Source organism: Acipenser ruthenus, chromosome 6 (genome assembly GCF_902713425.1).
Source record: "Acipenser ruthenus chromosome 6, fAciRut3.2 maternal haplotype, whole genome shotgun sequence".
In the NCBI taxonomy this organism is placed as follows: Eukaryota; Metazoa; Chordata; class Actinopteri; order Acipenseriformes; family Acipenseridae; genus Acipenser; species Acipenser ruthenus.
Genome location: NC_081194.1, coordinates 62,142,451 through 62,214,539, shown reverse-complemented (window position 1 = coordinate 62,214,539; position 72,089 = coordinate 62,142,451). Strand labels below are relative to the sequence as shown.

At 37.9% G+C, this 72,089-nt stretch overlaps 3 protein-coding genes across 9 annotated transcripts in view; 2 read left to right on the top strand and 1 right to left on the bottom strand.

The window, feature by feature from the left end:
* The window catches only part of LOC117410496 (R-spondin-3-like), a 17,033-nt gene extending 9,345 nt beyond the window's left edge, over positions 1-7,688 (top strand). The window contains exons 4-5 of the mRNA XM_034017085.3: positions 258-449; positions 6,761-7,688. Coding sequence (XP_033872976.3) covers positions 258-449; positions 6,761-6,948 — 380 coding nt within the window. The 3' untranslated portion in view covers positions 6,949-7,688. The remainder of the gene's footprint in view (positions 1-257; positions 450-6,760) is intronic.
* A 2,777-nt stretch (positions 7,689-10,465) lies between these two features.
* Positions 10,466-15,787, top strand: LOC117410495 (E3 ubiquitin-protein ligase RNF146-B-like). Of its 2 annotated transcripts, none has more exons than XM_034017083.3 (2): positions 10,466-10,564; positions 13,939-15,787. In XM_034017083.3, exons 1-2 carry the CDS (start codon positions 10,515-10,517, stop codon positions 14,987-14,989), a joined length of 1,101 nt encoding a protein of 366 aa, XP_033872974.1. In that variant the 5' UTR covers positions 10,466-10,514; the 3' UTR covers positions 14,990-15,787. The 2 variants fall into 2 exon arrangements, with proteins under 2 accessions (XP_033872974.1, XP_033872975.1); XM_034017084.3 differs by having other exon boundaries at positions 10,466-10,569.
* A 27,258-nt stretch (positions 15,788-43,045) lies between these two features.
* LOC117411333 (protein SOGA3-like) lies at positions 43,046-70,979 on the bottom strand. Of its 6 annotated transcripts, XM_034018685.3 has the most exons (10): positions 70,901-70,979; positions 68,605-69,390; positions 67,992-68,216; positions 65,842-66,000; positions 60,787-60,858; positions 58,394-59,566; positions 55,815-56,110; positions 55,145-55,245; positions 54,433-54,483; positions 51,815-51,952 (listed from the first exon to the last, which is right to left on the bottom strand). In XM_034018685.3, the coding sequence occupies exons 2-7, from the start codon at positions 69,331-69,333 to the stop codon at positions 56,000-56,002; spliced, it is 2,469 nt and encodes an 822-aa protein (XP_033874576.3). In that variant the 5' UTR covers positions 69,334-69,390; positions 70,901-70,979; the 3' UTR covers positions 51,815-51,952; positions 54,433-54,483; positions 55,145-55,245; positions 55,815-55,999. The 6 variants fall into 6 exon arrangements, with proteins under 6 accessions (XP_034777700.2, XP_033874574.3, XP_033874573.3 ...); XM_034018684.3 differs by lacking the exon at positions 55,145-55,245; XM_034018686.3 differs by lacking the exon at positions 55,145-55,245 and having other exon boundaries at positions 58,403-59,566.
* Positions 70,980-72,089: the final 1,110 nt, after the last annotated feature.

The window sequence follows — 72,089 nt, the reverse complement described above, 5'->3', positions numbered from 1 at the left end:
CTTTTTTACAAAGAGAATTGTGAGGGTCTGGAACCAACTCCCCAGTAATGTTGTTGAAGCTGACACCCTGGGATCCTTCAAGAAGCTGCTTGATGAGATTCTGGGATCAATAAGCTACTAACAACCAAACGAGCAAGATAGGCTGAATGGCCTCCTCTCGTTTGTAAACTTTCTTATGTTCTTATGTTCTTCTTATGATTATGAGGCCCCTCTGTATGTGGATACATCTTTTAATTTCTGCTTCTTCTCTTTCTCAGTGCACTGCGAGGTGGGTGAGTGGAGTCAATGGAGTCCCTGCTCAAAGAGAGGGAAAACCTGTGGCTTCAAAAGAGGCGAGGAGTCGAGGACTCGAGAGACACTGCGCATCCCCTCTGCAAGCGGAGACACTTGTCCAGCCACAAAAGAGAAGAGGAAATGTGTTGTGCAGAGGAGACAATGTCGCAAAGGAGGTAAGAGCTGTTACAGTTTTTTTTTTTGTCATTAATGCCAAAATAATTACAACTGGATGTAAAATTTATCAAACTGCAGGAATATTTGTATGTAGAAGAAGTAGTAAACCCCACTCCCCCAGAAAAACACATTCCATATATTGATTGACATACATTCCCTCATCGAGTTTGTCATAATACTGTACCAACCCTGCTGTAATCCCTGGTAATTCCCTCTGTGGCAGGTCTTTGCTCAACTACATACAGTTCAGTCTCTAGCTGTCTGCAAATTGTATTTCACCAAGTGAACCCATGTATGAACGCTTTGAACAAACCACAAGTGAATTATATCACCCAGGGAACCTCACTTACATCACAAATATTAACAGTAGCACAAGACAAAGTAGTATTCCAATCATTCCAACTACCGTTAACAGCCACATACACAGCTAGGTTTCAGATGGCACAATAACAATGTGTTTAAGGCCTCAGGCTAATGTACAACCTAATGCCATCAGTTAATCCTTTTAATTTGAGGAAGCCCTGGAGACACTGAAGTTAGACCTACAGCAGGAACCTTTATATTATTCTGACAGGTTGATCTCAGTAATAATTATAACATGTTAAAAGAAGCACAAAATACGGATAATGGAGAGCTTTGTTGCTCAGACGTCTGAAATTAAAAAAGGTTTACCAACTGGTGCACTCTCCTACCAGACAGAAACTGCCGTTAGGACATGACGTTTGTGGAACAATGTAAAAGTGTGTGCTGCTAATCCAACCCAATTGGCATGGGGTTTGCTTTTTTTATATTCATGAAAAAGGATAATTTATGTTTTTACAATTTATAGCAGTTTTTGACAATTTATAACATAAAAAGCTTTGCATTATTGTTACCTCAATTACAAGTAAATGTAAGAGGCATACATCCCCCGCTATGGAATTAAATACAACATAAGAGCGATCATAATCATGAAAAAGTAGATCATTATGACCTAAAATAAAATAAGTGTGACATACAGACTTACAGTCAGAAAAGCGCCTACATATTTTCTATGTACTTAAATGGCTAACTGGTTTTAGAGTAATGTTTCACCACAATTGCAGTTATCTATAGCACAACAACAATCAAATGCATTTATACACCCGATCTAAACAGGACATTAAACTATTCTCATTTAATTACATTGCAAGTGCTATATCTTATGGAATTTCTATCTGTGATTAAGTTAATAGTGTAAAACTCTACAATTCATTTTTTGATAAACAAGCTTTTGGTTTTTATTTTTTGGTGATTTATCAACTGCTAATAGAAGGTTCTTGAAAAAAGGCAGCCAAAACACCAAACGCCAAACATCACTGATAAAATGCATGATATTCAGTCAGAGACAATGTAACTCGATCCCATGGCCCCACGATCACAAATGTATAATTATTTCTTTAAGCAGCTCTGGAAAACAGCAGATGAAGTAAAAACAGCTACCAGCACAATTCTGCCAACTTATTTCCCAAAGGTGTAAAGGAAAAGTCAATCAATTGTGTAGCTGTGCACCCTGTTTAACTCTGTGTTATGTAGTAATAGGCAATGATTTGTAAAGAACTACCACAGGGTGTTTTATGTCTGCAATTTCGACCCTCTTGCCTTACACTTTCTCTCATGTATGCAAAAGAAAAACATTGTGAAGAGGAACGGTTCAAATGACTTGAAGGCTTAAGCTGGAGCCATTCTGATGGTGGTGTGTGCTGCTGCAGCTGCAAATGCGTGTTAAAGACACCAGTCTTGGTTAATGACCTTCCCTGTGTGATTATCCAACAGGCTGCTGTGCTTTAAAAATGAACTGTAAACTAATTACTATGTCCTCTGGCCTCGGGTGTTTATATTCAGCATACGCTATAGGGTCAAATGACTGACCCCAAGAAACATGCCTTGCAATAATTTGAAACAAGTTTCTGCTACAGATCCCTGTGTTTATTTGTTGTTTCTTTTGCCAAAGGGTTATTTTTTCCTCTCTCTTGTTGTTATTAGGGGGAAGTTTATATACTGAAATGTTTAATACCATCAGTGGTTTCCAAGTGCTGCATTGTAATCACAATCAGCAGCCACAAGAAGGCCTTTACAAATGTTCTCAGACTGTCTGTGCCCAAAAGGGTTTCAAACTTCTTGCTGTACCTACTGTGGTGAACTTCATTGAACCACACACAGCAGTAAATGAATAGATAACTAAGGTGAGGGGGTACCTCACATCCTGTACTAAAGGGCTGAAACCCGAAGAGCAAGGAAGCGATAAATATTTACCCTTGTGTTCCTTCCAGCTGCTTTACTCGCATGTTTATACAAAATTTCCTAATTTGTTCTCCAAAGTGTCATTTTTCTATCTGCCCTATCTCCAAGGCTTTAGTTGAAAAGAAAGCAGGCTTTAAATGGCTTCAAAATGTTACAGCATTCCTCAGACATGACAGGCTAAAGCCTTTAATCTTTGTATGGCTCCTGAAGAACACAGAGATGACACTACGTCTGCTCCCAGGATGTTGCCCCTTGTCATTAGCCTAATTGTGCTCCTCCGCATGTGAGATACAGAAAGCAAGGCAAATTGCCTGTGTTTGGAGCCTTGTGCAGTTTTTGTGCTTTTCCGTTCTTGTTTCGGCACGTTATTCCTATTTCTGCAAATATCTTTTTGTTGTTGACTATCAAGAGTAGCCCATAACTCTTTTTTTTTATACAGACTATAAACAGGTCAGAACTGGAAAGGTCACAGCTGCTTTCCCTTGGATCACCCATGCCAACCTATCTTTATAATTAATATTAATTAATGCCAGTTGACAGCTGTTTATTTCCCGGAGAAACACAACTATTTTAAAATCAGGAGTTGATTTACTTTTTAGCCAAGGAACTTGTACAAATGTTTTCTTCTATGCTAACTTTTCCTGTAAAGCTAACACAACACATTTACAGTAGTAGGTTATTACTGCACTACAAAAGCAGTACTGATAGTGTGTGTTGTAGAAAATGTTTACTGTTGCATTACAAAATAGGGTAAAACTATAGGAAACTAGGTCAAGCTGGCAAATGTTTCAGCTAGCCCCTTCTTCAGAGTAATGAGGACACAGTGGAAGGTGCTTGTCGAAATCTTTGTCTACTTGAATTAGTCTCTTATAGTTTTACCTTAGAATTCTGACACGTTTTGAAGTAATGGATGAGCATGGTAGAAGATATACTATACCCTTCAAAAAAAGAAACGCATAGCAGATATTTTTTCTTCAATCTCTTAAAAATTGCAACAAAACTTGATCAAAAGAATTATATTTTATTTAAACACATTTTGCTGACATTGTCTCAAAAACGCATGACATACGCCAAAACACGTGACTATTAAAACCATTTGTTTAAGACTTGCAATATTCACGTGCATTCACTGCATGTGCAACATGCCTAGATGTGGCTATAAAAGTGGAGGGTTCTCAGCTTGCATGTCTTATGGGTGTTCGCTGTAGACACATTTGAAGTTATGCCTAGACTTACCGAGTCTCAACGGAATAATGCTATTGGACACTTGCCTTCTGAATGTTTCCCAGAGCACTATAGGACGACTTTGGCACCGATACCAGCAATGTGGAACAACACTTGACCGCCCAAGATCCAGTAGACCATGTGTGACGACAGCAGCCCAGGACAGATTTATAAGCCTACATCATTTACGTGACAGGTTCACCACTGCAACCTCTACAACATCTGCAGTACCAGGAATGCGTTGAATTTCCGACCAGACTGTCAGAAACCACCTACGGGAGCCAGGTATCCGAGCAAGAAGCACAGTTAGAGGCATGATTCTTACGTTGCAACATCGTCGACTACGACTTCAGCGGTGTCAATCACAGAGTATGGCCCATACAAAGATGGAGAAACGTGCTGTTCAGTGATGAATCCAGATTTCTGCTTCGACATGCACATGGAAGAACCTGGGTATACAGGCGGCGTCATGAACATTTTGCAGACAACTGTGTGCGACAGGTTGACAGATTTAGTGGTGGGAGTGTCATGGTGTGGGCGGCAATCTCAGACAGTGGCAGAACCAACCTTGTTCATGTTCAAGGCAACCTGACAGCTCAGCGCTATTGTCATGAGATCATACGGCCTCATGTGATCCCATTTATCAACCATCGTAACATCATTTTCCAGCATGACAATGCACGACCGCACACAGCCCGGGCCACCACAGATTTCCTCATTCAGAACAATGTTCAAGTGCTTCCTTGGCCGTCTTGATCACCAGATCTGAACCCCATTTGTGGGACGAGCTTGATCGACGTGTGCGACGATGTCACCCCGAGCCACAGACGTTACAATGACTTTTCAAGGTACTTGAGCAAGAGTGGGTTGCCATTCCCCGGTAGGCTCTGATTCGATCCATGGGCAGGAGATGTCAGGCCATCATCGATGCCAATGGTGGGCATACCCATTACTGATTTCTGTTGACCTTGAACTTTGTTTGAAAGTGACTTTATTGAATGTCTTAATGATTTCTGTAAAGGTTAAGGTTCTTTGGAACTGTCTATTTTTACTATGCAAACTGCCATACTAATGCTATAATGATTTATTCGAAGAGTATATATTAGAATGTTTTCAGATAGAAAATAACTTTTAAGTGGTGTAAATACTGTATATCTAATACTGTAATGTACTACTGGTACACTTTATATATGAATTTATGCAGACAGCCTCTGTGGCTTAAATAGTAGACAAATAACTAAAGTTCCATGTATATCCACTCAGAACAAGAACCAGTCATTGCAATCATAGCTCTTCCTCGGAAACTTCTCAATTTCAACACAGTGGGACCTATGATGATGGCTTTGATTACTAACTTTTCCTGCCCTAACGAACTTAAGGAATCTGAGGAGAGCTTCGTGTGTATCTGTGTAGGCTGATATTTACCCTATGAGAAGCCTTCTTTTCAACGGATCGTGTGCGCTTGTGCTGTAGATTGCCTTGGAAAACGTCTCCTAGCCTTGTTAAAAGCCTATTACCCTATTCTGTCCCCAGGTCACAGAGCTCATACTGCTCTCAATTGATGCTTCTTCGTGCTGCATTAAACCTGTTAGTGTAACTGGCCTCAGCTTTCGTTTTTACAGTTCTGTGGGTAGGGAGTTTTAAATAAACAAAAAAAGTTACTTTATGAGTATACTCAAGCAGTTACCAGGGTAGTTCCAGTTGTATCTTTTCACCAGTAACCCCCCCCCCTCCCCCCCCCTTGTTATTTCTAGAGTGCAGACTAAACATACAGCTGTGATACACCACAGCATCACATCATTTGGATTTCTGGAATGTTTTAATCCGTGTAAGATGATGGAAGTGTTCCTGGTCAGAATTCTTAGCCTATTGAGGTTTATGTGGCAGACTGACTGACTCAGCTAATACAGCAATGCAGAGTAAATTAGGCAGTGAGACTCGGTGACAGCAGCCTGGTGAAGGGAAAATGGGGCACTATTACAAACAACAACATTTTTAAAGTGCACAGTACTGAGGGGTGTATAACTGAACGCTATCTATGTTAAATTAAAAAAAATAAAAACGGTTTTGTTTAGTCTCCTCCCATGTTAGATAAGAATACCACATTATTATTATTATTATTATTATTATTATTATTATTATTATTATTATTATTATTATTATTATTACTACTATTAGTAGTAGCAGTAGTAGTAGTCGTAGTAGTGGTAGTAGTAGTAGTGGTAGTAGTAGTATTTTTTACTATTGTTTTTACTATTATTATTATTATTATTATTATACAGGTACAATGTCAAGGCAGCATTTTATAATAATGTACTGTACTGTATATCACCAGTATTGTGGCATATATAACTGAGGAGCACCACTTAGTGGTTACAGGCAGTTAATGCATTTAGTGAACAAATCAGATGCATTATTTATTCCCAACTCCAAATCTGATAAATTATTTCTGTCCAACTGCAAATCAGGTTTAAAGTTAGAGGATGTTCAAAGGGTTAAGCCTCCCATTGTACAAAGCTTACTTTAGAGTTAACATCGTACAACTACACTGCAAGCAATTAATTTTCTTGTACCATCTTACCTCAAGGAATCACCTGAAGGAAGCACCAGTCATGCCATAATGTTAGGCTTCTGTCATTGCGACCTATTTTGTGCAAATGCAAAAAGGCAGATTTTCAGAGAACAAAAAAGTAATTTTAAAAGCATAAAACTAGGAAGACACTACAATTACTTTGTGAATCATTTACACATTTGCAAAGGTTTTGAAAAAAGAATGATGTCAATGATCAAGTTAATAACTTTTAATCTCTGCTTTTCTGTCCAGAAAGGAAAGGGGGAGGTGAGAGAAAGAGAAGGCCGAATAAAGAGAACAAAGAGGAGAACCGAGAGAGCAGGCAAGAAGAAAGGGACACTGACAACAGAGAGGAATCAGAGAACAAAAACAAGACTGAACACAGGCGACGAAAAGCACAGAACAAACAACGCATCTCTACAGCTGGGAGCACAGTATAATAACAGCCTCAATGGATTGTTAAGGGTCAAGATGCTGCTACCTGTACATATAAATATATACTGTATATGCACATGGAAAAGACATTATGGAATTGGTGGCAATGTGGAGGGCATCAACAAGAATTGTCTTGATTCTTTGCCCAGTACAGACCCTATTAAAAGACTTAGAATGCTACAACTAATAAGACTTTAAGAATGTTGAGTTCATTCCATAAAGAACCTTTCTTTCAAATTGGTATTATAATTGTCAAATTGCTTTTTAAGGGCCAGGTCCTACAGCACATGAAAGGTTTGGATGTAGCTGTTGTGACAGTATTTAGATTTGCTGTAGATGTCTAATTATAACTTGAGTAAATTAAAACTGTGCTTTTGAGACTTTATTTACACACAAACATTAAAAAAAAAAATTAAAAAAATTCTGTGACTGCATGCTGATCGGTAAATCTGTGGATGACGGTATAAATAAATATATCCAACACAGGTCTAATGATCATTCATTTTTATGGCATTTCTCAAGATAATGTATTAAGCATATGCTTTTCCGTCTAAACGATATGTCCATATCATATATGCTCGTTTCCTGCTAGTATATCTAGGTCCTGTGGCTTTGAGCTAAATCGTGTGACATGAAAAGCCACTAAACAGATCAAAGCACCTGTATGTCAAATAAAATTATATTGGATTTATAGGTTTCCTATATGTGTGCCTTTTTCTGTCTTCTGTTTGTATTTAAGGAGGTTTTCTACAGTACTCATAAAGTGGACTCTGTATAGCCAGGATTGGCTCATATTTGTTTCATGGCATAACTAGAGGTTCTGGGCTAAGTGCAAAGTGAGTGTTTTAAAGTGTTTATTCAGAATTTTCTTCTGCTTTGCAAGACATGTTAGTGCAATCGACAGCAGAGTAACTCATGGGAGCCACCCAGCCTTGCCACAAACCTCCCTCAGTTTCCTAGTCAAAATGGGTAATACTGCGACTATTTTTAATTATAAACGGGTTTATAGACATACAGTACTTTATTTTCCCCCAAAGAGAACCCAAATGACTAATTTATTTTGCCCACCATTTCCTTTTAAACAAATGTAAAACATATTTTAAATCCTTGTGTTTTTCACATTTAAGATGCAGTGCCCCCATATGATTTAAAAATATATATGTTTTCAGATATTTCAGACTTTAGTTTGTTGATATAAACCCCAGGTGAACATATCAGATTTGTAGGTACTGTAATATCTCCTTTAAGATTATCTTTAAAACAGAATCACCACGTACAGCAGGGTTTAGTTTACAGTGTAGAAATGCTTCAAGAAAAATAAAAGAAAATACCTTTAAAATGTAAAACAAAATGGGGAAGCCACCAAGGTCACCATTATAGAAATTTAATGTACTATACTATGGTAATTGCATGGTAAAGTATAAAAGAAAAATCAAAATAATATAACCTTATTGCATTGGATGCCTGTGCTTGTCAAGTGTTCGCTTTTCGCTACTCTTTTATAATCTCTGATTTATGGTGTTCAGGATGGAAGAAAATCTGTTTCTCCTCCCTATTTGCTCTGGGGCATGCACTAAGCTTCACAGGCTTTATTCAGAGAATTGAAATGGATTACAATGTGCGGTCAAAGTTTGAACAGGTGGTACTGTTATGCCTATCATTAGCATGATTGCACCATTTTCTTTGAATAAGACAATTACAGTATCTTCCAGCTGTGTCTGCGCTGAAAGAATACGAAGAACAACAGATAGTATCAGAAGATACAAGTGTCTGTCATTCCCCTTTCAAAGTACTCTTTGGGCTAAAGTCTCAAAGCTTTACTCCAAATCATCATTAGTACAATTTTTTCAGAAAGGAAAAAATGCACCGAATAAAGTTATCAAACCAGAAATATACAACACAGACATTAACTTGTTTTGTTTTTGAGATTGTAAGAAAAAATAAATTGATTCATAATTATTTGGAGCAAATAGCTTTGAGAATGTAGCTTTTGTGTGTTTACAATTTTTAAACTTTTGACATTTATAACAAGTAACATTTTAATGTTTCAAAATTAGAAGTAAATTCTAGAGGACTGTGACTTTTTCTTTCTTTTTTTTAACAATGCATTACTTTCCCTAGCTTTTTGCTTTGTTGTGTGTATTCCTGCTATATCTTTTTCAACATAATGGTGATTTTTTAAAAATGTTTATTAACATATCCTTGTTTACAAATCAGTTTTGACCAGTTGTTTTCGTTTCACATCGGTTATGGGTCTTATCAACAGAATGGCTTCTGAATTCACAGCATCAGCGGCTGCAATCCAGCCTGTTCAATCACAAACATTTAATTGGTTCCCGGTTCCTCTCCCACAGTTCAGCATTTTGATTGGTTCCTCTATCCTACATGCTCACTACGGCACAGGTTCAGAGGGATCAGAACAGGTTATGAATATGCATAGTCTAGACTAGGTGGTGCAGTCTGGCTATTACACTTGCTTAAATACAGCTAGCTGTACAATATACTGTAGGTACCACATGTGGGCAAAAGAAGGCTCCATATACCCATATACTGTACATGTACAGGACAGTTCAAGAACACTCCAGGGAAGGAGTAGCATATGTTCCTAACAATAGGCTGTAGGGATGAGAACATTTTACACATTATTGTCATACAGGGCAAATGTTTCAGCATAATTTGATGCTCGATGCTATAAAATATACCAATTCACCATGAAGTGCTTGCAATTCCTCTGGATTTACAATGCTCCACTGTGGCTAAAGTAATCAGAATATGTCAGTGAAAAGACAGAATAACATTTTTTTCCTAACAGTTTTTGATATACTAATAAGATTTAACAGGATCGTACATGGTTGATTCAATATGCCCATATACAGCACACAGCTCCAGAACATTCTTCTAAAACAGCATCTGACAGAGGTCCTGAACTTATGTGAAATTGTCATAATTCTTTTAGTTATTACTTTACTTGTGTTTACAATAACTCCACTGAATATCAGCTAATGAAATATACAGTACTAATGTGAGACTGACACATGGGACCACATTTTTGTGCTTTTATATATATATATATATATATATATATATATATATATATATATATATATATATATATATATATATATAAAATTATTTATGTGTAGAATGTAATAAAAGAGAAAGTATACCATGTTATTCAAATTTAAATCCAGCTAAATGGATTAAGAAAATAAAATGGTTTTGGAAAGTCAACGAGACGGCTTATATATATATATATATATATATATATATATATATATATATATATATATATATATATATATATATATATATATATATATATATATATATATATATATATATATAAACTTGCACTTTGGTGTCACCATTTAAAAAGGCTGTTTTAGGACTATCACAAATCGCCCAGGCATTTCTCCCTTTGATTCAGACCTTGGCATGTAACTGTTTAGCAACTCTCGATTCCCAAACATCAGCATGATACCGTATTGGCATTTTTCCACAGAAACAGGCTGACATTTCAGAACGCCCTGACGTATATGAACACGCAGTTAGCGTCACGACGCTGCGGTCGATGCGTAAAGTTCCCGTCGTTGCTGTTTTTGTGAAGGAGCAGAAAAAGAGGTCTGGTGAGTGATTTAATAAATCCATTTAGCTTGGTAATTACATTCAGTTTATTACAGACTTTATGTGCGATGCAGAAAGTCTTATTAAAAAAGCAGGCCAGTTTCAGAGAAGTAAAAATGTCTGTGCGGGGAGTGATGCAGTCGAGGAAGGCAAGCACTTTGGAATAGGATCCGTTTTAGACAACAGGTTTATTGTTATTGTTTTGCGAAGGGCAGTTGCAACCATTTAATCAACGACAGCAACGAGAGTGTTTTTTTTCTTTCTTTTTTTTTTTTTTTTCAATACAGTAACCTCTTAATAACCTCGTACCTCGTAACCCAGGACAAAGTTACCCGTTTGTTGATTGAATTTCTCAAATATATTTGGCCTCCATCATTTTAGTTATTACTGGGCAGCAGTATAATCATTGTCGCCTGGATGTAACAAACTGTCCGATGCTAAGTAGCCCGTGAAACTAAAGCCACTGTAGTTTCACAGGTAATGTAATATGTTGTGTTCTATTTTTAGCTTTCGTTGGTTACTGAGGAAAGATGCATTTTGAACATGTTTTCGACGGGATAGCGCATTTGTTGTTAAGAACATGGTGACAATGACATCCATTTTCGGTTTTTTTTTTTTACTGTATTATTTTACATGTAACACAAAATTGGCACCAGGCAAGGTTATTTTTGCGTTAATTAGAATACAGTAAGGCGATTGATGTAGGTGTCTGATCAGTGCATTGTGATATCATTATTGACACCAGAAAGTGAACGCAATAATCAGTTTCACTAGATGGACAGATAGAGATATAATCAGTAAGTATATATACTATTGTCATTAACCTGCAGATGTGTTACGTTCTGCAGTGAGTAACACAGGGCATGACGTTAAGGTCCTGAAGAGCAAGGCAATGTTGCCTTCGTTGGGCGTGAAAATTCAGGGGCAGTTCTAGGGGGCAAAACATAAATCCAACCCAAGGGCACCAAGGCGATTTTATACTCATTCATATAACAAAAAAGAATTACAGAGAACCTATTATGTTTGTGATGACAGTTTTATTTAAACAAACACAGATCAATGTTTTATGAGTGATTCACACACTAATTGTTACAAAAATAAAATATAGGTCACTTTTCCATCAATCATCAATTTCTTAGAACAATTTAATTGACTAGTTAAGCAGTCATTTTTTTTCAATTTAAGTAGTAATGTGTTCAATTAAGTAATGTAGAGGTAATTTGGAACAAAAACCTGAACACCCTGCAGCTCTCATGGACCAGAGCCGACCACTCCTGATTTAATTGAACAGATTAACTTGCTAAATTGATCAACAACTTGCATTCTTCAGAAGCTGATGATTAAGTGTTACCAGTGAAACCTGCTGGATTGTGGCTCTCCAGGACCAGGGTTGGCCACCCCTGGACTAGACGCTTAGATATAAGCCTTAGCGATACAACTACACAAATAAGCGATGCAGTGAAGGGAAAGTTAAGAAATAGAATTTGAAACGTATAAACTCTAAAGAAGTGGTTAAACGTCGTATAACCGGTCACGTGACATTTCACCAAACGCATATTTTTGTATGTATTCATTTTAGTAATTTATCATCACATACAGCAGTCCGTCACGTATTCTGACTGCTGTGGTGCCACAGTAAGGGCAGATATTATAAAAAGAAAGCGGTTTGACAATTGCCTCCAAGTAGCTTTTCTAATTTATTCAACAGAAAGATTGACACAGGGGCGGGTTTTGTTCGATCTAGCACTTCATTGGTGCACTCTGTCTTCATCCTGTAGTAGGCGTTGTATGGTATCAAGTCCATGGGGTAAGAAAGTTAATAAGCGATTTTTTTGATGTTTGTTATATATTTTTAATAAAATGGCATTTCTAAACAAAGGAACGAGGCAAAGCCACGTTTGGAAGTATTTTGAGGATACCGGACAAGAAAGCCGCGGTACCTAAATAATTATGCCAAACAAAATTACCGTACCACAAAAGTACATTAAATGCTTCACCATTTGAAATGGAAATATTCAGAAATTACTGTGGATGGAGTTACTGATTGCAGTAAAAAGCAAACATCCATAATAAACAGAACACTCCAGATGGCCACTGACATTTATTTAGCCCTTGCATCCCTGTGACTTTTTTTCAATATTATTTCAGAGAGCACATAAGTGTAAATAAATTATAGACTTTAATTTACCAGTACACTTTTATGCAAATCGTTTGTTTAAAAAAAAAAAGAAAAAAGAAAAAAAAGAATCCTTTATCTATGTAATTTGTCAACAGAAGGATATTTAAAAATAAAAAAATAGATTTCCTGTTTGTGGCACCGATCCCTGAACATTAGGTAAATCCTAGAACACTTCACTGCTGCTTTAGACAGCTCTTCTTTCTCCTTAAACATTTTTGAGTTACCATAGTATGTAGCTCACAGACGGAAAAATCAGTGACACTGCCAGTGAACACGTGTGATTGAAAATTCCTGGACGCGCAGTCATATTGAGCTCAGTCTAACAGCGTCCCTCCATCTGTTTGCCCGTTATTAACCAATGATACAGTACATCTTTCTCGTGGCTTAGTGCTGGGAGGTGCACATTAAAAAGAATGGCAACAATAATACATTATGATAATGAGTCATTTTCTCACAGGATGAGATTAGACAGAATTAAATTGAATTGTGACAGAACGGGCCAGCTGATGCTGAGCAAGTTTGTGAATGGGTTGTAGATCAGATGTGCTGGTGCTGAGGGACACAGACAGCATTGATGGACGGGCTTACAGGCAACTTTTGCCATACAGTTTTTTTTATTTGAGAGGCATTGCGGCAAGCAGCTTGGACACTCGGCAATTGCCGTCAGTTATTTCGCACCCTGGTAATGTCTTACCGAAGATGTAAGCCATTGTGGGAACAAAGGATGATCACATAGTTGACACACCCAGATGTGTGAGGTGACAATTTTATGGTCCTCTGTCACATAGTCTACTGTTGCTACCTGCTAGGAATTATTTGCTTGGAGTGCATACTTTTCCTCAACATATTTTTGAATTGGTAAAGTGGCTTTCAAGCCCACATGTATGTTTGAAATTGCAGAATTATTTGATGAAGAGTGTCAAATGTCATGTTACTTACAGATTATTATTATTTTTTTTATGTATGCTGACATTTAACACAATTTAATAATCAGGAGAGGGTTTTTAATAACAAACTCTCTTCATTTCACATTATTGCCTGTTGCAAGCTATTCAACATTGTCAGCTTTTTCATATTATATATTGTGAGCGAGAAGATATACTGTTACTACTATGGCTGTTTATAGCTAGTATTTTATCTGTTTTTGGAGTTTAAGTATTTTTTTTGTCTCTCTCTTATTCTGCAACTGTAGGATGGCTGGCTGTGGTGAAGTCGACCATACAGTAAACATGCTTCCTGCTAATCGGAAGGTAAATGAGGCCTGTTCAAACTCAACGCCTTCTCTGACAGTCCCAGAATGTGCCATATGCTTACAAACATGTGTTCACCCCGTCAGACTGCCTTGTAGACACATCTTCTGCTATCTTTGTGTGAAAGGAGCTTCGTGGCAAAGCAAACGGTGTGCCCTGTGTCGACAAGAAATCCCAGAAGACTTTCTTGACAAGCCCACGCTGCTGTCCCCTGAGGAACTGAAAGCAGCAGGCAGAGGCAATGGAGAGAACGCATGGTACTACGAAGGCAGGAATGGCTGGTGGCAGTATGATGAGCGCACTAGTAGAGAGCTGGAAGATGCTTTTTCAAAGGGTAAAAAGACTACAGAAATGCTCATTGCAGGATTTCTGTATGTGGCAGACCTGGAGAACATGGTTCAGTACAGAAGAAACGAGCATGGTCGGCGGAGGAAAATTAAACGAGACATTGTAGATATTCCCAAGAAAGGTGTAGCCGGACTTCGGTTGGACACGGACTCCAACCCTGTAACAGTGGCTCGTGAAAATTCAGCAGATGGGGCAGATACTACAGCAGTACAGGGGGCTACAGCTACATCGACTCTGGTTGCCACTTCTGCAAGACCACCAACCTCTCTAGGTGGCCAGCTGACGAGTCCTTCACCTTCCCCTGATGCCAGTAGCAGCTTGGAAAACTCTTTTGTCCAATTACAGATCGGTAATCAAAGTGTGACCGACAGAGGAGAGGGAGAGGAGGTAGATGATGATGTAGCTCTGTCTCATGGATCTTCTGCTCCAAACACATCTGTTGATGAGTCAGAGTCTGAAACTAGCAGTGAGGTAGAAGAGGAAGAGGAGGAGGTAGATGAAGTGACTGGTGATCAGGCTCAATATGCTTTGCATACTAGACAAAGACTGCTCCATCATGATAGACCATCTCCTAGGGGTGAGCCTGGTAGCAGCAGTGTAAGATCTAGGAGGCCTGATGGACAGTGCACTGTAACTGAAGTTTAACTGTAAATGTTTCAAAAAAACTTACTGGAATAGTTGATGAGATTCTCGGCCAATATTGCACTCGGGAACGAGAACGTTTCTATAACCTTTTTATTTTGTTTTTGAAATCTGATGGGCACTCCCTTAATTAAAAAAAAAAAAAAAATGAATATAAAGCTAACTTTTGGAGGCCTCTTACAGAAGACCATACATTTAATGAATGACCTAGCTTGTAGCCAGTCAAAGTACGAAGTTATGTGGAGAATTTGTTTCTTTCAGCCATCGGGCTAAGTGTTTCTTTCTAAAACAAATCTTTAATTCCCCCACCCAGCCCAGATTAATATTCTGAAGTCTAATTGGTGTATTTCATTAAAAAAGCATAGTCTTTAGATGTTAAATTCATGTGTAATTGTATTGTGCTTGTCTGTTTCATTACTTGTGCATGTGTCATTGTAAGAGAATACTAAACACTTTTGTCAAAAAGGAGAAATGTTTAAGAGCAAGTTTGAAGAACTGTCATTGATGGCGTCTATGATCTAATCAGCAAAGCGATGTGTGCTAAGTGATAACATTAGTGGTAGTCTGTACAGCCTGCATACCAGAAACATAAGGGGATGTCTTTTTTGCATTTTGAAATTTGTGTAACAATTTTTCACATTTCTTACAAAAAGTATTGTTACATGTCCCTTCCATTCAAGTGTCTGTTTCTATTCTAAAAAAATGCTTTTTTTGGTTTGTTCTGTTTTTTGGTTGTATTTGCTTTAATGTAATATTTTGTTACAAAATTTGTAAGTTAAAAATAAAGTATTTGTCAGCTTATCAACGCAAATGAAACACTTTCTAGCATCTTTAAGCTGTAATACCCACAAAGATTTATTTTCAAATTATTTTCTAACTCATACAATATGCTGTGTGTAAATGCCAAGGCTTTTAGATTCACATGAAAGAGGCACACAACACACACACACTATTTAAATCCTATGAAATTACGCTGATAGTAGGACATAATGTAGCACGATGGTTATCTGAAAATTGTGTTTTGACTGCTCTCCAAGTTGGCAATACACTAAGTGTGTATGCAAGGCTTGAGCCAAGATTGAGTGTCGATTTTTTTACCTGCTTGCTCTTCAGGCCCAGTCATTTTTAAATGTTTTGTCACATTTCCTTTATAGCGGATTACCCTATAAACTAGAGTAATTAGACAATCCTACATTAACTTTAAAAACAAAATGTATATTATGGATGTGCTTTTTACAACTTGATGTACATACATGTTACCTTCATTTTAAAATGCTCCTTAGATACTTATTTTAAAAACATTATATAAAAAAACATAAACCTGAATATATACAAATACAAATAAGTAGCTTTTTTTTTTTTTGGCAACATTCAAATTCAATATAAAAGATTACAAAAAATAAGAAATATGGCACTGCCATTATAGACAATACATACAGTATTTACTGGTATTACACTGTATTCAGTGGCATTTATAATTGAAGAACAAAAAAACTTGAATGGATTTGTAGACTGGCAAACACTAGCCGTTGAAATAGAAATGTTTTCCAGTATATGTTTAGTGTAAATTCCAGGCATGCCCTACACCAGAGAAGCTGCGTTCATTGCCATTTTAGTTTGTTCCAGAACTAATGCCTGATACACTGCCAAGGAATGAATGACCTTTACTGCCCGAATGGCAGATAAAGAGCAGACGCTCTTCAATAGCAGTTTTAAAACTGCAACAGTAATAAACTTGATAAACTTAATTTAAGATTTTGTTCTTTAATAACATGATTTGTTTTGCATTAAAAAAACAAATCTGCAAGACTATTATCCATGGTATCTTTAAGCACATTTTGTTAACCTAATTCTAATTCAATTTAGGCTATACTGTTCACAATATTGTAGGTGATGCAACATGATTAACTCTTCTACAGTACAGGCTCAACAGTATTAGCTTTTAGTTTTGTGTTGATTCGGCCAGTTTGAGGTGCATCTAAAAATATACGTGTATATATTTTGTAAAGCCAAGCCCAATCTGGTGAATTCATATCAGATTTGGTTAAACCTCTGACTACCTTGTGCTCGCCAGAAACTGTGTAGTATCATAACAAATCATTATTACCTAATCAGACAGGACCCAGAGCTTAACTCTTTCAATACAGCAGAAATATTAAGGGACATCCCCCCCGTATCATTTTTGTAAGACCTTTTTTTCATATAAGACACTGAAACTATTTAAATGGTTATAGTAGAGTTGTCTGTTTGCAAAGTTAATACCAATACTGTAAAGGAGGCTGTGTGGTTCAGTGGTTAAAGAAAAGCGCTTGTAACCAGGAGGTCCCCGGTTCAAATCCCACCTCAGCCACTGACTCATTGTGTGACCCTTAGCAAGTCACTTAATCTCCTTGTGCTCCGTCTTTCGGGTGATACGTATTTGTAAGTGACTCTGCAGCTGATGCATAGTTCACACACCCTAGTCTCTGTAAGTCGTCTTGGATAAAGGCGTCTGCTAAATAAACAAATAATAATCTTAAGACAACATCATGATCGCAGTGTCAAGAAGCAAATTGTACTAACGTTCAAATTTACTTCTAAACGTGGGCAGGTGCTGAGATCATTGTACTCTTCTGTAACCAAGGATTTATTTTTCTAGTAAACACAATATATATTATCACTGGTCCCCCTTTTTCTTCTTTTGAAGATATTTTGATTATTTTACTTGTATTTTATACTTGAATTTGGAACTTGCAAGTCGATCAAGGACCACACAACAGATGAAAAGTATCTAATGACTTCATGTGCTGCAGTTCCAACCTCACTCCAATGGTCAGGCTGCAGTCAGACAATGTGACCTACAGCAAAGATACCAGTATGCAGCAGTTTATTTAAAACGTTTGCATATTTTTAAAGACAAAGTAAAGAACCATTCTGAGTGGCTCTGGGTTCTGTTTTGCTCCTTTGAGCTTGTCTGCCAGCTCCACCTACTCTATGTAAATGCAGAGTAGATGGGGCTCACAGTTGAAAGATCACATTGTCATATGATGTGAATGCAATGAAGAATGCAGCTTAGTCCCACCACTAAGGATTCCCCAGACAACAAAGGCAGATTTAGTGAAAAATGATAAAGTATTTGAGCAATAGAATGCAGAAGCACTCAAAAGGATTACAAACATCATGCAAAAGTAAGAATGGGAATGTAACAAATAAATTCAGTTGACATTGTAAGCTACTTACTCTTTGATCAAGCTAATAATAGGTAAGACAACTGATTCACAAAAATGGGTTAGCTTTCCTTTAAGAGTCTGACCTGGGAAGTAATTCTACTGAAACAGATACTGATCATATATGTGATGAGCCTCAAGGGGTACATTACAGTAAATAGTCCCAAGTGTAGATTTCATCTCTGGTTATTTCATTATAGATTGCTGCAATTGTCTTTAGGCCTGCACACTGTTCGCAGCCGCTTTTGACAGTTAGGGACGGGCAGTTATCATCCGCAATAGAGGGAATTTACTAACCTTCGCCCACAACAGCAAGCTCATTCTTTTTATGTCAGTCCAGTTCCTACAGGGGTGGCTAATTCATTGCTCATGCGTCTCTAACTAAATGATTTGTTCCAGGTTAATATAATTCAGAAATGAATACCTTTTTAATATATATACAGACGTGCTCAAATTTGTTGGTACCCTTTCAGTTCATTGAAATAATGCTTCATTCCTCCTGAAAAGTGATGAAATTAAAAGCTATTTTATCATGTATACTTGCATGCCTTTGGTATGTCATAGAATAAAGCAAAGAAGCTGTGAAAAGAGATGAATTATTGCTTATTCTACAAAGATATTCTAAAATGGCCTGGACACATTTGTTGGTACCCCTTAGAAAAGATAATAAATAATTGGATTATAGTGATATTTCAAACTAATTAGTTTCTTTAATTAGTATCACACATGTCTCCAATCTTGTAATCAGTCATTCAGCCTATTTAAATGGAGAAAAGTAGTCACTGTGCTGTTTGGTATCATTGTGTGCACCACACTGAACATGGCCCAGAGAAAGCAAAGGAGAGAGTTGTCTGAGGAGATCAGAAAGAAAACAATTGACAAGCATGATAAAGGTAAAGGCTACAAGACCATCTCCAAGCAGCTTGATGTTCCTGTGACAACAGTTGCAAATATTATTAAGAAGTTTAAGGTCCGTGGAACTGTAGCCAACCTCCCTGGGCGTGGCCGCAAGAGGAAAATCGACCCCAGAGTGAACAGAAGGATAGTGCGAATGGTAGAAAAAGAACCAAGGATAACTGCCAAAGAGATACAAGCTGAACTCCAAGGTGAAGGAAAGTCAGTTTCTGATCGCACCATCCGTCGCTGTTTGAGCGAAAGTGGGCTCCATGGAAGAAGACCCAGGAGGACTCCACTTTTGAAAGAACAACATAAAACAGCCAGACTGGAATATGCTAAAATGCATATTGACAAGCCACAATCCTTCTGGGAGAATGTCCTTTGGACAGATGAGTCAAAACTGGAGCTTTTTGGCAAGTCACATCAGCTCTATGTTCACAGACGAAAAAATGAAGCTTTCAAAGAAAAGAACACCATACCTACAGTGAAACATGGAGGAGGCTCGGTTATGTTTTGGGGCTGCTTTGCTGCGCCTGGCACAGAGTGCCTTTAATCTGTGCAGGGAACAATGAAATCTCAAGACTATCAAGGCATTCTGGAGCGAAACATACTGCCCAGTGTCAGAAAGCTCTGTCTCAGTCGCAGGTCATGGGTCCTCCAACAGGATAATGACCCAAAACACACAGCTAAAAGCACACAAGAATGGATAAGAACAAAACATTGGACTATTCTGAAGTGGCCTTCTATGAGTCCTGATCTGAATCCTATCGAACATCTATGGAAAGAGCTGAAACTTGCAGTCTGGAGAAGGCACCCATCAAACCTGAGACAGCTGGAGCAGTTTGCGCAGGAAGAGTGGGCCAAACTACCTGTTAACAGGTGCAGAAGTCTCATTGAGAGCTACAGAAAACGTTTGATTGCAGTGATTGCCTCTAAAGGTTGTGCAACAAAATATTAGGTTAGCGGTCCCATCATTTTTGTCCATGCCATTTTCATTTGTTTTATTATTTACAATATTATGTTGAATAAAAAATCAAAAACAAAGTCTGATTTCTATTAAATATGGAATAAACAATGGTGGATGCCAATTACTTTTGTCAGTTTCAAGTTATTTCAGAGAAAATTGTGCATTCTTCGTTTTTTGTGGAGGGGTACCAACAAATTTGAGCACGTCTGTATATATATATATATATATATATATATATATATATATATATATATATATATATATACAGTACTATGCAAAAGTTTTAGGCAGGTGTGAAAAAATGCTGTAACGTAAGAATGCTTTCAAAAATAGACATGTTAATAGATTATATTTATCAATTAACTAAATGCAAAGTGAGTGAACAGAAGAGAAATCTAAATCAAATCCATATTTGGTGTGACCACCCTTTGCCTTCAAAACAGCATCAATTCTTCTAGTCACACTTGCACACAGTTTTTGAAGGAACTCGGCAGGTAGGTTGGCCCAAACATCTTGGAGAACTAACCACAGTTCTTCTGTGGATTTAGGCAGCCTCAGTTGCTTCTCTCTCTTCATGTAATCCCAGACAGACTCGATGATGTTGAGATCAGGGCTCTGTGGGGGCCATACCATCACTTCCAGGACTCCTTGTTCTTCTTTACGCTGAAGATAGTTCTTAATGACTTTCGCTGTATGTTTGGGGTCGTTGTCATGCTGCAGAATAAATTTGGGGCCAATCAGATGCCTCCCTGATGGTGTTGCATGATGGATAAGTATCTGCCTGTACTTCTCAGCATTGAGGAGACCATTAATTCTGACCAAATCCCCAACTCCATTTGCAGAAATGCAGCCCCAAACTTGCAAGGAACCTCCACCATGCTTCACTGTTGCATGCAGACACTCATTCGTGTACCGCTCTCCAGCCCTTTGGCGAACAAACTGCCTTCTGCTACAGCCAAATATTTCAAATTTTGACTCATCAGTCCAGAGCACCTGCTGCCATTTTTCTGCACCCCAGTTCCTGTGTTTTCGTGCATAGTTGAGTCGCTTGGCCTTGTTTCCACGTCGGAGGTATGGCTTTTTGGCCGCAAGTCTTCCATGAAGACCACTTCTGACCAGACTTCTCCGGACAGTAGATGGGTGTACCAGGGTCCCACTGTTTTCTGCCACTTCTGAGCTGATGGCACTGCTGGACATCTTCCGATTGCGAAGGGTAGTAAGCATGATGTGTCTTTCATCTGCTGCAGTAAGTTTCCTTGGCTGACCACTGCGTCTACGGTCCTCAACGTTGCCCGTTTCTTTGTGCTTCTTCAAAAGAGCTTGGACAGCACATCTGGAAACCCCTGTCTGCCTTGAAATTAACTACCTTGTGTCTTGTTGCTGTGCTCAGTCTTGCCATGGTGTATGACTTTTGATAGTAAACTGTCTTCAGCAACCTCACCTTGTTAGCTGAGTTTGGCTGTTCCTCACCCAGTTTTATTCCTCCTACACAGCTGTTTCCGTTTCAGTTAATGATTGTGTTTCAACCTACATATTGAATTGACGATCATTAGCACCTGTTTGGTATAATTGTTTAATCATACACCTGACTATATGCCTACAAAATCCCTGAGTTTGTGCAAGTGTACCTAAAAGAATTGATGCTGTTTTGAAGGCAAAGGGTGGTCACACCAAATATGGATTTGATTTAGATTTTTCTTCTGTTCACTCACTTTGCATTTAGTTAATTGATAAATATAATCTATTAACATTTTTGAAAGCATTCTTACTTTACAGCATTTTTTCACACCTGCCTAAAACTTTTGCACAATACTGTATATATATATATATATATATATATATATATATATATATATATATATATATATATATATATTAAAAACAAATAATAATTCACCTAATACAAAAATTGCAACACAAATACATTTATAAAAAGATTTAGTAAAATGTTTAGACTGACAGTATTATATATCATACACATTTCATTCAACATTGACTGCCTTAGAGTCTTATTATATGTGACTTGTCTACATTCTGTGTCTTTTGTGTAGTTTATTGCACACTGGTCTGTGACATGATTAGTTTCTTGAGTAAGCGCTTTCTTGTCAACTCATTTGCCTTGAGTCTCCAGTTGAGCATCCTTGCTCTGTCAATAGGGATAAAATATTCTTAAATCAGTGACATAGCTAGTCATTTGTGAGCTTTCCCTTATCTATTCATTTCCCAGCTGTTGGCTTCTTATGATACTGACTTTTTGCATCGACAGGATACTTCAAGTTATATAATACCAGATTTTCTCTAAGCCAACATAACATGGGTCTTTAACACTGATTGCAAAGCTCATCCTACGTAGCTTTTTCACACATTCATTTCATGGAAATTACTGCATCAAAAGCTTCCCTACATAGCACTATGAATCTTTCAATGATGTTTAATAACATTTTTCATGTTGAATACATACTTTCAGACCTCTATCTGACTTCTGAACAAGTCATGCCTAAAATTCCCGCTTTTGTCAATCTTAAATGCTACCAGGGACAGCGTGAAGCAACAGTTCCATTCAGGTACAAATATATCTTTTTTCTTATTTGGTGGACTGGGGGTGGTTCTTTGGGAGCTCAGGAACATTGATTTGTCTCCAGAAACACCTCCCTTACTAAAGTTAAAAAAAACCAAAAAAAAAACGAGCAGGCCATTTAATCAACTGATTCCAGTTTCCAGCAGCTGATTGATCCCAGATTGCTTAGTCAGTTCTTAAAGAACCCAGTGATTCAGAAACATCAACTGCTTTGAATTCAAAAAGAAAGCAATTATTCAATCAAAACGTATTTTTTTTAAGAATGATTTTTTTTGCAGGGCATGTCATACAGTACCTCTGGCTTGGAACACAATAGCTTTGAAATCACAGGGTTTCACAATAAACAGTTGTACTATTCACTCGCCATCAGGCTTCTCAAGAGCAGTATTCAAACATGCAAGCAACTTCCAATTAACAATAACAGCATTCACTCTTTCGCTCTACACTTACAACCCAGCTTCATTTTAAAGGCAATAGACAAGTTTAGTTCTGCAAATCTAACTGATGGTAGTTATTTTTTTTATTTGTTTATTTAGCAGACACCTTTATCCAAGGCGACTTACAGAGACTAGGGTGTGTGAACTATGCATCAGCTGCAGAATCACTTACAAATACGTCTCACCCGAAAGATGGAGCACAAGGAGGTTAAGTGACTTGCTCAAAGTCACACAATGAGTCAGTGCCTAAGGTGGGATTTGAACCGGGGACCTCCCTTTTCTTTAACCACTGGACCACACAGCCTTCTATAAACAAAGGTGTCATACAAATGCTGCCCCTACAGTCTCAAGCAAAGTTTGTCTTGATTTATAGGGCCCAGAGCATTGCTTTTTTATTTTATTTCTTAGCAGATGCCCTTATCCAGGGTGACTTACAATTGTTACAAGATATCATTATTTTTTACATACAATTACATTATTTTTTTTACACATTATTTTTACATACAATTACCCATTTATACAGTTGGGTTTTTACTGGAGCAATCTAGGTAAAGTACCTTGCTCAAGGGTACAGCAGCAGTGTCCCCCACCTGGGACTGAACCCACGACCCTCCAGTCAAGAGTCCAGAGCTTTAACCACTACTCCACACTGCTGCCCATTGTTACTGTATAGGGTAGTACTGCAGCTAATAAAAATACATCTATGTGCTATCTATATTAAGTCCAAAGTGGGTTGAAGGAATTTCAATTGAACAGACTGTTGAGGAATATAACATTACATTTGTCATGTTTCTCAAAAGGAGAGCAGAATTAGGCATTAGGTCTGTGTGGCGCCTGTTATACAGAATACTGCCCTTTTGTTAGAACTATTAGAAAGTAGCTGGCACATCATGAGACAATGTTATATAAAGAAACTGAACCTTGGGATGTCTCACATGATGTGCTGTGCAGTATAATGGAAAAGCCTAGAACAATTTAGATAACTGGCCTGAAAATGGGTTGAAAAGATTTAATTTGGAAAGGGGCATGACAGTGGGTTTACAAATATCATCAGTAACAGGGAAATCAAAGACCAGTGTGTCACGTGTTTTAATGATCAACTTGGTATGGGTAGGACATATCAAAGTTATCTAAACTAATGTATTCTTCTGGTTGTTTAGAACCACTTTGCATATGCTTTTTTGTTTCAATCATCACATCCTGATGACATCCTTTATCCTCAATAGAGGTAGTATTTCATATTGATGCTTTTCTTATACCCACAAGAGGCAGAGTGTTGCAGGGGGACAAGTTAATGGCTACACTCTGGTGTCCTAGATTTACTTGCAGTTTTGATGATGACTGAAACATAAAGAGTCACAAACTGAATCTTAACGACCATTAAGACTATATTAGTTAACTATTTTCTACCCACACCACACTGCTCTTTATGGAATACACAATGTCTCACGAAACTGATCAGTCTGTATGCTGCAATGGCCCCAGAGGAATGAAACATCTTACCCTGTACACATTTCAAGGTCATCATGCAGTAAATGACAACAGGGGATATACTGTTGAGAATCAAGATCACAGTGGCCTACAGTGTGGCAGATTTCTACCCCCAGCGTTGCTGAAGGAATCAGAGGTGATAATTATTGAGCAAATTGTTTGGTCTTGCACACACATGCCTCAGGATGCCAAGGTCATGGATTTGATCTATACCCTGCTCGTGCCCATCTGTTGCTAGAACTCCAGGCCAGCTCTCTCACAGTATCTGCTAAAGAGGGGATGAGTGCTGCCAGTAGAGCTGGAAGGAACTCAGAATCTCATGCATGGACAGCTGTTTATTAATTCTACTGCCCCTGATTAAAATAGTCCTATTTAGTGAACAAGGGAAATCAAATTGGCACTGGTTAGTATTGAATTATTAGTTTAAGCAAGTTTATTGTGAATCTTTTTTGTATTTGTTTCTAGTAATGTATTCAGGATATGTACATTTTAAAGCCTTGGTTATCTCCCCTATACAGTAGCTGCATTCATGTACATAGCTTATTCTCCCTTAACACCAGTGTGCTACACACTGCATCATGTGAACCATGCTCAAGCCACTACTTCCAGCAGAAGGTTAGAGGCGATAGCTTCAAGCTCAGTTGTAGCTCAGGAAGCAAAACAGTTTTTAGTATGGGTTTGTTATACTGATAACATTTAATAGAAAAAAACCTTGGGACAGTATATCTTAAAGCCACCCCACTTATTTACTTACGATAAGTCTCTGTGCATTATGAAGTTAAATGGATTCCTTATACCATCTAGATTTTTTTCTAATCATTCATATGGTTTGTGTTATGTATATTTCACTTTTGTTGTATTTGCTTAGATCCTTATTTGCCGTGCTCATTAAATATTACATTTTCAGCCGCAGGGGCTGTTTCTGATAGGCTCCTCAATGCACAGTGCTTCACTTGTGGGATTCAGTGCTCAGCGCAAAACTAATATGCTTTCTCACCTTCTTTTCAGGAGCAGCCCTAGTGGGAATAGTTAGTCAGAAGCACGATAGTTGAGCCCACAATTAAAAGTAGTTGTTTTTTTTTCCACCTATAGACACCCTGCAAAAGGAAGAGATTGCTGCAGTGTTCTATCCTAAATGCCAAACTGCAACACTAAGCTTTTACCACAAGAGGGAGACCGTTGTTCACACCTAAAGTACTTACTGCAAAAACATTAAACTTGATTGTGAAATTCGAAAATCTAGTATATTTGAGACAGTGACAAAGTTCCATTTCCTGACAGAAAATAAATAAATAAATAAATAAATAAATAAATAAATAAATAAAGGTGAGTCTTGAGGAGGCGCAGGGAAGGTGGTCAGGGACTGTGCAGTCCTGACATCTGTAGGGAGGTCATTCCACCACTGCGGGGCGAGGGTGGAGAAGGAGCGGGCTCTGGAGGCAGGGGAGCGTAAAGGAGGTAGAGCCAGTCTTCTAGTGCAGGAAGAGCGGAGAGGTCAAGTGGGGGTGTAGGGAGAGATAAAGGTCTGGAGGTAGCTGGGTGCACTGGTCAAGGCATCTGTAGGCTAGTACAAGAGTCTTGAACTGGATGCGAGCGGTGATCAGGAGCCAGTGGAGTGAGCAGAGTAGTGGAGTTGCGTGGGAGAAGCGAGGCAGAGAGAACACCAGGCGAGCAGCGGAGTTCTGGATGAGCTGGAGCGGACGGGTGGCGGATGCAGGGAGGCCAGCCAGGAGGGAGTTGCAGTAGTCTAGGCAGGAGAGTACCAGGGCCTGGACCAGGAGCTGGGTGGCGTAGTTGGTGATAATAATAATAATAATGCTATAGACAGCAAGTTCAGTATTAATGCGCTTTCTTTTTTAAAGTGTTTATTTAATGTTCAACAGAAACTTAAGATCTTCAAAGCAAACTTGTCTTCCAGCCCTGGACACAACACTAACACCATGGGAAATGATGGGGGTTGTGCGCTCGTGTGTGTGTGTGGGTGTGTGACTGTCATCCGTTTTGTCAAAAAAGAGCAGTAGCCTTTTAAATCTCAGTGAATCTGTAAAATCTGTGTTCATCTTGACTGATGCCTGGCAGTTCACCAAATACAAATAGCTTACCAACTACTTTAAACGTACTGCAGCATTTAGTGATGATTTACCAGCAACTTGAAGCCGAGTAGGTTCATATCTGTAGCTGTCTTTTGCGTTGATTATTGTGTCAGTTCCACTTTGTAATAAACAAAAGTATTTAACCACCTCACACATAGTAATTGAATTGTTTAATACAAAATAAATGTGTGTATATGCACTTGTTTCCCAATATTGACACCCTGCAATGCAAAATGCGCTAATCTACGTTACAATATTACATCTGAATTTGAATTTGTGAAGTGAAATTTACATGTTTAATATAGAGAACATGTTTTATTATAAAAACAAATTGTTATAAACCATTCTTTAATTTCGTGATTACTTTTATATATTGTATATATATATATATATATATATATATATATATATATATATATATATATATATATATATATATATATATAACACTGAAAGTAATGAGTCATTTTATTTTATTTTTGTTTCACCATCATATTTTGCTTCACAATTAAAATTCAGATGGCGCTTGCTGTTACAATGCAAACTACATTAAAGATGTCTGTGACAGTCAACTGGAATTGAAGTGCTGCTCCTGAACTCACAGTCAAATCACCTTAATATAAACCAAAACATGCATTATTTGCAGAATGATTGCAAATAGCAAACTCTTTAAATATACTCGATTGCTGTTCCTGTAAATAAGTCGTGAATAAGACGCTGGTTCTTGACATTTGGAGCAGAACTCTTTGAGTACAGTCCTCTTGTGCTGTCAACACTGCTTCAGTGTTCTTTATGCATTACCTTATTAAGTAAAGGCAGGGGAAACATCAGTTCACCACACTGTAAGATGAAGCACACTGTAAGATGAAGCGAATCCAAATGTCACTGAATGTTTACAGTGCAAAATCATAACACAGAATTCATAAAATACTTCACCTTTATTAATTAACCCACCAATAGATTTACTTGGCACAGGGTGATTATTATACAGTATATTGTGTGGAAGGCTGACGCTTTGGGAATACTTTTGTTTAGAAATACTTAAAGAAACAATGTCTCAATGACTTATAGTCAAAGCATTTGTCATTTAATTTAGTATTTCAGTGTTTTCTAGTTCTGGGTGGAATGTATCATTTGGTATATATATAACATTTGGTATTTGTAAATAGTGTTGGATGACAGAACTGTGTGTTTGTTGGGGGACGAGGTAGTATAGGAGAGTGTCCCCAGTCGGGTAGCAAGTAGCCATGCCACTCCAAGCTGCATCTGAGGCCACTCTAGGGTAGTGGGCTTGCACATTGTATAGGCACGCTACAGAGGCATGGTGGTCCCCAGGGGGAGATACAGAGGTTTATTTCGCAGATAGAGTTTGGCTACATTCAATGGCATAGAGTGTTAAGAATTAGGAGTAGAGTTAATCAGACATCTTCTGCCTGGGACACAGTGTCTGGGTAACCAATAGGGTGTAATGACACAACGAAAACTGTTTGGAATTTAGGGATGGGGTTCTAGCCTTTCTGGATAAACCTTTTTCTTCAATATGAAGTCAGGAACATATCATGAACTGGTGGTTACTTAACTGGAATTTACATTAAATAATATTTGGTGTCAATAATACAGTACATTCTGAGAAGAAGAGTTTCCTTCCCACACTTTCTAGTGCCAGCATGATTCTTGAAATTGTTATGTAATTTGTAATTTTTATGAAAACATTACTTGCAAATGTGAATAATTATTTTTTTAATGGTTTCTGAATGCATCATCATTTATAGAAAAGGGCTTGTAACCAGAACGTCCCCGGTTCAAATCCCGGCTCAGCCACTGACTCATTGTGTGACCCTGAGCAAGTCACTTTACCTCCTTGTGCTCCGTCTTCCGGGTGAGACGTAATTGTAAGTGACTCTGCAGCTGATGCATAGTTCACACACCCGAGTCTCTGTAAGTCGCCTTGGATAAAGGCGTCTGCTAAATAAAAAAATAATAATAATAATAATAATATGAGGCACATGATTATGATTCATCTATAGTTTGAATAGAGTGGGTGTCATGATTTTTTTTTTCATGACTTATTTTGGTTGCACGCATTCACAAAACTAACAGCTGAAGGACAGTAATTTGACATGACATGTAAAGATGCAAAATGTGACATGGTCAGGAGCATTTACTGTACATAGATTTCAAATTTAGAATCTAAATATATAAAAATATATATTGTGGCAAGATCATTTTTTAACTTAACAAGATATCATACTCTCAAATGAAGGGACAATTCGAAGCATATATTGGGCAGCTATAACGGCACTGGATTTCATCACACATATTGAAGATGTTTAACTTGTTCTGGACAAATGCATGACCATTCCTCAATGATTATGTCCTCTTATTAGACTTATCCTCTTGCAACATCAGTACGTTTTGCAGGGATCGATATGGAAGAACGTGCCAACCAAACTCCTACTATTCACACACAGATATACATATAAATGTGCCTGTGTAGTCCTAGCAGTGTTATATATTTCTTTAGTATACATTTTTATATTACCCATCATTATATGAGTAGTGGACTATCTCTACCATTAACCTTCACTGGGATTCCAAATCTTGTCTTTAAAAATATGCAATAGTTTGGATAAACATGAGTCATAAATAGTTAATTGAGACAGAATGAATGATTTGGTTAAAGTCAGGCTCAGAAGGCGAAACTATAAGAAACCCAAACAGTCTTCAAAACAGACTTTTAATAATGTTATAATTTTATAATTTAAAAAACAGGTCACAAAATAAATAACTAGCAAAATGCAGGATTTGACACAAGCACAGTGCAGGTGGATCCAATGCCTTTGAGTTAGTCAGTCTTTGCTGCTAGCACTCATGTGAGTGGAAGGAAAGACTATTAATGCATGTGACATGTGACAGAGCCATATGAGCGCACATAAATCTTCCTTACTGTGTATGTGTAGCAATCCTAGTGACCGATAAAGCTCTTTTACTTCAAAGCAGGTGTGAAAACTAATAACACAGGCCAGGAATAGCAGGGTTACACAGTGCTCTAAATATTCACATGTCAGTTTGATAAAAAAAAAAAACTAAAGGATGATAACATTTAGAAATAGCCAGAGCAATGTGGTTTAAATAAAGTGAAGCACACTTAAAATCTTGTTAAAGGAATGCTTTATACCTTATGAATTTGCATAACATTTAATTTTTTCTCGTTTGTAATCATAATTTTTTACTGTTTCTTTGCTTATGAATATTTGGCCTGCTTAATAAAGTTACCAGAATATTTTACATAAGGGACTGTTTTTGTGCAAGTCTGATCAAGGTGGAACACCCCTAGAGATGCACAATCATTTTCTAATGTTTACCAAAATATGATTCCTTCACTACATCCTTCCATAGTTTGCAATTCTGTGCACATTACTAAATCAGAAACCAGTCTTTCTCGCCACTCTGACTATACAGACATTACAGGCAACTGCAGGAGGTTATGAATGTCATCTGCGAGATCCTCTGTAGCTCAGGGAGGCAAAACAAAATGTAAAGAGCTGAAAAAGGGGCTGATTTTTTTAACCTGCTGTGTTTTTTTTATAAGGAATAACCACAAAACTTAAACTTTATCCCATGAGGTACCAAATTGATGAAATGTGTAAATAAAAATGGTGGAGTGGTGGTTCTCTCTCTTCCTCTCTTACTCGTCAGTTCGCTTGTCGTCTCCCTCTCCCCCTCCTCGTGTCATTCCTGCCGCTCTTATATGCTGGCCCGCCCCCTCTCACTTCTCAGATCCGGTTGGAGGAGACCTCTAGGCAGACTTGTCCTCCACCCAATCAGCTGCTGGAAGTACTCCGGCCCTGCTGGTGAGCACAGTTCCTCTCCTGGGGGTCGTCCAAATACGAGGTCCACCGGGGTCTGCAGCTCCCTTCCCAGCATGACCTGCACTCCTGTACTGTCGACCGGTAGGCCAGGAGGGCCAAGGGTAGGTATCCGGCTGCTCAGTTTGGGAGGACAACCTGCTCTAAGCAGATTCTGGGTGGTGCCGTATACCTTCCACTTCTTAATAATCGACTTGACTGGGCTCCATGTCGGGTGAATACTTATCTAATGAAGACTTTTCAGGTTTTTATTTTTAATTGATTTGTTTATCCCCCCACCCCTCATTTTTTCACACATTGAAAGTGTTGAGTAGGTTGTGTAATCAAAGGAAAAAAAAATCACATTTAAATGCATCAAGATTTCACTGGGAAAATGTCCAAGGGGGGTGAATACTTACTATAGGCATTGTATATATATATATAGACGATCTTTGCAACTTGTACAATAGGAGCGCTCAAAATGTAACGTGATATCAGCTGGATGTAACCTGTCTTCATATATAATTCCCCACAAGCACTTCATTCACTTGTGGGATAAACCAGACTGATTTGTCTCAGGAGGCTCTGGTCAGTTGACTGGAGCAACTGTTCAGTTCACTCACTCTCTGTATTATAAAATCAATTCTTTGACCCAGAGTTATTACTGTTGGCACCACTCATACCACTGTCTATGTTTGTGTAAACATTGTGAAGGTTTTATTACAAAGAAGAAAGCAGTTTCTTTTTTTTATTAACATTTAACAGCGAGATACAAAAAGAAAAGATAGCATATTGTAAAACTAGATATGTTTTGAAAACAAATCTACTGTATTGCCCAAAGCCAGTTTATATTCTGAACTGTTTTGATGGAGTTACATAGGCATGCAAAAATTACAAATCCCTTTAAAAGAAGCATTGAAATTCTCTTAAAAATATTATAAAAATGTCACGCAAGTGATTTTTGCTACAATATGTATTTATTTTGGCACAAATTAGTGATTTTGTTTTTATTGTAAACAGAAATGAACTTCTACGTTGCTGTAAATGCTCCAGAAAGTTTTTTGTTCTCTTTTTTCATGTTTAAATTTGACACTTCATGAATTCTTACCTAAACTTTCAAATGTTCACGCATCCTTAATTTTTTTTTTTTTTTTTAGATTCTCTTTACACCACAGAGAATGGGGTTTATATTGTCAACTCCCCAAGGCTGCTTTCTGAGTTTGTGTCAACTAAATTCACTGTTTTCAAACCACTCAATGTCATTTGCAGACATTAACCCTGGGAGTTCAGGATCATTGGTGGGGACTCACTGTCACTAGGCAGAGAATCAGTTCTGCATGGAGAATTCATCCGCTTACCACCATCTGTGTTTGGAATTAGATGGTGTAAGAACCTTGTTCATATTTAGCTACATGTAATGGCTAGGATTCAGTGTTGTGCTGCATACTTCTGTGCATACTTCTGAAAGCCTCCTGCAGTTGAAGTTATTGTAGAAAACTAAATAATTCCCCAAATTCACGATATAGGTATCAAATGTGCAGTTATGACACATGTTTCAGCAAATATGTATTTTAATTTTGAAAACATGATATCTGGTTACATTAGGTTAAGCAATCCCTGTTTGCAAGCTTGTACATGTAATTTGTAAACATTGTATGCTTTTGTACCAATAAAGTTATATGTAATTTGAATTAATGTTTTGATGGGATGGGGTTTAAAGTGAAGAGATAGGTCAAGATGTGTGCTGGTTGGAGAAAGGGTTGAAATCCGCTGGTTGTGAGATGATTAATTTGCAGATGTTTATAACAAACATGATTTTAAGAACTTATATTGTTACTAATCATTTTAGATAAAAGGTAACCTGAGTGTCATGCTCCTCCTCCTCCACTGATTTATTTCCAATGTGGTGAGCAGAGAAATCTTGATTCCTGAAGTCTTTTGAAAGCAAATCAGTGTTATTTCAAGTAGCACTTTGGTGGCTGGAATTTTATTTCCGGATGCAAATTGAAAATGCGCGAAGGATTAGCTCAGGTAGCCCATCAAGGAAGCTGGTTTCTCCAAAGTGGGAAAATGGGAGAACAACAGCAGGGACAAATATGTATTAATCGAAATCAAAATTGCCTGTCAAATAACATGTGAAACATATAAAGAACAACAAAACAGGCACAAAAGTAGCATATGGCTGTTCCTTGCATGATAAACTTTTTACTTTTTCAAATCCCTGACGTGTTGACAGTGTTATGGCAGGTGTTTCCTATTGGTGCATTGCTTATACTCTAAATGTAGTGTATGCAAAAGGGTTTGTATTGACAGGGTCATCATCTTTCCACTCAGCTGTGGAAAATCTGAGGGAGGTCACTGAAAAAGATATTTTTATATCTGTCACCAGCAACTCAGTTTTCATCATCAAAGCTTTTTGAAATAGTGAGGTGCTAGTAGCTGCCTTTGCACATTTTTTGTCTGACAGCTACAGTTTCAGTGATGCATTGCAAGTGTTCCAGTTGCAATCAAAAACCAATCAAATATGGATAGGTCTTGGGCATTGTTCCCAGCAACTTTCTTACATGCACATGAGACAATATCTAAGTATTATAAAACATGCATGAATAACACACACACATAACAAACATTAAATAAATGTGTAGCCATGTTGTCATATTGTCAGGAAGTTAAATAATGTGACGAGTATAGTACATGCCTTTTAATTAAAAAAAAAAAGAAAGAGGATGCAAAATAAACATTTAATATGAATATTTGTTTTTCTTTAATGCGTGTCTAGCCGTAAGTGAATGCATTTATAGCACATTTAGTGTCAGTCCCTTTCTGACGGGCCTAAGTTGCATCCTCTAATGAAAATAGATGAGATGGGTCTTATATCCCATGATAATTAGAACTTCATCAGCTGGTCCCTCACCCTGCATTTATGTAGTGTCTTTTTTGTATGATGAATACAGTGCAAGGTGAAAGGTGACAGACTTTTGCTCTTCCTGGTAACTTAAGCCTGAGATGCACAGCTTCCGTACAGTGTAAAGTTGCTTCACTGACATGTTCAAAATGATCTTGACAGTATTCAGAACTGGCAGATACATGGCAAATGACATTTAATATAGAAAAGTATAAGGTACTGCATGCAGCCAGTAAAAATGTCCATTATAAATACCATATGGGAGATATTGAAATTGAAGAAGGAACCTATGAAAAAGATCTAGGAGTTTATATTGACTCAGAAATGTCTTCATCTAGACAATGTGGGGGAACCTATAAAAAAAGCTAACAAAATGCTTGGCTATATACTGAAAAGTGTTGAATTTAAATCAAGGGAAATAATGTTAAAACTGTACAATACATTAGTAAGACCTCATCTAGAATATTGTGTTCAGTTCTGGTCACCTCGTTACAAAAAGATATTGCTGCTCTAGAAAGAGTGCAAAGAAGAGCAACCAGAATGATCCCGGGTTTAAAAGGCATGTCGTATGCAGACAGGTTAAAAAAATGTAATGTTTTCAGTCTTGAGCAAAAAAGACTACACAGCGATCTGATTCAAGCATTCAAAATTCTGAAAGGTATTGACAATGTCAACCCAGGGGACTTTTTCGACCTGAAAAAAGAAACAAGGACCAGGTGTCACAAATGGAGATTAGATAAATGGGCATTCAGAACAGAAACTAGGGGGCACTTTTTTACACAGAGAATTGTGGGAGTCTGGAACCAATTCCCCAGTAATGTTGTTGAAGCTGACATCCTGGGATCCTTCAAGAAGCTGCTTGTTGAGATTCTGGGATCAATAAGCTACTCATGACCAAACAAGCAAGATGGACCAAATGCCCTCTTCTTATTTGTAAACTTTCTTATGTTTTTATGTTCTTAAAGATCCAAGTTGATTCTGCCTCAACAACAAGACTAGGTAACCCATTCCATACCCTCACCACTCTCTGTGTGAGGAAGTGTCTCCTTCCCTCTGTTCTACGTCTATCACCACTTAATTTCTAGCTGTGTCTGCTGGTTCTACTTCTTCTTCTTCTTCTACTGGTTTCACAGTTCCCGATTAGCACTAATCTTGGACTACCCAATGCAACCTTAATTATCCCAGATTAGTGCTAATCAGGGTATGTGAAACCACCCTGAAATGTTATATTTGTACTTATGGTTGCTGCAAACATGTTATACATTATATACATAGAGTAATATAAGACAGAACTGCACATAATGTATATAACTACAGAAACCACCTGCATAAAGTTGTTATTGATATAAACAGTTCCCCCTTTAGAATTGAACTCTGCAATGTCATTAGCTGTATGCCTGTGATCTGGATCCAGTGTCTGCACTATGTATTTGGTTTTTTTTTTAACAATAATACAACTGGTGAATTAAATCCTGTCTAATGGATACTATGTGATGACAGCTGTCTGAAGCAGATGAATCAATGAAATGCATTTCCTTCCTTTTGTGCAATCAATAGCCAGAGGCTAGGGACTCCATAGGAAGCATTAGATGAGCTGCTGCCAGCATGGTGATATAATAAAAGCCAAGATAAATAATAGGGCTTCTTGCTAAAAGGCTACACACTGTATAAAAACGACAATATACTATAGTACCTGTATCATATCTTGATTTCCTGAAACCAGAGATCATATGGAAAAAATGTATTGAAAAATCCATGTACATTTTATATGAGATTTTTTAATGCACGTCTACCCAGTACTTTTAGACATTTCAAATCGATATACAATGCATATAAAGTGTAATAGATGAACCATGTTATTTGTGACTGTGACATCAGGATTTATCTAATTACAGAGCAGCACTCATGTGTTTCATGTCTGTTTTTTACATAGAAGGATCCAAACCCAGAAAAAGCTATCCATTCTAAAAGATCAGCCAGTCTGTTTCTCTCCATCTCAATAATAACCTTGAACATATTCCCTCATCTTAGAACACGCTGTACTGAGTTCCACTCAGACCTTCAAAACTGCATTTAGCAAAACTCTCCTCTTTACCTCACATAGTGGTAGCATTTTTTAAATCTAACATGGCCATGTCATTGAGACAGAAAATACTGAATTTATTCTGAGATCAGAAATGTGGAATTTAATAAAAGTCTTAAGTAGACTTTCACAACAATGTTTACAATGTTCAGGAATTCAGCTGTTCATTTCCTGTAATGTGAAATACCTGAGCAGTAATAATGTCATGGCAGCTGTGTGTTTGCAAAAGATCTGGAACTCATTGGCACGCTATCATTGCTTTAGCTTAGTTACTTTTTACTTTTGGGCAAGGTTTTAAAAGAACATGGATTTTGTGGGCAGTTGAAGTGACAGTGTCTCTAAGACTAATACACATGCTTCAGTCAATACTGGAAGCAGTTTCTTCTATTGCTGGTAAAATGCTTGTGGTTTTACCAACTAGGTGCCGAACGAAAGTGCTTACAAAAGTGCTTACTTTCAGATTATGTTTAGAGCACAACAATGCCATAGGCTAACAATATAACATTAGTGTTGGTTTATAAATTATTAGAAAGCACATCCCATAGCCGATGCCTACTGTTATTTATTTTCATCGTGTTCGAACAGAAACCTTGATTTAAGGCGCAGATAAAAGTGCCACGTATTTGTTATTGTTTTTATATTTTTAAAATCTCGTGAGGATGCGTGACTGATCAGCTCCTGATTTATTTAACTAGCTGTCAGTCACGCGTCCTTACTAAACTCGTGCAGACTGTGGCCAAGGGGTAATAAGATAATTAACAGCTAGTTAACCCCTCGGCCAGAGTATAAGAACCTGCAGCTACCCGTGCTGCGAGGAGAGTGTACAGAGGAGAGTACGGGGAGCGGAGAGAGAAAACCCATTTAAAAACAACTGCTCAGTATCGTGCTGGTGCTAAAACGAGCACGCTTATTTGTTTGATTGTTTGTTTGGCCAACGTGCCCTTTGGTTTTGTCGTTTGTTTAAATCTTTTGTTTTGTTTTATTATTTAATAAATACGCTGAGCGCAGTAGCGTTCAGCTTCACCCGCCCATCCATTGTTTTGTTTCTGGTACTTCCTGGTCCGTGACGTCACCACACACACCACTCAACAGCTGCTCGACCACAGTGATGCAGATTCGGACCGATGCTGTTGAGATGCTTGTGAAAAAAAACACTTTTCTTTGTAGTGGTTACCGGTAAATAACTCTTCCATAAGTGGCTTTCCACCACATCATTATGCTGTAGTGTGAAAATTAGGATTTATTTCCACTAAGTTGTGATATGCTGTGTAAAAAGGCCTGTGTAAAGTGTTGTGTGTATATATGTATTAGCTGGTCTATATTTAGATTCAAAGTTTAGGGCAGAATAATCTGATAAATGTATCTGTGAAAGCTGTTTCCTGCAGTACAAACCTGCTTGAGTGATAATTAAAGACTAACAACATCACGAGAAAAGAGACCATGTTTTTTCCAAGTAAAATTTAATAGAAATATAAGTAATAAAACATGTGGAAACTACAGAATTATTTTGTGTGTGATGACGAGTTCAACAAACTTTGCAGGGGCCCCTCGTAGTGTCAAAGTATCTGGAATGAAGTGCATAGCATCACTACCTTGAGATACATGGCTGCTCTACAGTGTTTAATTACCTGCACTTCTTTTTGTATCGGAAGACCCTCTCAGGTTTCCCTCTAAGCTAGTTTGTTCAGACAGGATAGTCTGGATAGCATTGTGCAACAATGTGCTATTTATTGTTTAGAGTCCCACTTATTTACAGCAAATAAACTGGTTCTGGGTTAAATATTCAAACAAACATTGCTTGCAATGTATTCTAGAGCGGTTAACTAAAAGGCAGGGAAGAAACAAATGCAGAGCCTTTCTGCTGTCTAGACTAGATTCACATATACAGTAGCTTATTGTAAGTCTGTTCAGAAATGTTATATTCGTTTTTACTGTAAAAGTATTTTAGGATTTTGTATATTAAAAGCTGGGAAAAAGGAAGATAATGTTTCTTTAATTTAAAAAGCAAGCAGTTGAATATGCATGACTGAAACAAAGGGGTTCCTCACTGAATATTAATGGAATGCTTCTGCACCCACCTAGTTCATCATTCTGAATGTACAGTAGGAGGAGACTGTGTGGTCCAGTGGTTAAAGAAAAGGGCTTGTAACCAGGAGGTCCCCAGTTCAAATCCCACCTAAGCCACTGACTCATTGTGTGACCCTGAGCAACCTCCTTGTGCTCCGTCTTTCGGGTGAGACGTAGTTGTAAGTGACTCTGCAGCTGATGCATAGTTCACACACCCTAGTCTCTGTAAGTCGCCTTGGATAAAGGCGTCTGCTAAAATAAACAAATAATACAGTAAAACACATGATGAGCAGGGAAACAAGTAGAGGTGCAATCAGCAACCAATCTAATCGAATATCGGACAGGTAATCATCAGTAATCGATGTATTGGAAATTGTGATGTACCTGTGCTACTGTAACCCAAGGGTCTTTAGGACCATGGTGAGTGGTGTCTGGCAGCCATTTTGTATTATTTAAAGATATATGTTTTGGTTTTACAGGGTAAAAGGAGTTAGCCTTCCTGCCTTTAGAGCTCCTCAGGCTCCCAATGCGGCTGAACATGCCACCCAGGAGGGCATCAGCAATGGTGCACGTGCTCTGGTCTGGTAGAGCGTATGCCTCTGGTCATTTGGTAAAATAGTCCATTGCCACCAGCACGAACCGGTTCCTTTGCTCGGACCTTGGGAAGGGCCCAAGGACATCCATAGCCATGGGCTCCATTGAGGACCCCACCTGGTAGCTCTGTAGGGGTGCTCGTGACTGTCATGGTGGTCTTTTTCGTGTTGTGCAGGTGTTGCACTGGTTTCCATAGCCAGTGCAATGTCTTTGCCACTCCAAAATGGCCGTTGCCCGGGCTCCCCTGAACAGCCCACAGCACTTGTATCTGAATCAACTCCCAGCGCCACTGTCGAGTGGCCGGGTGGACCCTGCCTCTGTGGAGCAACCCCCCCCCCCCCCCCCCCACATCAACTCCAAAGCATCCCACTGTCCGTAGAGCGCCTTGATCCCCTTAGGCTGGCTGTCCTCTTCTAGCTGGCAGATCAGGAACCCAAGCTCCGGGTTGTCCTTCTGCAGCTGGGCCAGGTCCTCCCTCCGGACCTCCATCAACACCCCACCTCTGGCAGTAGCCACGGTAACCCGCTCCCTGGCATTGTGGCCCACCTCCTTCAGATCCAGGCACTCGCAGTACAGGCACTGAGCAACCTCGCTTGGCCGGCGAGACAGGGTGTCAGCGTTCCCAGGTGTCAGCCCGGTGCTGGAACTGGAAGTCAAAGCCCTGGAGCACCTCAATCCAGCACGCCACTTGCCCCTCTGGTAGCAAAGCATGGTCAGTCCGGAAAGTGAATATCCTGCCATACAAGTAGGGTCAGAAGTGACGGATTGACTGCACCATCGCCAATAGGTCCTTCCAGGTGACACAGTAGTTCAGTTCGGTCTTGCTGAAGACCTTGCTGTAGTTGGCCACTACCCGTTCCCCTTCGGGGCCCACCTGGGACAGCACGCCCTCAAGTCCGACATCACTGGCATCTGCGTCAAGCAGGAAAGGTAGTGACGGGTCGGGATAGGCGAGGACAGGGGCCGTGGCCAGCGCATGTCTGAGTTGGCAGAACGCAATATCAACACTTCTCCTTCAGTGGGTGGGCAATGCCAGCGAACCCCCAGATGAACCACAGATAGTAGTAGGCCAGCCCAGGAAGCCCATCACTTGGCGGACTGACATCGACATTGACACCAATGTAGCGTTTCGGGTTCTTGCGATAGAAATAAGACTGAGGCTGGATTAAATTAAAGTTTACTTTTTAACAACATTTGTAACAACAATAATCAAGAAAACAAAAGCATAAAGTTAGGGAAGGAAACTGGGTTGTAAATGAAAATAAAATTATTTCTGTTTCTTTTAATTCCTACCCACTTAATCTTTCCCGCTCTCCTTCTCTATCCCTCCATCCATGCACCCTCTGCACTGACTCTTGTCTTCCCCAATCGCAGTCATTTTCATGCACCCCCTTATATCCCCTCAGTCCCCGCCCCTTACGCCAGACCCCGTCCTCACTCCCCATGTCTTTCACGTCACTCCTGCAACCCATCCCCCTACACACACACACACACACACACACACACAGCACACACCATGCAAGCCTGCGCACACACACATCCCAGATCCCCCCCTCCCCCAGAATCGCTACAATATATACTGACTGACAGTTTCTTGGCGCACCACACAAAAGCGGTAATAGAGCCCGGGCCATCCTGACAAGAGAGGCTTCATCACAAAACACAAGTAACATATATATGTAAGACATGAGGCTCCAAATAGGACACCAGGCTGATTAATCGATCAGTTCATGTTTAATTAAGGCTCGAAAAATAAAAAAAAACAAGACGAACAATACACGAATAATCGATTCATTGTTTCAAAAAAGTCTGGTTAACAAAAATGCCAAGATTCCCTGTACTGTATATTGATACTTTCATTATATATTTAATTTTAATAAATAAGCCTGAAACATCATACTGGTTGCTTCTCTAATAAATCCCTCCTTCTGAACCCATTTCAGTGCCTTAATTTTCTCAGGATGTGGTTCTTATCCCCCTCACACGCTGTACACATTATTTGTTGGCAGTCCTCTTGATGGTGGGAGGTGGTAGTGTGTAGCTTCACCGCAGTCCACTCTGCTGACCTGGCACTGCTAGATCAGCTTCTCATTTCCTTTTGCCTTTGAGATATAGAACCAGTGGCCAAATATAAAAAATGCTACAGCAGCATCACTCCTTGACCCAAAATAGGTGTCCATATATATAATTTCTTGTGATCATATATTAACTGTTGTAAGGTAAATATTTAATTGTGTGGGGATATATGTGTTTACTGTGGGGCCCAGTTTAATAAAATATTTGGGACCTATTTTGAAGCCAATGATCAAAAATATTTCAGTTAGAATAAAGCGATCAGCCATATAAAGATATGTTATCTACAAAAGGGACCAAGTCAGTGCCTGTCCCATAAAATGCAGTCATGTACAGACAGCCCTGGCAGTTGCTCTGCACACTTCTAGAGTAACACAACTTGACTCTTTCTCTGACTAATAACACAAGTAACATTATATAAAGCAAAAAACATCTGTGAAATAAACAGGGAGAGTATGGCTTATATTTACCTGAATTGAATTTTTCATGATATGTAAATCGCATCAGGGTAAATATTGATCCATTTAAATAACTCTGTCCTAAAACGTAACATGGTCCTCTTCCAGCTGTATTTAATAATATTCAGTTATGTTAACAAGGTGGTCAATAAAGACCCCTGGGAGGAATTTCCAGCATTCACAAAGTACTTAATATATATTACTTTATTAAAGGGTCACTTTGCGTCATGTCCCACTTACAAACAAACTCTGTGTGCAGACCAGGCGACGTGTCTCATGATCTTTATATATATATATATATATATATATATATATATATATATATATATATATATATATAAGCAGGAAAAGAAAACATGCTGGATGGCTAAGGAAATTACTCATTTATTTTAAACACAACCAGGCTAAGATTTCTGGCACCAAAACAAAGTCTCTTTTTCTATTTAAGTCTTTGGTGCAAGATTCCATTTGGGATAGTGTTGCCTAATACCATTGCAAGCTGCATAAATGGCCGATAATTGAATCACCTTTGGAGAATGTTTAATAGCATACCTGTTGCAAAGACTTCTATTAGTAACAGAACGCTGACAGACTATCGTATAACTGTTTATTGCATGTTGAGGATTGCAGACTGTGGATGACATTATTAACTAGAAGGGTTCTAGTGGTTTATGCAGTCACAACATCCAGTATATACTATTAACATCCTGCAAGTGTTGATTTGAGACACATTAATATTCAGTGTTGCTACCAGTCATGGCAGCTACCATTGCAGAAACATTGGGGGTATAATGAGGCACAGTCGTTCTCTTTTCTTCTGAACTTAAAAGCCCAACAATGAAATTAACTTTTAGCTGTGGACAATCGTAATTCATGCCAAAAAACAGACAAAAGCCATGGGAAACCATTTTTAGTTTGATTCATCAACAAAGATATGTTAATCGAAGAAAAAATGAAAATCACTGTACACTGGCTTTGTTTATTGTATATATTTATCATTTTTCAGAAATACCCAAATAAAAGGCAGTTGAACTGAGCCCTTTGTTTCCTGTAGTGCTGTTTAAGTTGTCATGTCACAGCATCAGGTCTGACTGGACAGAACTGAATGTGGGCCAACCTGACTGGAACCCTTGACAGATTAGCTCTGCTTCATTGGGCTCTCAGTTCTCCAGGCCTGTGAGTAGAGATATTATTCTGTGTGGAAAACATGAATCAATTATTTAACCACATTGAAAAAAAAAAAAAAGGTTCTGAGCTATTAAAGATTGCATTATAATGAGTGATAAGAATTGTGCCGTTAATCTACAGCATTTCTGAGGGATAATTATAATTATACTCAAGGATTCAAAAAGCATCACTTTGGTGGTCCCTGATATGGCCCCTTTTGAAAGAAAGAAAGGGATATCCTGTTTAAGTGTCCAGAGGATACACAGAGATCTGGCTTAAACACATGTATCCTGAATGCCAGTACTGTAAGTGCTTCTGACAGTAAATACATGGGAAAAAGTCACGACAGGAAGCTGTAGTAATATAGTAGTCATGTCAAATAAAAAGACAAGGGGCATACTATATGGACTTTCTGCACAGACCATTATAAAGGTGAAGCACTTATAAAAGAAAAAGGAAATCACATTCAACACCGACCAATTAAGTTATCAATGCATAGCACAATTCCTGTTATAATGCAGTTTTGGTAGGTCCTCCCTGGCATCTTTTGGATGTGGGCAAATGAGGCCCTATTTTCAAAACTTAAAGACAGCTTAAGGAATGTTTTTTTAAGGACTGATTTTCCAAAGTCCAATTAAATTAAGTTTGCAAGTTCACAAAACCCTTTTTCAACTATTTTAGAGGGTTTATTCTCACAAATCAGAATCTCATATAGCTTGATTTTATTATTAGGTACTGAAGTGAGATGTATGTTAGGCATTATAGAAAAAATGTAAACCCAGTCCTGGGTTTCAGAACTACCTTCAGTTACAGTCAGTTTATTATTTAAATGACATTGTTATTATTTATCCTACTGGTAAACCCAAAGACTTGGGTGTGACTTGTTCATGCTGTGGTAAGTGTGAGCAGTTCAGAGAAGACTTACCACAGGCCAGATTGTTCAAATCTCTAGTCATTTCAATATTATACCTAAACCACGGGGGTTCTGAAACCAAGGACTGTGTGCAGGGCTAGTGCAAGTTGCAAGTCCTAGTAGATGCACAATTGTAGTACACTTTTCTCTGTTGGTTTATCACCAGAACAGAAACTAGAGCCTCTTCTCTTTTTTTTTTTGTTTGTGAAAAGCTGAGGATACAATGCGATTATATTAATAAAAGTCCTGCAGTTTAAAGTTGTTATCAGTAGCATCTACATGTAAATACTGTCATTTTTATTTTTATTATCAGAAAAAAAAACACAGACAACAAAACAGGTCACTCATTACATGTTTCACTGTCAATATGTAGAACATTCGAAGTTGGCTTTGTCATTATAATGATTAACCACTCAAGATATTTAACATGGAGATTATAGATCAATTAAAATTACAATATTGGTCTATAGTTTGTCAACGATGACCTACATATGTTTGATATTCTCATAACTACATACACATGCAACAACAAACACATAAGCATGCATGTCACAATGAAACAATGTTTTGAATTTACAGAACTGTAAAATGTTGTTTTTAAATATTAAAATAAGTAAACAAATGCTAAGTAAAAACAATGTAATGTTTGTCTGATTAAAGTCAATACAGAAGTACAGAAGGCCATTGAAACACTGGAGACTTTCTATGCTTTAACTAAGCGCATAAACGTCTCTTTTACTAAAGCATACTAAAAACATTTTGTGTACACATACACAAGTTAAGCACTTAAAAGCTCAGTATAAATAACAGTCAAGTATATACAGAAGGTAAAAACTATTTTAAAAGGGAAGCTAGGCATACTTCTTGCAGTATTTGGTTTAATCTGCTTGTTAAAGAGTCCATACATAGTCTCAAAGTACTGTCTCTGAGTGGTAGGGATAGGAATGCGTCCGATTCTGTGGAGCTCTGCTTGCTGCTGGAGGGGCAGGAGTGAGTCTGCTGGCCCAGCGTGACGGGAGTCGTTGGTTTGCTGGCCGAGCAGGTCGTGAGAAACTCTTCCTAGCTAAAGAAGCTGAGGCTTCTGGGTGATTCTGGGAGACAAAGAACATAATGCACTTTGTTAGGCTTTTATCAACAGCAACAAAGTAAATGAATCCTATACTGTCACATGATATTTTTGCAAAGTTATTAAAAAGCTGATACCCATTTAGAACTATGAATGTAGGTCAACTTTCCACATTCTTAATTTCAAATAAAAATGCTTTGTTATACATTGCAGGCAGTATCTATACATAAACTTGTGAATAGATTACAAGCAGATTGTACAGTTTCACAAAAGCTGTTTAATATCAAGCCTGAATAAAAAAAATGTTAAACTGTTTTTTTTTTTTATTTCAGGTCTTAAAATTGTGTTCCCATTCTTAGAAACTCCCAAAGCTTATGTAGTATTTTTCTCATGTTCTGTTTCAGTCATCACACCCTAGTTTTTAAAACTATTAACCTGCCCCCTGCAACACTCCGACCCTAGTAAATGTAATAAATATATCATAAAGAAAAATCACGAGAACACTGTGGTATTTCTTAAATTCACTGGGGGCAGAGTGTTGCAGGGGCACAGGTCAATGTTTGCACTCTGGTGTACCTGCTGTAGACAGAACATGTGTTTGACAGTTTTGGCCACAGGGGATTTGCAAAGTAATTCTTTTAGATATTAGAAACCCATACCAAGTTGCTCTTTAAGTTTCTACACTCCTTATTAACACAAATATTGCTTGAAACTAGCAATCCGCTCAGAACATTTCTAAACCATCACAGGTTCAGTTGAACAATACATAGGAACCTCACACAATATGTATACATACTACAAGTCAAACAATCACACTGCAGTACTTAAAATATACAGCACTTAACCACCACCACCCCCCTTCCACATACACACACAGACTACTGTGTTTCCTGTCCATAACCATACACTCGTCTTCAGTAATTAATGTCACTTTTGTTATGTGCCACATTGTGTTTCCAAATGAAAAATGTGAATCGCAAACGCAAAGGAAGTAACCCAAGAGGTTACAGATGGGGTGCTTTATAGCAGGAGACAGGAAACACGCTGGGATTTAACGAGGTTCTGGAAGTGTTTTATGCAACTCAGTGTGCATTCGCTAGTTTCCTGCTTGCCAAACAATATCTAATGCACTTGATGACACCACAAAGTTGATCTCTTATCTCTGAGATAGGGCTAGCAACTGATATTGAAGGCAGTCTCAGACTTCATCTTTTGTTTTCATTTGTTTTATGGGAGATTGCTGTGTGAGGCACAATATATATTCACAGAACAACACCTCTTATAAAGACAATGAGCTCTGCTGATTTATTTTAGAACTAGTCAAACTGTGTCAACTCCTAAATTGGTAATAAAGTAATTAAGGTGACATAAACGCATTATAAAAATAAGACGTGGTTTCCTTAGAATTACAGAATTTTGACTAATATGACTATGAAGAATTGTTTTTATTCACTATATTGATGTGAGTCTGCATTTTCAGGGATGTGCTAAATATTAAATGCATTGGATAAAGTACGGACAATTTAAATGGGATACTGATAATCGGGATTTCTGCTTAAATGAGATACAACTCTAGGAGATGATTCTTCCCAATGCTATTTATGTTGTTTAATTGGGACATCACTTTGTTTAATTGGAACACAGTATTTTCACATGATGAACGGAGATTGCTTTTCAGAGCAAGACAGTTTGCTTAGCACAGTGCAGTGAGTACGTGATTACGCTGTGACTTGCGTAAACCACATTGAACTCTTGAAGAAGCAGGAGTCTCCTGTGGTTTCTCAGGATGCTGTTGTAAAGAAAGTTGCCATGTCAACATCGCAGGTGCCTCACCTTATGATAAGATGTGATTTCTTTATTTTTCATTTCATTTGAGCGATTCATTTTGTTTAGGATTTAAAAAAATCAATTGACTAGTATTTCAAAGAATTACTAAACTAACATCTGTTTAATAATACTTTACGATAATGTTCCAAAATACTTTATGATAATGAGAAAGAAAATTACATATTTACAAAATGCTGCACTTGAGGGTAATGTCTGATCCTTTTGTTTGCCTTACATGAACGTGGTTCTTCTTATATTCTGTCAGGTTGTGCGACAAGTGGAGTCTCCACAGCACATTGAAATAATGCCGAAATCAAGTGTGCCTTACATTTCCCCGATAAAGCTGAACTTTCACTAACCTCTTGTATTTCCAGCAGTACATCATTGTGCATGTTGGGCTGCCTGGAGGGAGCTGGAGACAGGCTCTGACTAGACTGGGCTTCATGTTCTATTTGGAGCATGTCTAGGTGCTCAATGAGGTTGTCTGCAAATCCAGACCTTGGGTTCTGCTGCTGACGCATGCCACATGTAGAATTCAGGCGAGAAGAACTTGAATTTTCATAGTCCCTCAAAATCTTTTCAACAACTCTGTAATTGGATCTTGAATCTGTTGGTCGTGGATAAGAAGCTAAATGGCTTGGTCTCAAGGTGTGTTCATTTGAAATAGACTTGCCATTACCATTACCGCTGCCACCCCAGACCAAATCTCTGTTTAACACTCCCTGGGCATTCAGTGCTGTACTATTTCTGTGTCTGTTAGGTATGTACTCAGAGAAAGCTGAACCTTTTCTTTGTGGATTAAAGTATTCTTTTTCATTGTCCTTCTCTGTGTAGTAACGCATGCAGCTAGGATTTGAACCACTAGGGTTAGCATTTGCACAGAGTTTTGCTAGAATTAGACTGTCCTCATCAACTTCACCACCAATGTCTGTCTGAAACAAAGTCCTATTGAATTCAGCAGTTTTCATTGCCAATGTCTCATTCTTCTTAGGTCTGCTGGATTCAGAGTACAAAGAGTGTGTGCCTGAGGTAGGACCTCCTATTTCAGCTGAGCTACAGGAAGAGTTAGATTCTCTTTTACTGTCTGTGCTTTGAAATTGACCATTTGGGAACTTGGGCTTCTCTGCTGACTTGTAGTCTGAGCTGTCATCCTTCTCAAATGACAGTATACTGACGTCTGAAAATCTTTTCTGGACAGGCTGGTAGGTCAGTAATTTGCTGCCAAATGTACTAATGTCACATGACCACCTACTGTGACAGCAGCCAATGTTGCACTTGGAATCAGCAGGCACTACATTGGTAAAGATCCCAGAATCTATGAATGTTTTCCCTTCGTTTTCCTGCAACAGTGCCCCAAACTTTTTCAAAACCAAAGGACTATTGCATTTCCTATCAGAAAAGGAATCCTGCGGCTTCCATGGTTTGCTGACTTCTGCCACAGGATGGTCCACGGCTTTTGGAGTAACTGGGTTCATCAGATACCATGACGTAGTCCTTGGAGGAACTGGTGGTGCCTCCTTCTTCATCGGTGGAAGCTTAGCTTCCATATCTGCACTGTTCACAAAGCTGTCGCTCGTGTCCATATTCATGCAGGCCCAGTTAAACCTGTTGTTCTCTTTCTCTGTCACTTTGAGGCTACCTGACCACTCTGGGTTGAACGCTGGTATTTCATTGTTTGGCTCACATCTTGGCCCAGCTTTGTTCTTTTCATTCTGTGCATCCTCGTATTCCTCCAGAACAGATATAGAATGAGTTCTGTTGCTAACAAAATGTAGGGAAAAAAATTAATTCCCTCTTCAATTTGTTATTTAAAATGTTATTTAACTTGTCATATTTGATTGCCTTATCAACTATGTTTTACAATATTAGAAATTCTTTATCATAAAATAAAATAATATTTCCATGCACTTACAGACAAAAAATATTTGGGCACATTTGTGTACAAACACCCAGATACTAATCATATTTGATAGTCTGCTACTTCCTAGGACAGTGCCTATTTTGTCCATACAGTACGTTTGAAAACAATAAAAAGTAAAAAAGATTACCTGTGGTTAGAGAGATTAGATTTCTGTCGGATTTCATCCTGGTAGCTACAGAGCTCTTCACTCACTTTTGCAATTTCCTTCAATGCCTGTGAAACACATAGAACATGTGGTATTATATTTTTCCATTGTCAGAACTCAGGAAATAAGCTCCTGTCATTAAAAACTTAACCAGCTGGTTTCTCATACCTTGATTATCACCTATCTTGGACTACCTAATGTCACCTTACATAATGTAGTCCAATATGTGCTAATTGTTGTCTGTGAAACCAGCTGCAAGTGCTAAAATACTTACTGCATTAAGAGCACTAGTGTACATCTTTTTATCATGCCCACATGTTGTATTATTATTATTATTTTGGAAGCCTGTAGTTTCTTGGAAGCTCTTGTTGTTAAAATGATTCACAAAAGCTGGATCATGTCCACCAGGTGTTGAAATAGTTATCCCTTCTAGTTTATATAGAATCCCATCTCTCTCCGGCGCATCGGTCTCTGAGATGCAGGGAAGCTTCTGTTCTGTCGTGCCATTTAGACAGCTGGATTCTGAAGTGGGTGAATGTAAATTAAGCCTCAATACTTCATCACAGGTCCCGTGCTCCTGAACATTCAAATTGCTCTCACGTCTTGCCTTCACTTCATGGTAAAGCTGCAAAAGAAAAATAAAGAAGAGAAAAACATGATACTGATGAATCGCTTTTTCCAATCTGTGGTGAAGGTGTTTAGTTGTCATTAAAAAGAATGTATGACCACAAAGCAAAAGGCTATCAATGGCTGTCTGGCTGGAAGAATGAAGGCCAGGCAGCCATTTTGTTTAGGTCTATTGTACTGAATACCTGCATTTTTTAAATTGATGAAACAAAAAGTCTCAGAAATATAAGGCATTTATTGTGTGTCTGCGATTCATGGGGGTGTCTACTTCAGTTACATTACTGCACTTGTGGCACAGAAAATCTAATACAATAAGTAGGTTACTTTGAAGTGAGCATTAAGGCTGCAGTCCCAAAATGATCCTTAATTTAACACTAAAACAAATTCACTGGAATCTGTTTGCTATATTGTTCTGTTGTGCTGTGCACGTAGTGAACTGGCTAGTTCATGATTTTATTTGAATGTTACTAAACAGCAGCAGCAGTACTCAACTGCATTTGCTGTTAGGCTTTGTTGATTGGGGAGTTCTATGCAAACGAAAAAACCTGCAACTCTAGTGAACAAATAATTGTATTTTCAAAGGAGATTGCCCAAGAGCTATTGAAAATCTGACTTAGCGATTACAACTGAAGCATTTGATGCACAGCAGTAGAACATACTGATTTCCCAATGTTTTAGGGTTAAAAGGCTCCCAATTTGCACATTCATTATATTTCTCAGATGGATTGCATACAAATGCTGCTGAAGATGTAAAATCAACCTTAGCAACTTCATACAAGCACTCCATTATCTTTTGAGTCAAATATATACAGTACACATAAATGTCTTCGAACCCTACTTGCAGTTTGTTTTCATTTTCCTTTTTCAACATATTGTTTGCTTGCCTTTGTTCTAGTTCTTGTGTATTTGTATTTTGTGCTCCAAATACATTCCTTCATTCAAAATATATAATAAAATACTGTTCCGTACAGTAGTCATTTGCTAATCATAGAAAAGCAGTCATATTCTCCAAGCACTTTCTCATAATACTGTCTGCCTTCAGCTAGAGACTTCCCAATGCATACTGCACAGTATGTGGAATTGACCAGACAAGCTCCCAGTTCTCATCACAGCCCCTTTCCTAATTTTGACCAAAATCCAATTCATGCCCTCTGGGGTCAATGACAAAAACAGAGTCACAGGCCCTTTCCAGTCCAATAATTTGATCCAACCACATCCTTAATCATAAAATTGAACCAATTAAACCTTGGTAGAGTACTTACTCATTTAGATATGCTTATTATTTATTTGCAGCAGAATTGTATTTAAAAACAGGATTTACAGATCGTATTGAAAACTTTTTAAATAGAAATCAATATCCTTTTTCTCTCTAAAGCAAAAATTTAAAAAACTCAGACAGTACCTCTTCTATCTTCCTCTGCATGTCTTTCAGCTGACTTTCCCATTCCTTTCTTTCCATGTCAAATCTCTGCAGCAGCTCTCCCTTCTCCCTCCCCCAGCCTCGCTCACTGCTCTCCAGCTGCTTCCTCAAGTCCATCGCCGCAGTGTGTGTGTCCGCCAGCAGCCTCTTCTGCTCCTCACGTTCCCTCTTCAGCGTTTCCTTCGGGTCACGGATGGTTTTCTCACAGTGGTATTTACTTGCTTTTGCTTCCAGCTTTTGTGAGAATCGTAAGGAAGTGAAAACAAAAGAAAATGTTTCCGGTGACAGAATATTTTGAAATCTATATTCATATTATTATTATTTATTTCTTAACAGACACCCTTATCCAGGGCGACTTACAATTGTTACAAGATATCACATTATTTTTACATACAATTACCCATTTATACAGTTGGGTTTTTACTGGAGCAATCTAGGTAAAGTATCTTGCTCAAGGGTACAGCAGCAGTGTCCCCCACCTGGGATTGAACCCACGATCCTCCGGTCAAGAGTCCAGAGCCCAGAGCCCTACCCACTACTCCACACTGCTGCCTCAGCATTCATCTCAAAAGAACATAATTTAGTTGAAATCAAACTGGAACTACCACTGGTTGTATCTGCAGTCTACAATGCATAAAGGTCAAAGGTCAACTGTATAAATTGATATATATATACATTTTTTATATATTTTTAAATAACTCAGTAATTGTAGATTTGTAAATAGATGTGAAATGTTTTATTTTATGTTCTTCGTTTCTAAGTTGCATTACTAATCAAGGGTTTTGAATCAATTCCTACCTCCTATTACCACTTCCTGTGCATTAGGTCTCATGGACTGATTGCAGCTAGACCACTAGAGTGAATTGAGCTACAGCACAGGAAGTTATGTTATACCAGGAAGCAGCTGCAACTTTTACCTCTATAGCTTTGTCTTTGAAATATCTGCATATTCCATATTGAAGTAAAAAACACAACGCACCCAGAGATCTTCAATGGAACAAAAGGAGCCAGTGAAAATGTTGATAGTGTAAATAAAAGGTATGAAAATTGACTTTAAGCCCTTGATTATCATTTCTTTTTAAGAACTCTATCCACAATTTAAAAAATATAATCTTAAAAATAAAACTTTAAAAGTCATCCACCTTAACCACAGCATGTAAAGTTCAATGTCAAAGGCGACTGTTTCCATGATAACCCTGAAACTGAGACTCTGCACAGACCTTACACTAATTATAGCTGGCGTGACTTCTCTGCAAATTCCTAGTGTGAAGGGTAATATGTCTTCAGGAGAACAACAGTCTCTTTTGAAGTGGTGCTGCAGATAAAACCAGATAGGTCTGTTCCTATGTTTTTATTGTCAATGTGTAAGCTGTCATTAATATTAATTTGCTGGAGCCACTATATAACCTGTGGGGGGTCCTCTGCCAGAACCACATTTTGAAATGGGAGTTATTTTCCATAATGCCCCCTCAAGCCAAAATCCACTAACTCCTATGTATGCAATTAATTAGCCGTTTTCCACTAAGCGACTGCACTGACCTAAATAACTTGGCTCTGATACAGAGTTGTTACTCTTGGAAGCATGCTTTAACTATTTACTTTAAAACAATGACAAATATGTGAATGGAATCTAAAGGGGGAAGGAAAAGAGCAGAGAACCTTCCGATGATCTTTGAAACCAGGAATTTTAATTTAAAAAAGATGGCAGCAAGTGGTGATGGCTTATATGTAACCCAGCTTTGGTAGACACATTTGAGTTAGTTTATTGCTTATACAAATCTGCTTGACTGAGGAGTGACACGCCTACCCCCTGAATTCGAAAGAGGATATTTTGACCAACAGTCTTGTTTACACTGTGAAGCTAAGTGATGGGCCTATACAACTGTATAGCGAGTCTAAAACAACACCCAGGGGTATCCATATTTGTTTGGAAATAGTTTTTATAGCAAAAAAAAAAAAAAAAAAGAAAAAACACACACACACATACGTAACTTCCACATGTAAGTCATTTTTACCAGTGCGATGCGACATTTCAGTTCTGCTCTCTCCAGCTCCCAGGCACAACGATCCCTTGTGTACAGCTGCTGTAAGTCGCTCCTTCTCGTTTCCTCTTTTTTAAGCTCCGACTGAACCTCTTCCAAAACGGACTTGAAATCCAACAAAATCCTTCTATTTTCTCCCCCCTTTAAATTAAATTGATAGAAAACAAGTTGTGTTTGTATAATAATAATAATAATAATAATAATAATAATAATAATAATAATAATAATAATAATAATATGCCTTTAAAATGTGTAATTAACGTGAAAAAATATAAAACCATTAAACAAATCACTAATACAAAGAGTGCTGTGCAATTAATGTAACAAACACAAATCCTCCTAAGGTTTGAGTAGAATGTGGTCCTTTTTAAAGCTATCTACATACATATTGTATACCGTGATTAATTCCGCATTGAAACATTTCATATAATTACTTGTATTTCAGCAATTTGTCTTAAAAGTGCTTCTTTCTCCCTAATCCATTCATCTTTCTCCTGCCCATGCCGTTTCTGCAACTCTTCACACTTTTTCTTCTCCCGCGAATGCTGCCACTGGAGCTCGTACTTGTTGGCTTGTGCTCGGATTTCTGCCTCTGACTCTGCCGCTCCTATGCCAGGTGTAGGCTCCTCGAAGAACGAACCCACATAAGCTGGAGATGCTATACTTCTGCGCGGGCTGCAGCATTGCCCCCTGCCCCTTTCTTTCTCTAAACGGGACCTTGACACAAACTCCCAGCCCTTAGCCCTGCTCACATAACCACCACCGCGTCCGTGCACATCTGACCCACTTCCAAATGCATTCCACATTTCTCAACCGCCCACTGGCAAACATTAAGTAAGTATATGCCTCGTTTTTTTATCTTTGTTTTAAATTATTATTATTATATCCGTCCTTAATTCTGAAATCCAGCAGTCACCCAAAACCAGTCATTTCTCCGGTCCCACTTAGCCTAGCTTTCCGATGCGTAACTCCTGCAGGCTGTTTTGCACTGCAAGCGTTTGTTCTTTCCATGTGACCAAGGTCAATCGGTCATTTCGGTGGAAAACTTTGATATTTAACAGATACACTTGTGTCCACTTTTAATACATGTCAAACTAATATATTTCTTAAGGATAAATAAAATAACAAAATACACCGATGGTCGAAAACATACTCCAAATAACTCTGGAATTGTAATAATTCTATCACAAACTGATTTGATGACACCCCCTTCACCGGGAGAATGTAAGGCTCCAAAAATACTAACGGTGATGTAAGACTTACGGATTATTTTTGTCCTATGAAACGGGGCACTGTTTCTTTACCCATATACTTAACTTTCAGCGTTTGAGGGGATTTGTAAATAAACAGGCAGCTATTGCTGTGCCTATAATTTAATACACGTCGCCCTAAAAAGTAATTCGAGTATATACGTTAAATATCATGGAAAAAACATTCTCTGTGATGGCTACATACACTGTAGTCTAATTTGTCTCAAATATTAATCGGTTAAACTTTAAAACACAGTTTTTACTTCTCTGTATGTTGTTTAATAAACCGGTTTACATTTGTATTTGTTACGCTTTCCAGCGGAATTCATAACAGCGTAGTCATTACCTGTAAAGAAGATTTCTGAACTTGATAATTTCCGATACAAGATGATAATAGTATATCTATCTCTGCTGAATTTGGGACCCAGCACTGATGGTCCTGAAGTCTTGGAAGCGTCTCCAGAGGGAGAGTCAGTCACCAAACCAGACAAGTGCCGAAATGATGTGAGCTTTGAAGCTTAGTTTGACCACTTCAAGAACCAGCATATTGAAAGCACTTAGGTTAGCATCCTCTCAGCAGCTGGCTTCGATTTGACTTAAACTCCCAGAGGTTGGATTTAAAGCCTCCCTCCCACCTCTTCTGTAATTCTATCTGACTGTCGTATTTTCCAGTAAACAACTCCACTTCCAAGGCATTTTTAGGCGTTATGATGAGGCAAGGTATTAAGTGGACGCCACAGTAGCCTACTGAACGTCACAATGTCAAATCCATTCCGGGTTTTCATTTCTGTGTCGCGGGATCCAAGTCACAAAGTCCCGGTTATATTTACATAATTAAAATAGGACTATTACTACAGCTATTTTGGCACTTCAAACTGCAACATCAAACGTTGTGGTGACGTGATTTTGGCAGTAGGCACGATCCTCTTACTTAACTGTTACATGTATTAGTACTGGCCATAGCAACTAAAGAATGTCTAATTATAAACACTGTTTTCGATACTAGTATGATGTTTTTTTGTCATCCCTTTAAATATGCGTGCCCTATGAAAGTCTATAATAACACTATGATCTAATGTACAGTAGAACATGTTGGTTAGCTCATACATACTAGTGTTAACATTCTCGAAATAACATACAATACCTAGCCTTTAAGCTAACGGGCTATAATATTAAATACATGATTCTTAAACTACAATTTATTTGATGGCATTTGATGGCGAGAGCCAAGTTCAAATCAGCATGAAGTTTTAACATCTACTCTCAATCTAAATCTTAAAAATACACTATCCAAAACATGCAGACTGAACGACATTTAAAATATATTATAAATGATGACGATGAGAATCTTAAATAATATGAAGTACTTACCTAATTATGCAGTACAGCACAAATTCAAGCGTGGAAGCATGCCTTTATAAACTTGGAATTTGAGTGAAGACGAGAAAAAAACAAAGACGGTATTATTAATATATATTAAACATAACACTTACAATTAAAAAGAGAACTTGCTTTTTAAAAGTTATAGGCTACGCATCAAGTCGTTTTCTACGGAGCCCGGGAGGGGACCTGAGAGAATAAAATATCTCATGCGCACGTCTTAACATATCGTGGCCACGAGATACCTATGAAATATTACGATTCTAATTTAAATGTATGAAAACATTATAAAGGTTTACTGCAGTATAGCATAATACAACTGTAGCAAAGTTTTGTAAAGCATAGAAAGCACGGTAAACCGCATTAAATGCATAGTAAAACAACGGTAAAAGCATTAGTCATTAAAACGTGCAAAATCTGAGCCGACGCTAACTCTTAACAGAATAAGGGTGTAACAGGTATGTCAGTTGTCATTGTATTGTCATTGTTCATGTATGTTATATGAAAACTGAGCAAGGGATAATGAATGTTCTTTAAACGGTTTTGTGAATTTGTATTGTTAACTTCTAATAGTTTATATTATTATTATTCTTTTTCTTTTTTTCTTGTTGCTCTGCAGCAGCCATTTTCTGGGAAACTAAGATTTTCTTTAGACTACCTATTCACTCCCCTGAGATTCTGGCTGAAGAACAAAACCACATACATAGCTTCAGTACCAGTTCTTCCACAGGCTTGGCACAAGTTCAATTCTTCACTGAGTTTCAGTACTTTCTTTTATTTTAAAGGCACCAGTGTTCTCTAGTTCTATGAAAACAAAATAAGAACAAGAGCCGGACTCTCCTGAATGTAGATTTCTAAAACACAGTCTCTTTCAAACATATTTCTAAAGGTCTTTTCTCATGCAACTTATGCAAATGTTTTTGGTTACTACTTCTATAACTTCAACACACAAAATATTTGGTGGAAAAGTGTGATGCGACGGCTTACTGCTTTAAATAGCATAGTCAGGTTTGACTACATTACAAACATAGTACCGATGTTAGTGACAGCACCTGTATTGTGTTTGTGCTTTGTTTTTTGTTTAATGAAGACATAACATGGAGGTTTCTGTATTGAAAACAATGCAAGCATAAGCAGAAACAGGAAATGGCTGTGCAATGGACCAACTAGAGGTGAGAACAAATTAAACTTCTTAGCACTACTAGAGAGACTCAATCAAGGTCACCAGCCTTTATGGACATTACTTTTCTCATTGGCTATTCACTGTCAAACACTACCAATAAGCACCTGCTCTTTATCAGTGATAAAAAAAAACAACCCAGAAACATTTAATAACATCATTGTTAGATGTTGGGTTGTTTAATACCACATACCTGTAAATGTAGTGTGTCATCCATATAAAGTTTGTAGTCTCCAGTGTTTTTCTTAAGGGTGTAATCTGACGTAGAATTGTGGCCCGTGCAGAAAATGAATTTCCTGTACTTCGTGTAACCTTAGTGAGGTGTTTAAAATAAATAAACAAACTAAAAATAACACTAAACTAATGGAGGAATGGGATTTACAATACAAAGAAAAGTGTAAACAGAAAGACCAATTTAAAAATGGTGGCATAGGAAAGGGATGAAAACAAGACAAGAATGAGAATAAGTAAAATAATAGGTTGAAACATCTGGGTAGGTAAATTACAAAACAGAAAATAATGATAAAAATGGGGAATACATTAAAGAACAGAATTAGAATGGTATACATTTACATTTAAATGTAGATTGCACAGTGCCTGTCTTGTTTTTTCATTTTTTTGAATAGACTCATCATCAGCCACTAAATCTGTATTCCAATTGGCTGCTAGAACAGTTATAACATTATAACTTTTTTAGAGAGGGACATGTGGGATCTCAGAATGCAAAGAAAAGGGACTCTGCAGGCAGTTAATTCGCTCAAAGCAATTGCTGATAAAGTATTTCTAAATTCTATCCATACCACTGTTTGAAGCTACAGTGAAAACAAAACAGGCAAGTCTTGTATTAAAAAATGTTATTCAAGAGTTGCAGCCCTCTAATTCCTTACTCTGAGTGGTTCTTAATACAAACATGTTGTTTTATACTCACATACTGTATTGTTTTTTTGTTTTGTTGGTTGGATTTTTACCCCATGATATAAAGGTAAGGGGCAGTAAAAAAATATATATTTTAAGCTACTTAATTACTATTCACCTACTGTAGGCAATGATTAAATAAAGGGCATAAATGCAGCATCATCTTAAAATCAGATACCATACAGTAGAGTTGTCAGAGCCGTGCTAAAATATCAGTTTGCAACTTTGCATAGGTCTGATGCAGGGTTTGTTTTTCTAGGTTTTGTAAAATATTTTCTTGATCAGTTTAGCTACCTACAGTAAACAGAAGACAAGCAATATCTGTTTTCTGTAGCTCATTGACAAAACACTAAACATTACAGCGTGTCTGTGTATACACACTGACTAAATTATAATGATGGTGTGGCTATCCTTACAGTGGCTTATCCCTAACTACCAGATACCAAAACTGTCCTAAAAGACAATTGCAAGTATGTTGTTCTAAAAGTTTTAATATAATATAAGTTATCTTTATTCAGTGTTTGTTTTGTTAGCTGGTACTTCTTTAAAGCTGCTCGACTGATAGCAACAGCAACGTAATTAAAACATAATCCCAGACCCTGGGCCTATAGTCTAGTCCCCCTTGCTGAAGTCCTAAATGCAGGGTGAATCTGCATTTCCATATTTCACACAGTCATCATCCTCAGCAATAGAAATCCCCATTGTTGTGGAGTTTAGCTGGGATGTGAGATGAATAGCAACACATATGCCTGCACACACTGCTTAACGAAAAGCAGGCACTGACAGGCAGTATTATATTTGGATAGTGCAGTGAGTTCTCAACCCTAGCGCTCAAGTACCCCTACTGTAAGAGTCTTAGTTTCTGTTTCAACCAGCTGCCTTTTTTAAAATGTGTATTGTCGTCTGGTGTACACAGATCAATCACTGTAGTACCGTACTGTACAGAGTCTGTCTGTTAGTGCAGTCTAATGTGCAATTCTAAGCAATAATTTATTTTTAGGTGCAGTGTACAAGGTTATAAACGTTCTAATTCCAGTAAACGTCAATGCATAATTGGGAATAACTGGGAAGTTGAAATAGTTATAGACAATTAGTCTAAGGCTACCAAGCTACTAACACTGGAGACAAGGCCCAGCCTGGGAAGCCTCTGCCTGATCAGCAGGGGTCACTGAAGCATAATAAGGTGAACTATGCCCAGCCGATTTTCCTCCCTAAACCTGTGGGACAACAAATCCGACTTATTGTTTAACAGTTAAACAATACTCCAAGTTACCTGCTTACCTTGCTGTCTTCTGTTATCATATCGACAGTTGATTATTATTATAATTTTTGTTTAAGACTGGTTTCCATACATTGCATCTAGACAATAAACTAAATCAGTGTGTATGGTTGCATAATATCTAGCAAGAGAGCAATCTGATTCACTAGCTGTATTGTGATGGTGTAGGTGAATAATTAAAACTAATATAGTGTTGTGATTGAAACAAAACATGGATTGTCTGGAATACTTGAAGTCTAGTCTTGAGAACCAGTTGAGCACTGAATTTAGTTAAGCGTTAACTACAAGGCGCTTTGAGTCTATGAGGTTGTCAGATAATTCCAAGTGGCAAAATCAGAATCTGCAGGTCTAGGTTTTTATACTGGTGATGGAGACTGTTGTTACCAAATACAATCAAATGTGTCACCTAGATATAGCTATTGTGTGACAATTGCTTTCGAATTCCCTTTTTAAGGTCCTGGATTTTCATTAAAAAGCCAGTTGTGCTGCCTCCACTCTAAATCAGTAATGCAGCAGCAACGCCATCAGTGAAAAGTCTTTGTTACACTTTCTGATACTCATAATGCATACACTTTTACCTGACTTACAGACAACGGTTCCTCAGCTCCCCTTTCGTCAGACTTGGGGACTTCTAGTCTGTCAATGAAAGTCTGAAGCTCCTTCTGAAAGGCCTTCATCTGGGCGTTGATTCTGTAGAGCAGCTCATGCTCTCGTATCCGGCTGCCATCATCTTCCTCATCCATCCTTCCAAAGAGGTCCCCGTTGGTCACGCAAATCCTGGCCTCGGTTATGATGGTGCTGGTGTCGGAAATCAGTCGGTCTATAGTCCTGCTGAGCCGCTCGGCTTCCATGCGGATGTCTATCATCTGCTGGCGGTCTTTGAAGTTTTTGGGTAAAAAACGGCCCTCGGCAGAGTAAAGGGACCTGGTAGGGGTCAGGCAGCGGATGTTGCGCACCTCTTCTGAGTCGCTCTCCCCACCAATAGGCCCCTCTCGTTTCCTGTGAGGGGGGCGTGAATCATCGTCACTTTCCCTTTTTCCTGCATCGCTCTCTGTATCACTATCCCGGGGGCTCCCGCGGATCCCCAGGTGAGAGGCCAAGTCGTAGCGCTGCATGTTAGACATCAGGACCCTGTTCTCGTACTGCAGCTGCATGACTTTACCGCTGAGTTCATTGATCTGCATTCTAGCTGCCTTCAGCTCCTCCTGGAGGGCCTCTGTCTTGGCACTGTCACTGTGCCTGGAACTCTCATGCGTCCCGGCCTTGAACTTGTACTTGTTGACCTCAGTGGTGATTTTCTTATTCTGGTCCTCCATGTCGGCCAAGTTCCTCCTCAGCAGCTCTGCTTCATCTTCAACTAGCTGCAGCTGCTGCCTTAGCTCCGAGACCTCGCTCTGTTCCCTGAAGGATGTACCAGAAGCACCGGCATGCTCATCACCTCGGAGGTCGTCGAGTTCAGCCTTTAAGCCTCTGTTCTCCACTTCCAGCTCCACGATCTTCCGGCCCAGGATGTTAGCTTCTTCCTCCACCAATCTCAGGCGCAGCTTCAGTTCTGCCTCTCTGGTGGTAGGGGGCCCTCCCGCCTCACCTTTCGGTAAAGGGCTGTCAAGATCTCCATAGAAGGAGCGGTACTTCTGCAGCTCTTGCTCCAGCCGATCTTTCTCTTTGTCGATTTTTGCCATCTTCTTCCTCATCAGTACAGCTTCCTCTTTAATAAATTGAAGCTGACACTTCAAGTCCTCACTGTCATCCTTATGAGAAAGAAAAAAACAGGTGCTATTAAGGAACCCAGATATGACACAGATCCTAGAACTCTAAAGAAGAACTTTACTTTACAAACCAGCATTTTACAATATATAGCTATAAAGAAATCAGTGCACACTACCATTCAAAATTAGTGTCATTAGTATTGTACATGTGACAACAGACGGTTGAAGCTATTTAAGCTAAATATTACAACTCTACATGATATTTACAGGCTATTACACAATAGGAAATGTATAGATAGTGGCATTAAACAATTAATATTAAACACACGAAACAACATGACAAACCTGGTACCATTAACAGAGCAAATATCCTACACGTTAATTGCTGCTGCCACACAAACCTTATGGCATTCCCTGAGAAACTATTCCCCAGCTTCCTGAAAGGTCACTGGGGTTGCACGCGATCTAGCACAGCCTGTAAGCACAGCTACTTGAACAAGATGCCTTTCCATCCCATTATGCAGATGAATAGAAGGTAAACTGAAGACTGCTGCCAAGGCTGCTTTTCGTAAACAGCAGGTTGGCAATCAGTTCAAAATGCTGCAGCAAAAACTGCCAACTAAGCTCTAAGTACTTTTCTTTCCGCAATACAACAGATATAATTAAGAACTCAAGAGTACTTAAGCCGTCCCCTCACCAGCTTTACAGAGGCAATGGAATTTTCTGCTTAATTCTCACGGTCATCATCTACTCTTTGCATCTGCAAATAGACACAGAATCCGATAGAATCATGTTTTCCAGTATCTGCACCGATTACCTTGCACAGTTCGAATCATCACAGCATCTGCACTGTTCCAATGATGGTGGGAATGAGCTGCTTGAAGGACTATCTTTAAAATTAATAGGAACCAATTTCGTATCAATTTGTGCAAAATTGTATCTAAATCTGACCATCATTTCTTGGTTAAAGTCAAAGGTCAGAGTAATACAATGGTACTGAATGGATTACACCGGAATTGGTTCATATCATTGTGGTACCATTGTACCAACGGTCCATACCACTGTTGCTCCTTACTATAATTGCTCCTTATGGCAGAAATATTACATTGTCACTAAGATCACATATTTAGGGTGCCCTAGGCAAAAGTCTTATACTGTAATTTTATTAAAAACCTTTTTTAATGCTATTCGATGAGATGAATACATTATTTATATACCTTACACTGTAACTTTCTAAAGCAAACACAGATTCCCTTCCTTACCTCTGTTGGTGTTTGAGGAGTCTTTTTCTCAAACTTCTGCAAGTCCTTGCTTCCTCTTCTTTTTAGTGACAACTAAAAATAGTAATAAAACATATATATATATATATATATATATATATATATATATATATATATATATATATATATATATATATATATATTAGTAGTATTTAAAAAATACATCTCATTAGCTTGACTAATAGAATAGATTATAATTGTATTTAAAGCTGGAGCACTGGTACCTCAACAAGGTAAGACCTGATACCATAACCCAAGGGATACTGTTTTTGTTTGTATTACCTCTGGCTAGGTTTATTTGTAGGTGTATACTTTGAATTAAGGCATTATATTGGTCCATTGCCAATTAGATGTTGGCACAACATTCTTTAGAAGGTGATTTAAAAATATATATTATTATAACCAGTAAATCTAATAGCTAACATTTTGTTGGTCTAAAATGTTCCTATATGAAGAACTCCCACATTATGGTAAAGGTGAATTCATATTTTAATGTTGGAGAAGAATATTTATTGAATGCTCCTTGCAGATAATGTAATGCTGTACTTCCAGTCAACTTCCTAAAGTAGCTTGAAGGACTTATGTAGGCATAGAAAACATGTGTCATTGGAAAAGCAGTGATTGGATAGCCAATGCTTCTGGGAGTTGGAGTTCTTTAAGAAAAAAAAGAAAAGAAATAGCAAACATTTAGAATGTTTCAGTGTTTTGTTTAGTGTTTTTCTGAAGAAATATATATATTAAAAAAATTGCAGGAAGAATCATTGTCTAAAAAAACAATGTTCAGAATTATTTTTCCTACAAGGACTCAAATTCCCAGAAGCAACTTGTGTGTCCCAGATCCGTTCCTTCTACATACAGTATGGAAAACAATACAAGATACATTTGCCAGTTTTTTGTTTATAAATGCTAAAAAAATACCATTAAAAATCAAATGCAACTTTAACATAATATGTGCTTCATTTCTATAGGAGAGTGTAAGATCTACATAGTGATGGTAATAGATTAGGGAATACATTAAGCATAGTAACTAATGATCTAAGCAGAAAAAAACTAAGAATCATGACTGGGGACACACATAACAGGATATTAAACAGATACAGAACATGGTAGATCATAGAAAGTAATTTGGTAAATGTATGAAATGAATGGCTTTTCCAAATACAAAGGAAATCTCTGACATACGGTACCAGTCTTTTTATTGGTTAGTTGATGCATGTTCTCATAATCCAGATCAGCATTATGGTGAGTCCAACATATATAGGTTATATACTTGTGTGGAAATATATACATAGGTGCCTAACCCACAGGGCAGAGGGGGCACGTGCCCACCCAGAGCTATATATTTTACAAAACTATATATATTTAGCTCTTCCCCTTTTTTTGTTTTATACTATTTTGTTATGGTTTTGTCTTTACGCAAACGTTTGTTTGACCCATAGTCCGCACTTTATTACAATAGCTAACGTTAGCAGCTTAGGCCGGAATGACTGAAACAGAAGCTGCTGGGATGTTAAGTGGAGACTACAATAAATTAGTAGTTAAATATAGGCTAGGTAGTTGTTAGTTTAGTTTGTTTTTATTCTCTATTAATTCAATTCTATTAATTGAAAAATGACAAGAGCAGTGATTAAAGAGTGGAAATCTGGACATGGGGGCAGTGACTAACCCATAGGGTCAGCGCTCCAGATAAGGTTTTAGGTCTGGGAGTAACTTACCCTCTAATTTTAACACTGAGAGAGTCAAATGTATTTTCATGGTCTAAAATGCAACATTAACTTGAAGTCATGACTAATCTCGATAAATACTGAACAATCTTTAATGGTAGTGGGGTAGGCATTAAAAAAGAGCCTTCCATTGTAACTGGAAAGTTACTTTGAACTGCTGTACAACCATGCATATGTTCTACAAGGTTTGTAGCACATTTATTTCGAGATATCACACTGACTGCAAATTAATTATCTTACTTATATTTTAACATTACATTCTTAAACTCAGTGAACATGTTTGAACTTCAGTATAAAGCCATACAGATAAATAAGGAAATGCATTAATAAGTTATAAAACAGTTTAATATTATAGGCACCTTTCTTTAGCGGTTGCCTCTGATGATGGTTCCAGTTGGATTTGTAGCTGGACTGGGGTGTTTACACTTCAACCTGTGTAGCTTTGAATTGTTCTTATTCTTACTGTGATTGGCTGCAAAGACAACAGGGCTAGCCAGAGATTGGATAATGTTTGTTGGGTTGGTTTTTCTTGGGTACAGTTTCCTAGTAACTGAAGACATTGTATTCTGGGAGATGTAGTTGTTAGTGGAAGTTTTAGGGGAGGCTAGAGGCAGACAAGCTGTGCAGGAAAATTGCTATGTATATTTTTACTCTTTAAATTTAAATTAGTGCATATTTCAGATTTTTTTAATGCATAAAAACGGCAGGTATGCAGCTTAACTGGACCACTGAATATGGTCTTCCTTGTTTAGGTTTTTCAAATTTAGTCTCTAATATGGCACATGAAATTGTAGTTAATTTTTAATTTCTAGAAAGGGAGCAAGTATAAGATTTCTTTCATAAAAATAGAGGATCCCTATGTTAGGTTTTGTTCTCTCTGTGATCTGTTTAAGAACCGGTTAAAATATAAATTCCTTGAATTGTATGAATAGCTTCAAATCAATATAATAATAATAATAATAATAATAATAATAATAATAATAATAATAATAATAATAATAATAATAATAATAATAATAATAATACTCTTTATTTTTATATAGTGCCTTTCATAGTGGACCACCATCACAAAGCACTTTACAGTTAGGCTGTGAACTTTATACAGCACAACAGCCTGTATTTTATTATAACCTAAGAGCCTGTATTTTATTATATTTTGTATTGTAATATGTAAATCTTGTGGAAGTCTTGCTCTTACTAATATGTTATTTAGTGTGTAATATTACAGATTAATAATTTTAAACTTAACTATAGAAGGGTTATAGTAGAAGTACTCCCCGGCCCCTCCCAGTATTACATGGGGGTCTTGAATTCAGAGGACTGAACACATCAAGAATGGCTCTGAAAGCTATTACTGTTCATCTGTAAAATTAACTAGGGAGCCTATTTGCAGCACTGCAGCACCTTGAAGCACATTATTAGAGCATATCTGCTGTGCCCAAAGCAATAAGATGGGCCCTGCTGAGGAGCTTATGATTCATTAAAATGCAAGCAGCAGGAAAAATAACACATGGGCTTTTCAAAACAGTGTTTGTACCTATAATAGTGATGTTTATAAAGGTGTTTCTTTGTTTCCAATTTCACACTGATGGAGGCATTGACCTAAACATTAGTCTACTTTACTAATAGCTTTACCACAATGTCATATTTGCTTAATCTCCAAACACAATAATAACACTATGTAACACATAGAAAATGGCTATTATTCCCCACAAACTTTGCTTTTGTGACCAGGACAGTGATATTTTGAAATTTACCTATTTCCAATGAGAAAACGGGCGAATTTGTGTCTTTTCGTTCACATAATGTCAGAAAAAAACAACACATGAATCCAAATTAACATGTATTTATACTAAAGTAATACAAAAATGACTACAAAAGATTTAGAAATGAGTAGTTTTTCGAGATTTACGATTATACTGTAAATCACTTTCACGAATCAGCCCCCAAATGTAGTCTCCCATCATGTTCTCGTTATACTGTCCTTGGTAGCGGCGTTCAAAGTCCAGTATATCCTGATGGAAACGCTCGCCTTGCTCCTCCGAGTACGCTCCCATGTTCTCCTTGAATTTATCAAGATGAGCATCAAGGATATGTACTTTGAGGGACATCCTACAGCCCATTGTGCCGTAGTTCTTCACCAGAGTCTCAACCAGCTCCACATAGTTTTCGGCCTTGTGATTGCCCAGGAAGCCTCGAACCACTGCGACAAAGCTGTTCCAAGCCGCTTTCTCCTTACTAGTGAGCTTCTTGGGGAATTCATTGCACTCCAGGATCTTCTTTATCTGTGGTCCGACAAAGACACCGGCTTTGACCTTTGCCTCAGACAGCTTAGGGAAGAAGTCTTGAAGGTACTTGAAGGCTGCCGACTCCTTATCTAGAGCTCTGACAAATTGTTTCATAAGGCCCAATTTGATGTGCAGTGGTGGCATCAGCACCTTCTGGGGGTCCACCAGTGGCTCCCACTTGACGTTGTTCCTCCCCACAGAGAACTCGGTCCGCTGTGGCCAGTCCCGCCTGTGGTAGTGCGCCTTGGTGTCCCTGCTGTCCCAAAGGCAAAGATAGCAGGGAAACTTGGGAAAACCGCCTTGGAGACCCATCAGGAATGCCACCATTTTGAAGTTTCCTATGATCTTGATGCCATCTCAGAAAAATGCAGATATGTATCCACTTAGGCAGCTGGAACTAAACTGAACTGGTGGGCTTAAGGCCCCTGTATTTATACTACTATTTATATTACTGGAAAGTTCTAGAAAGTTCTAGAAGTTACTGCAAGTTTACTCAGCACTGAATCTATCTGGAATGTTCTGGAAAATAGGTAAATTTCAAAATATCACTGTCCTGGTCACAAAAGCAAAGTTTGTGGGGAATAATAGCCATTTTCTATACTTTTGAGGCATAAGCAATTAGGAAATAACACTTACTACCCAGGAACCAAAAAAAAAAAAAAAAATTGTTACACGGTGTAATCCCATAATACTGTATTTCTTTCTTTTTGTTTCCTTATATAACATCAAACTTCCTACTCAAAGCTCACAATAAATATATAGACCACAATAAAACCATAAAAAAAAATGTCATGACGGAAACCATTGAAACACATTGCCATAAAATCATGATAACATCCCCAAACATCAAGGCCAGAGTAAATAAGTGTGTTTTAGTTTGAACTTAAACAAAGAAATGGAACAGCTATGTCTAATATATTTAGGCAGCTAATTCCAAAGAATTGATGCCAAACAGTCAATAGAAGGGCCACCAAAAGTAGCTTGTTTTAAATCTTGGCACAACAAAGCTGGTGTGAATTACTTACCTCTTTTGCTTTCTCCAGTTCGTTCTGCAGCGCTTGCTTGGTGATCTCCACCTCAATGAACTGCTGTCGTAGCTTTTCGTTCTCCTCTTCAGTTTTTGCTCGCTTCTCCTCTACATTCTCCAGTTCATGATGAAGTCTCACTGACACGTCTTTTGCCACCTGGCAAAACGATTCACTGTTATTTTGAGACACTTGCAAAAGCACTAAGATAATTAATTAATTTAATAATGCTGATTCATTATGAATGCTATTAAGATCACATTTTTTTATGACCACACAATATACTGTAGATTTAAATGAATATTAAATTGCAACTATTTCCATCCAATGATTATTAAGAAGCATAAAAAAAAAAATTCTGTGAGTAATAAGTCTTCGGCAGTATTTGTGGTTACTAAAGTCTTGATATAAAATATGGTTAGCACTTTGACCTGGCAACAATTACAAGTAATTACTAATTGTTATAAGAGATTGCACAATCATTCTGTATTATTTAATTATATTATCCTGTCCTTACATAAACCCTAACTTTAACTAAAACAATATCAACAGAGAAAATCACACCTCTAATGATATTTTATCAATCACATCATGATAAATAGTTTCCTTAACAAACAATGATCAAAATGTGAAATAAACATATAGGGCCAGATTTATCAAGCCTTTTATACCAAACTGCAATTTGAAAAAAATATATATTTAATTACATTAAAAAAATATTTAACTTAGAAAACACGTAATGCACAAGTCATACAATTCATTTCAGAATTCAAAGTGAGCCTACAATGTTTGTTACTAGTTAAGTAACATGAACATACATTTTTTTTCTATCAGAAATGGTGCAAATTGCATTTTGGTGTAAAGACTTTCTGGCTCATACTGTTTGCAGTTTTATTGTGTTAAAGACATTCTGTTGAAATAGGACTATTTGTGCTTCTGTGTAAAACAAAAACATTCATTAAATGTAAAGGGTGTTTCATATTATGTGTTGACTGTTACTGTAAGTTGTACAAACCCAACAACCCAGTATTAACCCAACCAACAAGAGACAATTAGAGTTGCTAATTTAGTTGCTAATGGTGATGGGAAACAAATGTATAATTAAAAGGGTTGGGGGTGAGAAGTTAGCCTTTTTTAAATGATGTAGTGGATTTATACATTACATTTGTTTTGCTGCCAAATAGAAACCACAGAATGGGTGGTGAACAATTGGAACAGGCTGCCACACAGAGTTGTTGAAGCAGAGACTGAATAGACTGGATGCTGTCATGAACAATATTGTATAACCCTCTCTGTGACCACAATGCAAGACCTTTAGCTAGCCGCCTGGAGGAAGGGCAGTCCATCTAGCTACGGATTCCCAGATGTTTTATTTCCCCTACTAACCTGGCTGGGGGGGGGGTTGTTTTTCCTCTCCTGAGTGCTAACCTATCACGCTGGCACCAAAGCGAGCGAACATAGGTGGGCCTAATGGTCTTTTCTCGTTCTGGAATTTCTTATGTTCTTATGACTTTATCTTGGTTTGGAATTCAAAGTGGATGTATTGGAGACTAAACATAAACATAGCAAAGGTAGCAATGCACTAAATATTAAATGCAATCATACTGTATGATTTCTGGATCCACCCTGACAAGTTAAAAACTGTTTTATTAAAACAAAACAAAACGTTTCTTGCTATTCTGTTTGTTTCTTTTTTTTAATGCATTAGATGGTAGGTTGATAGACTGTGTATGTACATGAATGTAAGAACGTAAGAAACATAGTGATTTTAGCAATGGGGTTGTCATGGCTATACCATAGTTTCGTTATATACCAGGGGTTTTCTGTATGTCTGACTTGTCTTTTAATGCCTCTAGATCTTGACATTGCTTTAACAGGGTTTGTAGATATTTTTAGACTGGTGTAGAGAACCAGGACAGCAACCCAGACCAGGCTCCTTAAAAACGTTTTTAATATGAAACTTGATAGTTTCCCCTTTCTCTTTCTCTAAAAGTAAAGCCAATAAAATGTTTTTCTCTTTCTTCAGCACTGTGTTAATCTGTAAAAGCCTGGCAAATTAGCTGCCTAATTTTAAATCATAAGAAAACAACAACAACAACAAAAAGTGTTGATAAATCAAACCACATGCTGGGTTTGTTGGTCAACTTTACCTTAAGGTCTTGCTCCAGACTTCTCACCAGCTCGGTGTCTATCTCACCGGTCTCCGCGTATCTCAGTCGCTTCCTCTCGGCCTTCCGCAGGCGGTACTGCAATATTCGACAGTTTTTGTTGGCTCTCTCCAGTTCCCGACGCATATCCTGCAGCTGGCAAGCATCTTCCTCGTAAAAACTGTCCCTCATCTCATCCATTTCCGTCCGCATCTCGTCAATTTCGATCTATTTCAAGGTGAAAACAGGAGTAGCTACGTTTAATTCGACCTACAGTTTATAAGCCCATATATTGGTACTAAATATCTACCCAAACCACTATAATAAACAGGTTTTAAGAAATAAAACGATCGCAGTCATTATTCTCGAAAAAATAAAACACCATAATAAACTACGCTTCAAATTAAACAAAATCAAACAAAATCAAATATATAATTATCCAATAAGAAATACATAAATTTGTGCATTGTCATTGCCCAGTCGCAACTACAATAATAATAATAATAATAATAATAATAATAATAATAATAATAATAATAATAATAATAATAATAATAATAGCTGATATAATATACCCTGGGAAAACTGCTTTACACAACACATGATAAATTCATACCTTGAAATCTTCATTTTCTTCTATGAGTCGCTCTATTTCATTTTGTAGGTTCTGATCTTGTTGTGTCATATTTTCCGTATTGATCTCTTCAGCAGGCACCGCCGATTGCGAGTCTGTTTCTTGGGTATTTGCTGTTTTGGTATGCATTTTACCACCTTTCTTTAGCTTTTTGTTGATGTGAAACTGGATTAATTCAGACTGCAGACATCCTTCTTTCCAAAACCCGGCCCCGCAGCCGACAGAAGTCTTACTATTCTGCTTGTTGCTAGTGGACGCTTCGCCCCCGCCCTTCTGTTGGTTTTTCAGTTTCCCTTTCGACGATTTGGACGTAGTGTCGGACTGGTCAGAAACGAGTTGATAATAATCCACTTTTATCGATGTTATATCTGTGCTCCGGGTTTCGGGTCCTTGGCTGTTTTTCTCCTCGGTTTTCTTAGCTGCTTCCGCCCTGTACGCATTTGAAGCGTTCGTTTCAGCACCACCCGGATGAACAGCGACCGCACCTCTAGTTCGCTGTTTATCTTTGCTGTTAGCTACGGATCCCTTGACAGAACCGCGGGTATGTTTCAGGCCCTGTTTGGGAGCATTGCTTTTGGCAGATGCTGAGGTTTTAGAGGCTAATCTGGTGGTAACATCGCTGAATCTAGCCGGAGACGAAGCCGGCTGTTGTTTTCTGTTGCTATTGTCTGACTGTCGAGAATCAGCAGCGCCGCTTGCGGCAGGGTTCATGATGTCATCTGAGAACACTCAGTATTTGCAAATCATCCATTCCCTGTATCTCACCATCTGAAACAAAACCAACTCCTTTAAATTCCAATTTAAATATTAAATAGATAAATATGTCAGTGCGTTATCATACTTGTATGAGTCATGTATGAGCACTTCGTTCAATAAGCTATCTGTGTAGAAAAAAAAAGTTGTTTTTTTTTTTAAAACTGACATATAATGTTAGCTGTAGGTTAAGACTCAATTGGTAACATATTTGTAAAACAATTTTTAAAGAGTACAACGAGGCACCTCCCTACTGTATATCGAAATTATGTAGTGTAACATTATTTAAAGTACAACAAATATCGCTTTATTTTCTTAATTTAAGTGAAACAATTTGTGGACATAAATCATATTCAATGTTTACGCCTATAACTTGTGTTGATGGTTTTGTATGCACAAACTTCTCTAGACTGTTGCTAAATAAACATACATCAGTCTAGAATGTTATCTAGCTTCATTAGGGGTGCTAAGCAAGGTTTTAAAGTAAATTTGCTTACACCTTAAAAAGCAATATTATCACTGGCCCCTCTTGTTCTGTAGAATATATTTAGGTTCTTTGCTTGCATTCTATAATTCAATATTTATATAAACATTGAAACCGAAAAGTTCCTGCTGTTTCATGATACCTTATCACTTCCTGTGGTGTAGTTCAAATTCCATCCAATAGTCTAGCTGCAATCAAAACACGTAACCAAAATCAAAGCTGCCAAGATGCATCAGTTTATGTATAGAATTTTATTTGAAATATTTTCATATTCAGAATTAATGTAATATATATATATATATATATATATATATATATATATATATATATATATATATATATATATATATATATATAAATGAATAATAAACTTGTATTTGATTATTATTATTATATCTTGTCAGAATAGAAGGATTGATCTGGGGGGACAGGTGTGAAGAAAGGCTTGGCGAAAATAAACACAACATCATACAATAGGAATTAATAACACAAGTCCTGACCTTCTTGTCGGTGTTTATACAAACGTATGCCCTTATCTAATTAATGATAGTCGCCATTACCGATTAGCACCATACGTCGTGTGCTTTAGACACAGATTAGATGTTCATTTTCATAACCCCGTCTGCTCTGACAGGTTCCTACTTTCTGTTATCCCAATTTGGGTGATGTCCTTTATTACTGTATTACTATATATATATATATATATATATATATATATATATATATATATATATATATATATATATATAGTTATAGAGTCCACGTGCTTATCAATAAGGTTATTCGTTTGTTTAGAAAAGCCCGGTGACGACTGGTAATTTTCATCAATAATAAAATTACAATCGATCACAGTCAAGCATGCATTAATGCCACATACTTTATGTTTAAAAAACTGGGGGTGAACGTTTAACTTGCAATTTAAAATAACCTTGGCTACTTTCTCATACATACTTACATTTACGTCACGTTTGTAGCGATGATTAATACGATTAATATTAATTTTTAATATGTGTTATTACATTTTTTAATACGATTACTTACCCGTTTGCTCCAAGTACTGTTCTGACAGGATGTAGAGAAGATGCTGATACAAGGTACCAGGCGCTGCGTGGCCACAAACAACGCTAATATTCATGAGTTGACGTCAACGTCAGAAGTGGGCGTAAATTGGAAAGAGAACAAGAGAATGTGCCTCTTGGCTCTTAACGACTGTTGTTAAGCGCTCTTTGCGCAGGCACGCTTTTACTAAAGTTGCTGCAGATAAATTATTCTAGCTAGCATATGGCTCTTGGTCAGTTGTGCTCAAAACGAGACACTCCTCTCAGTGGCCACAGCTGTACAAATCAATCAACCCAGTCTTAACCCTATTCCAGACTTTATCCCCCATGTTTCCCTACCCGTGTCCCATCTGGTAACTACCCACTGTGAATAAAAACACAGTCCTCTGAGACTTTGTTATTGTGATTTCCCTGCAGCTATGAATCTGGAGGGAGTTTCAGACATCAGGCTATCACCTACTGTATCTTTAAACCCCACTTTTTTAGGGTTTCAGTCTCTTATTATCTTGATGATGACAAAGTCAGTGGATCAGGAAGCGAGCAGAGCAAGGTAGCTGTGAAGTGTGTGACTTATTTTGTCATAAGATCTGAGAGACCAGAGAAAGAAAGAAAAGCAAGAACTATACAATAATAATAACTATTCAATCAACGTGCAGTATATTCCATACATTATCAAAGCTGCAATGTCCCACAATCATGTTCAGTTGTATAATAAAAATATGATTCCTGCATGAATGTTACTGCTCAGATGGCTCAGCGTGGATGAAAGGGTTGCTCTGGTGCTGCTGTGTGAGTAATCCACGTTCATACTTTTGTGATCCCCTGGATTGATTATTGTGGTGCTCTTTTCATTGGCCTATCTAATGGGTTTATGAGTAGGTTGCAGCTTGTCCAAAACTCTGCAGCTGGTATTTGAACTAATATGAGGGCTGGACCGCATATTAGCCCAGATGTGAAATCTCTTCATTGGCCTCTGGTGCAATACAGCATTGATTTTAGAATTTCATCTACAGGGCCTTACATGGTCTTGTATGCTACTCCTCCCATATGTTCCTGTGGTGGGGCTGAGGCCATGCACTTGTAAATTTGGAAATATTGTGTGTGTGTGTGTGTGTGTTGTTTTGTTTGTTTGCTTAGAATTAAAGTTGTAATTGAGTGCTAATTTGCTGGAT

Bases quoted from the DNA above. Each gene is read 5' to 3' on its own strand.
- LOC117410495 (XM_034017083.3), top strand. From the start codon at position 10,515: ATGCGTAAAGTTCCCGTCGTTGCTGTTTTTGTGAAGGAGCAGAAAAAG. The intron at 10,565-13,938 runs GTCTGGTGAGTG...CTGCAACTGTAG, and splicing joins GTGAAGGAGCAGAAAAAGAG to GATGGCTGGCTGTGGTGAAG.
- LOC117411333 (XM_034018682.3), bottom strand. From the start codon at position 52,617: ATGTGGAATGCATTTGGAAGTGGGTCAGATGTGCACGGACGCGGTGGT. The intron at 50,004-51,784 runs GTAAAAATGACT...TTCTCACAAAAG, and splicing joins TGAAATGTCGCATCGCACTG to CTGGAAGCAAAAGCAAGTAA. The intron at 47,791-47,996 runs GTAAGTATTTTA...TGTGTTTCACAG, and splicing joins ACACTAGTGCTCTTAATGCA to GCATTGAAGGAAATTGCAAA.